Genomic DNA, 72,089 nt, shown 5'->3' on the forward strand with positions numbered 1-72,089 from the left:
ATAATGTTTGTGTGACTATATCTGACCCTTTTGTTTTGCCTTGAAAATGTAAGTTAAAATGCAGGTGAGTAACTAAATTAAAGCAACTAATATAACTGCACATATTTGTCTCATGAAGTTCTCACCAGAGGCTCCTAAAACAGAACTATACAAAAAATAAAATATATGTATGTCAAAAAATGTACTATATACCATAGTTCCATTTTGAATTTCAAGCTTGATTGTGGTACTTTATAGCAATTTATGTAGAGTCTGTACAGCACATTTTGCAACAGTTTGTGTTTTGAACTTTAACACAGTCAACACCATATATCCAATGCCATATATCTATTTATCTTTGATATTGGAAGTAAATGAAAAAGATTTTCTTATTTGTAAGCATTTTATCACCGGGAAACATTTCTTTCTGTTCATTTACCCTGAGTGAGTAAGTAAAGTAATGGTTTGTTACTTTTAGAAATCACTCTTCCCAAGGAAAACTCGGGGCGGGGGGAATCTGCCAAATTACAGTTGATATGAACCATACAAATAATGTCCTCCCATAATGAGATAGGAAAGAAACACTAACTATTGCAATACAACTAAAGCTTAAAACTATATAGAAACTAATAGAATTAGATAATTTTGGTATATTTCTTCTGAGTATTAACAATATCTCAACCATAATTATGACCTAATAAACATCAAAATTTTAACAATGATTCGAATTTATGAAAAAGTTAACTATGTTATTTGCAGGTTAAAAAAATCTGTTGTTTTATAATTACATCTCACCAATAGGTGTCACTATTGGTGAGTTTAGTACAATTTTCAAATTATCTAATATGTAATCAAGTAAAATATTATTAGGAATGGGTTTCAAGACAGATACAAATTGATGATTTGTCAGGAATAAAAGGAATCTGTTGCTTCAAAGGGAAAAAGACATTTTAGAATATATGATTTTAACTAACAAGCTTTAACTAAACACAAGTAAGAAATGTAGGTATGAATATTATTGCTATTATTATACAATATGCCCACATTGTGCTTAAGAAATTCATTTTTGCCTTTAATATCTGCAAAATGAGAAAGATAATGAGCTTTCTTATCCTCTATAATCTCCATCCTCTGGGATAAACTTATCATTGGGTGAAACAGGATCCATTAAATTCTTTCTACCTTTAACTATACAATGATTGAACGGTAAAGTGCATACCATGCAGACAGTTTGTGTGTGTGACTCTGTGTATGTGTTTGTATGTGTGTCTTGTGGTTGCATTATTTGTCAGAATTTTCTCTAATTGCTAATTGCTTAAAATATTAAATAGATCTTTTTTAACTTCCTTTTTCATGACATATGGTATTCTTCAAATATATTCCTTTACCTCAATCAATATTGTGAAATGTTTCCTAAAATCTCATCAAAAACCACAAGCCATTTTTAAACTATCTTGTTCACTTCCCTTGAGTGTGATTGAGTCCTTCAGGATTGCCACATCTGCAACAGCAGTCATCCCCTTTAAGAAACATTCAAATGTCCAAGAGCCCGAAAGCCCCAAGATAATCAGAAGGAAGGTGATTTTTGAGGTTCCTCAATAGCATTCATTTCCTCTTCTATCAAAATGCCCCTGGTAGCATCCCAAGAATCTCACTCCACTTGAAAATTATACCCTCTTAAGCAAGAAAAAGGATGATGGCAAAGTTTTTTAGGGTGGTCTTTTTAGTCTCAGAATATCTCTAAATAATTTTTTGAAAATGCTAAAGGAAAAAAATCTTGAATTATAAAGTAAATAGAAATTATTCTGTTATTCTGTTTAGTTTTGTTGAAAGTTGTAGCATTTTTTTTCTTGAAAATGACATGGAACTAATTTGGCAAACTGTGATATATTTTCATTAATTCATACTTAAATTTAAATATTAAAGTTCTTTCCAAACTGGAAATTATTATATGATTATTATACGATTATACTTTTGTGAACTTTTTTTTTTGGCATTGTGCTTCACAATACAGATTTTTTCAAATGCTTCATTATTAAAGTCTAATAAAATTTTTGACTATTTCCTGGTTCTTACTGATATGAGTAAGTATAGGAATTATAATTCTTGGTAATGTACCCTTAATATGTAAAACTTTAAATTGTTCTGAATTGTATAATGCATTTGGAATCACTATGTAATGAGTGAAAATATTTATCACCTGGACAATGTAGTTAATGACTTCTCAACACCATTCAAGACATTAGATGAGAATCCTTGGAAAAATAGCCATCTCTTACCAACACCTGTCCTCAGCATCAATTTCCTGCCTTTCCTTTTCCTTCCTGATTTTTTTCCTTCAGAGTCAAATGATTAACTGCTTGACTCTGGAGTTTTATTAACCTATAACTCTAGAGTCTTATTAACCTTGCTTTAAAGTCAAGAATTGCCTCTTTCCAACTATGTACCTTTTGATTAAATTTTTAACTTCTTTAAGTCTAATTTTTCTCTCATAAGTAAAATAAGAAAAATGGCAACTTGCTTGTTACTATTAGGATTAAAGCAGTGTTGGCATTGTGGCCCAGAGCATTCCGGGTCTGTATGTGGTCAGGGAATGAGTTGAATCCAGTCAAGGACTACTATTTGCCTTCTTGATCATTTCTTGAATCTGATGCTTTAACATCTGAGTCTCCATTTATAATAAATCCAAGTTATTTTACACCTTTATAAGCTCTTCTGCCCTAGTCTACAAGTTTGCTAGCTAGTCTCCCTTCAACAGTGTATTAACTATGTTATCTTCCAAGGCAAGTATCTGACTTTACCCTTCCCTCTTTGCGTGAACTCCCAGCATCTACAACCATCAGTTTCACTTTTCCTCAAGATTTTTGTATTCACTTCTTTATAAATTTTACACATGACATACCATGTTTCAGAAATTATAAAATATACACAAACATAGAAAATAAGATAGACAAGTATTATCAGAAAACATTTTTCTTCAGGCACTGTAAATGCATTATCTTGCTGAGTTCTTTGCAAAGTATATTCAATTTAGAGAATCCTGATAATCTGGCCAGTGATTCATGGCTTTCTGATAAATTGTTCATGATTCTATCACAGTCTTTGTCTTTTGCCCTTTCCCTTGAACATGGTGCTCCAGCTGGTTAGAATGCTTCTTCACCCCACACTACCCTGTACTTCCAGTTTGGGTGACTTTCCTACTTAACTTCTTGGATCTCCTTCTCCCCACTGAAAGGGAGACCCATTCCTCATCACCTTCTGTTAACCTGGCCACTCACATAATTAATTATCCCTTTATCAATGTTTTATAGGATTTTAACTTATTTATTTACTTGATCAACTTTGTAGATCACATTTCTTAAAGGTACTATTTGTTTCTTTGTATTCCCTGATAAAAATATTCAAAAATATTTATACAATGAAGTCATTCAATGGATATTTGCTGAAGTAAATTGAACCATGTGGGAGATTTCCTAAAACTCTCTGCTGAGTGTTCTCCTATTTGTTTAATACTTGGATCAAGTGTTGCATCTTGTACCTCCTTTGATTTTACAAGGCAAAGTAAAATTATTTCCCTAGATTGAAATTTTTGTGTTACATGTGTGATTTTCTGTAAGAAAACTAACACAATTCAGAGAAAAGGAAGTACCTAGTTCCTATTTGTTACTGTAATCATTTCTTGGTGGAATCAATAAACAGTCAAAAGAATGAATGACTATAGGAGAGAAATCTGTAAATGATAAGTAATTAAGAGCACCTGTCTCAACTAGTCTAATTGTTGTATTCTAAATTGTGTTAGTAATGTCCTACAGAGTTCACTTAGAAAAGGAAAATATTATATTCCTCCATCTGAAGTCAGTGTTCAGCTGACTGAACTCATCTTCAACTCTGGTATCATAAATTTCAGCACATACCTAATTTTCAATACTTATTTCCTTAATATATAAATGGAACTCAGAACACATACATTAAAGAGAATTATGCAAAATTTGTTCTAACAAATATGTTCTCATATTTGCTTCAAATAAAATCATAATCAATAATCTTCATTATTACTGATATAATACTATTTGCTTAATCTAAATATTCTTATAATCTGTGTATAGCCTACTGTCCATTATAATTTAAACACATATGCAAAGACGACAATAATCTATTGCTGAATGAGAGATACTGAGATTATATTGCTTTTCAGTCTTTTTTTTTTTTTTATCAAGTAGCTATAAAAACAGCTACAGTGGCAAAATGCCATGTTTCTTAACATGCAATTGGCCATGTCTCATATTATATTATTGTTCCTAGTGGATACTTTAAACTTAATTAAAATCTGCACTTTTTCTCCAACTTAGAAAATAAATCTGACAAGCTATAATTCAAATGTAAGCACCCTCCTGGTGGCTGTCAATAATTGGAGAAGCAGATTTTTTTATTTCTTCTGCTTTTTTAAAAATTCTACCTGCTAAAGGACTGTTTTGTGGTTAAAATCCATGATTCACTAAATTTAGCTGCCCCATCATTTTTATCTTCAATGCACAAGTACTTAAACTTGATATTCTAATATTTAAACATATTCCAATATATCTGGTTGTTATCTTGGGGTGAATTAAACTTATAATCACTCTTTTTGAACTAGCATTTTACCATATCAGGATTTAAATGATTTCAAAATAAATTGATTGACTTAATAGATGGATGACTGGGCAAAGTGTTTAATTTTCATGGTGTCATTTGCTAATCTGTAAAAGGGAATGATAGTTAAGACCTTTCTCATAGATTGTTGTGAATGTTAAATGATGGATTTGTGGAAAAGGGCATATTTAACAATTTTTAGTTATTAACAATATTGAATTCAATTCACCGTGTTTATTTACATCAAGAAGTGAGTAAAAAACAGTGTAATTTGGAGTTGCTTATAACAGATAGAGGTTTTAAGTTTGCCTGACAATGAACAGTCACAGACATTGAATCTCAGAACCTGATTAAGAACTTTTAAGACTGCAGTTAACATAGGAAAAATTCTGACAGATAAGTTGCTTTCCTCTGAATTCATTTATTGTTGGATTCTTGAGGGTGCTCTCCTTCTGGGACTTCATGATCTACGATGCTAAGAGAGATTTGTCAAACTGAACCTTTTCCTCTGGGAGAAAGATCAGAGAGGCCTGAGAGGAAAGAATGTGGTGTCCAAGATCTGGACTATGGTAAAAGAGAGAGCAGAAATTGAAATAGAATGTAAATTAACAGAAAAGGAGAAACAGTAATTGAGTATTGGAGCAGGAAGTTTGACCATAGTTTGCTGCTAAATTTGGTGAGTAAATCACACATTTTTCTTGAGAACCTGAAAGAAATCACTGCCTTTATAGGTATGAATCATGAGTATGGCCATGGGTGTGTGACAATTTGATTATCATAGAAAATATGGTCACATGTCCTTGGTGTCACAGGGAATGCAGGCATTTAAACTCCCAGTGGTGGCACTCCTCAAATCAGAAAGGACACCTGACAGACAAAACAGATGTCCCATGATTTGTTTTTCTATGAAGTCAACACTCATGCATATATTAGCACCCATTCATTTTATCTATTATCAGTGAGTTAGTGTCTCATTCTTCTAGAGACCAATCCCTCCAATTGTAGGTTTAATCTCTTCTCCTACCTTTGTCAAGCCCTTTTCAGGCTAGAGTAGGTAACTGTGTCAAAAACTGCTGCGACTTTAAGAAAACATATGATAAGAAGCAATAATATCTCATTCTTATGAAATCATTCTTCGCTGGTTTTCATTCAGATTCTTATATCATTTCTCTTTCTTAAATCTTTCAGTCTCTTCCTTACCCAAGCTTGTGGGTCTTTTTCCTGTTCAATTCTGAATCCCTTACCACACATCTTCAACCCCTAAACGTCGTACATGGCACATCTGATCTTCCTTTGAGGGCCAAGCCTTTGTACCTTGCAACCTACTAAATATTTCTATATTACTTTCCTTGTATTCTAAAATGAAAGTCTTAATAAGAGTGATTAATAATAGTGATTAATCTTCAACTCTCCTTACTCCAAGTTGTCTTTCCTTCTTTTTTCTCAACTACCATAATTGGCAAAAATGAACACATGCCTGCTCAAACTAGAATGTTAAAAAAGTCAGCCTTGTGATTTTCATTGCTTCCAGAACTAACCCAGCAGCGATTCCATGGATTCCACCAGAAATATGTCCTGATTTCACCCACTTCTCTCTGACAACACCACCACTGAATATTGAAAGCTGCCATCGTCTCAGATGTGTGCAATTGTGCAGTCCTGAAGGGAGGCCTCCCTCTTTTACCGTGGCTTCCATTAAATTCATTCTGCAACTATGAGTAACAGTGAAGCTGACATGCCATTTTCCTGCTCAAAGTCTCCAGGTGGATTCTAATATTATTTGGGGTAAAAAATCTAGTGATTTCTATAGCTATCAAGATAGTCATGAACTGACATCTACCTGTTTCCCAAGTTTAAGTGTGTGCTCCTTGCATCCTCCCATCCCATAATGTTTATGTTTACTTCATCATTTCCACTCCAGGGCATGTTCTGAGAGCCCACCAAAAACTGTAATCTTCTTTATTTCCTTTCACTACATGGTATCACAGGAGAGTGGGGAGCTCAAGCTATAAACTTCAAATCTGTGTTCCAATAAAAGAAAATTTAAAGTTAGGGGGAAAAAAGTCAAGCAAGGGAACTTTACTGTAAGTGAAAGTAATGTAAGGGTCAAGCAGAGTTTACTTTCAAGGAAGAGAGTGGGTCATCTTTGAGCAGAGGATAAAGAAGGAAACAATGCTGCTTCCAAATTTATTACTGTTTGACATTTACTAGGAGAACTGGGTTCCACCTTCAGCAGTCTACCAATTAGATGTTTATCTCCTTCACATGGAGCAGAGGAGTATTTGACCCTGGTTGGTCCTCTCTGGAACTGTCTTGGTGATCATCCTATTCAGGGGGATATCATGCACAAATTAATATTATGTCAATGCAAGTGTTTGGGTCAATGATGGGGCAAAATTCATCTTGTGTGCTTGTGCTATTAATGAAATTTCCCTTCTGAAAGACACTGAGAAGCCCCTGGCCATAAATCCTAACTTTACAATGATCTCAGAAGACCTTTCCAGGAGTTAGCCTTATTGATCTTTCTTTCTTGACATATTTCTTAATTGGCTCCCTTTGTTTCCACCTGTTTATTTTCAGAGTTAGTACACTTGTTGTTCTACAAGTTGCTTGATTGCTCACTAAATGTATTTTCAAAGAAACTGTGACTCTGCTGTTATTGGTTCACATTTCACTGCTCATGGCTAACTACCACCTAGCAAGGGCATTTTTGTTTTACAGTATAATCATAGTTTGTTACTATGTATTTAAATAATTATCTGATTTATTTAAAAGTTCTTAAATGTATGTTGTACAGAAAGACCCAAACTTATGATAGTTCAATTTACCTAATTTTTGAATTTTTCCATGGTGCCAAAGTTTAGGTGTATTGAATCCATTTTCTAATATATTTTCAACCTAAAATGGGTTTGTCAGGATATAATCCCATGGTAAATCAAGAAGCATCTGTATTCAGTTCATACTACACTGGCATTTTCTAAAAGGTAGTGATGCCAGAGATGGGAACTTTTGACCAGGTATCAATAAAAACAAACACCAAGTCAAGTATACAGGCAAAACTTTAATCCCGACAAGAAAAGAGGCAGGATGGGGACTTGTAAGGGTGCTTCCTCAGGTGAAGGGACAACCATGACTTACAAATGGTCAAAATTGTCCACCAACAAAAAAATGACCCAGCTTTTTATTACATGATGGGTGTGGGAAAGTCCTACATTTTTAGAATTCCTTTAAGGAACTTATTTTCTATGACTATGTCTCTAGGCATATAGTCCTATACCTGATGTGTACGGTTGATTTAATTAAAGATAGAAGAGTAAGAAAAGGTTCATTCCAAACATTGTGAGAGTGGAGGAGAAGGAGAAGATTGTCAGCAACAAATTATAAATGAAGGGCCAAGAATTTATTTTCCACCACCCCCACCCCATTGAGTCCCTGTCTCAGTAGCATTTGGTTTGGTTTTAATTTCCAACATAGTGGACACTCAAATATTTATTGAATTGTTGATTAAATAAAACTAAAATTTTAAAGGTAAAAATCACATGACACTACTCAGCCCCCTGATTCTGTAGTTTTCTTTATCTCAACTTTTCCTTTGGTATTTCTTTTTGGTTCTAGTAATCCCCTTACCTGTGTCTCATCACTGACTGCTCCAAGCTTTCATTCTTAGATCGCAGGACATTTTAATAATATCTATATCATAATTAGTTTCTGAGTCTAGAATCTGTCAACGTATGTTTTAAGCATGGAACTCTGCATAATAGGAACAAATCTTACCAATTAACTTCTACCAAAATTTGCTTCCTTCTATTTAATCTGTAAAATGTTTTCTCTATTTTACTTACTGATGGCACATCTCTCCCTTTCACTGGAGTACTTTATTCTTTCCATTACAAGACACTGAAGAAATGCAGAAGGCATTCGAACTAATGACACGTCAAAAATGGTTCTCTCCACCATACTGCGTAGAAGAAAATGTTTTTGTTTATTACTATGCTAGTACAGGAATACTGATAGTACATTTTAAAATGGCTTCTCAATTACTGTCTTCTGTTGATAATCTGTTTGATATCCTTTTATGTCTGTCTTAGTTTCTTTTGTGCTCCTGTGACAAAATGCCACAGACTGGGTAATTTACAAAGAATGTAAATTTATTCCTCACAGTTCTGAATCAAGGTTTTGATGTCTGGTGAGAGCCTGACAAGCTGCTTCCAAGCTGGCACCTTGTTGCTAAGCCCTCTGCAGAAGTAGCACTGTATCCCCACAAAGCAAGAGGGGAAGGGCAAAAGAGAAAAAAAAAAAAAAGATTGAATGCTATGAGAAGCCTATTTGATAAAAGTCTAATCTTTCATTAGAGAGGAGTCCTCATTAACCTAACCGCCTCCTAAATGTCCTACTTTGAATATTATTATGTTAAGGGATTAAGTTTCAAGAATAATTATGGAGGAGAAACATTCAAACCACAGAAATGTCCTTATCTTATCTTTATAAAATGCCTGTATTTAGGTTTCAATATTCTTTGGTATGGAGATTCACATACTCCTAGGTGTACAGACTGATGAAATGACAATGAGCCTCTAGAATGACCTTGGAAGTCCAACAGTTACTCTTTAAGTGGATTTGTCTTCTACTAAATGTCTAAGTATTTACCCTTCATATTTTCTTGACCTTTTATCTTGATATCAATTTTGTTTCTAATTGTTTCTATTTCCATAAAATAAATATTGGTTAATATTTATTTATTTCACCTTTGACATTATCTTGATTACAAATTCTATACAGTTGTATCTTTGCATTTTCTAAATGATTTTAATATTGTAGCATTTTATAATTGTGTAAGAAAAATAATCTGGCCACAGATCATAACCAACGTACCCATCTTAGAATCTGTTACAAAGGATGCATTCAGTAAACATTGATTGAATGAACAAACAAGCCACTTTTAAACAATTATAAGAAAAATTTCCTTATTTTCTCAAAACCATTTTTAGTTTTATATATATTTTTCGATGGTGGAAATTGTCCCTTTGTATTATCTTGGTAAAAAGTAATGACCTCATAGTTAACATGCAGGTATTAATTCTTATATCATTTCTGATAGACATTCTTTACAATATCAAATTACTCAGGGAAAATGACTCCAGTTTAGTTTTCTCAGTGTTTGCATTTGGCAAACATTTCTTTTTTTCTTCATTTCAACTATCTATTCAAAGTGCATCTAATTTGAACTAATGTTTTGGACTCATGGACTGAATGAAAAAAATGTTCTATTATTTCCCCATCTTGTCAAAAGCACATTTCATGTTTATGCTGCAAACTTTCTTCAATGCATGACATAATGTTTTTAAAAATTCTTTATTTTCCAAGCTAAAAATTCTGCTAAAAAGATTTGATTTTGTGATTTAGAAAATTCTTCATGGTAAAGAGTTGATGAACACCTGATAGCTCTCTGAAAAAAGAATGCAGTTCAAAATGAAATGAAAATTATCTTACATATACCTCATAACATTACTCACTCTGTGTCATAATTATAAGCTCTGATGGAAGGAACACTCATTTTCACTTCCTGATTTCCCTTCCCTTTGGAATGAATTCAATTAATATACCTTTGACTTGTCTCTTCTTTTTCTTTCTCTCTGGCCTACGATGACTTATCCAATTGACAAATTTAAAGGGAATAGGTAGAGAAGTTTACCTCTGTTCTACTTGCCTTCTTCTTGGAAGCAAATATGTTTATTTATTCTAGAGAAGAGAAAGTTGGAAAGAAATGATCACAATACCAATTCTTCCTGTTATTGACTAGTTCCTAACTTGTGCATGTGAGGACAATAAATTCTGGGAAATCCAGCAGACCAGAGGAGCTGGAAGGGTAATGAGCTGAATATACATTTTTAGAAACATTTTGGATTGAAAATTAGAGTTTGGACTCAGTCAAGTTGGATGAATCTTTGTGAAGACTGATTTTCCAGGTGAAATCTCAGAGCGATGTGGAGTCATCTAAGGTGTGATGTCCATGCACTTGGGAAAGAATTATGCAAACCTGCAATGGACCAGTCCCAATAAAGCCCCAACCAAGCCTCCTCAGGAAATGTGACCCTTTAGCATTTCATCTCAGTACCTGTGTTAAAATAAAACTTAGAAAGATCACTGACAGTTTGTGGTTTTTCATCCATAATTTCTGAAACCATTGAGAATTTACGCTGTGGTAAAAGTAGAGAAGGAAAAACCTGAAAAGGAAGCAGAGGGTGTAACAGTAGAAGGACATGTGAGAGTGAGTCATGCCTTTGGAAAATCAACATTCTTTGCACAAATACAGACAGCTTGATCAGATATACTCTAGTCCATCCCAGACCACTAATTATATGATTTTGCATAAACCATAATCCCATAGATAAATTTATATCTCCATGGTGTCTGTTTTGAGTTCAGTTCAAATTTTAGAATATAAAATAAGCCTTCCTGAGACTCTGTAAAAACATTTATCTTAAATAATACTTGAAAAAAATATTTAAGTAACCCAAACAAATTGCTACTTAGTTTATAAAGTCTATTATTTGCAAATAAACAAAGATAAAGTGAGTGACCTAAGAATCATTTCTACCAAGTCTGATTTTTCTTGTCACATAATTTAAAAAGTCCCTTTACTACACACTATAGAACTTTCAAGACATGTTGGGAGCATTTTGTGTAAATAAGTTAATAATGAAGGAGAATGTAAATGTGTCCAAGGTTTATTTACACACAGTGAAATATTAAGCAACTCATTTGGATGTAAGAGTATGGGCTTCTAAACTGGATTTGTGTCACGCAGTGAAGTTTTTACTCTGTGTGTGTCCATTTGGCAAATGCCAGATGAAGTGTTTCCATGACTTATTTTTGTTTCAAAATTGAGCTATAATGGTACAAATATTAGACTTGAAATCAAGAAATCTAAAAAAAAAAAAAACCTCTACACTGTGTTGCTCTGTCACTATCTATATTGTTAGACCTCTTCCAGTGCCAAACTCTCCCCATTGATGATCTGTGTATTTTATACAATATGTCCATTTTCAAGAACTAAAATGATCCAAGCAGGTTATATTGTTGAAAGATGAATCATATTGCTTAAATATGCATATGAGGAACTGCTTCACAAGTTTTGGGACATTAGTGGGTAGGAAACATATATTTATTGAGTAATTATAGGTAGTACAGGAAAATTGTACTACATTATTTATATAATTAAAGCGAAATATAGAATCATCTCAAGTCTACTGAAGTTTTTAAGCCAAACTACATATTGTGTCACAACCCACAAAGGGTAAACATGATACATTTTTATTATTTTGTTAGGTTGACTTTGCCTGTCACTGACTAAATATAGATGAATGTACAAATTGGTCATTATCTTTATATAATTGTTATTGCAGGTATACTAGACTCTTTATGAAAGTTCACATATTGCCAAAAGTCATGTTATCCTGGTCACAAAACAAAACATGAGAAAATGACTCTTTGGTTTACCTTGGTAGATTGTGATTAGCAGAAATACATGCTGCTAATTTGTCAGTACTAAAGTGTAGTAAATGTAGTTAACAAAAATTTAGTTAACTTACTGAAAAATAAATCTCAAGTATAACTTACAAAAGTAAGTTGACTTTTTTGAACAATTTCAGCCTTGCTATTTACCTCTGATTTTTACTAAGCATACCTGCTATTTTGATGAAATATAAAGCACTATAGATAATTCTTTGGGGTATTAGAATCATGGAATGAACCAAAGTGCATGGAAATGAATATCTGAATTATTAAAGGTGCAGTAATAGATTTTGTGCTTTGCCAAGTTTATTTCTACTTTTAGTCAAAATGATAGATTCTTGCTTACCATCTGAAAATGTCAATAATCATTGTTAGTTGTTTAAAACATAGCTTGAGAATTGAAGTAGATTTTTGCCTTTCTGAAAGTGAAGATTTATGGCAGTTTCAACATATTTTTAAATGTTCTCTATATTTATTTTTGCTTTGCGCTGTTCTATGAAAAGCCAATTTTCTTGTAAAAATTGTTGTACACATTAAGATAGTACATGGCCCAGAATAAAAATCACCTCACCAAAACTTGGAAAAGTTTGCAGAGAAAACATGAATGCTTACTCTTAGGAGGGAGAATGAATATGTGGGAGTAATATTTTACTGCACAATTGCTAGTCTTTGAACTGGTAATAATTAAATATTTAAGATATTACACTAATCTATAGTGGTACAGATACAGAGATATTGTAAAACAATTTTTGTAATAGGAACATTATCTATTAATCTATTCATTTTCATTTATACTGAAGGATGAAAAACATCACAGAAAATAACAGATAATATTTACAAATATCTAGGAAATTCATTGAACTTAATTATTATATTTGTCAATACAAGTCTTGGAGACAGATATCCAAAACTGAGACCAGTGTTTCTGATGAATGTAGACAAAAGATGGGCACTTGATCATGGAGCACTTTACAGAGGCAGTATAGAATAAAGGCTCCATAATGAGTGTAACAAAGAACAAATTCACTGTAAGCAGGAAAATCACTCAACTTGACAGTTTTTCAAGGATAAAACAGCTAAAAATTTCCTAGTGAATCTGGCTGGGAAGGCAGATCAATATCTTTCAATCTATAGAAAAAGAGTTACAAAAGAAAATCTGTAATAAAAATAAGGAAAGAAACACTTCTCAATTCATACCATGCTAGCAATATTTTAATAATGAAATCTGATACATTAAAACTGCTGACCAATTACCCTCAAAAACTTGGACCCAAACTCTTTAATAAGATATTAGCAAATTAATCATAAGCACATATAAAATGGGTGCTACTCGATTCCAAGTTGTTAACCTGGAAGTGAGTTGGGAGTGAGTAAAAGAGATTAACTGTAAATTACCAGGAAGGAATATTTTTGGAGTGATGAAAATGTTTTGTATTTTGATTGGGTTGGTGAGTAACTGTACACATTTGTCAAAAGTGTTTTTTTCTTTTTCTTTTTTTTTTTTTTTTTCCCAGAGCTGGGTTTGAATCCAGAGCCTGTACACATACGAGGCAAGCACTCCACTACTAAGCCACTATCCCAGCTTTTTTTTTTTTTTTTTAGTTCATTTTGAGACCAGGTTTTGCCAAGTTGTCCAGGCTGTTGGCAAACTTGTGATCTTTCTGCCTTGGTCTGAATAGCTGGGAATACAGGTGTACATCACCACGCCCAGCTAGTTTATTGTTTTTTTACATGAAATGGTGCATTTTTAACTTATGAGAATTATTTCTAAAATTTGATTTAAAAATTATAAAAATGGTTAAAATTTTGAACATCTGTATATATTGGTGTAGTAATTATTTTTGCACCTGCCTGGTCCATTCATTTTGCTTCTTTTGTTATAGAGATTTTGTTTGTTGTACTCATGTTATAACCTTTTATATGATCTTTAGAGATTTTTCTTATGTTTTCTTTGAATTCATATTTCTCCAGAATGGTGTTTTTAATACTTAGAGACTAGGTAAGGGGCAATGATAAACCTTAGCCCACAGGTACCATCTTAACTTTAGAAGTTTGTCCACTCAAGAAGCCTTCTTAGACCTCCTCCTTGGATGCTTTTCCCTGAACTGTGTTTGAGATCATCAAGAACCAAGTACGCAGGCAGTGAATGGAGAGCAGGGAAGGGATCTGTTGCATGTTTGTGTTCTGATCCCAGTTTCAGTTGATTATCATCGCCCCCTCCTGGTCAGGATTAGCATGCTTTTTATTGTTGATTTTGATGCTTTCAGTAGTGACTGGTAAGGCACCTAATCCTCTAGTGGCAGTTCAGGACAGAGAGATGAACACAATGAGTACAAAATTCTTCCCCAGATGTCCCAACTGTCCCCAGACCTTCTGTGGGATGTGAAACCACATCATTTTTTTTTCATCATTTATTTTTCTTTTGGAAAAAAATTTAAATGAAAAAATAGTTGAAATTGGGTTAAACCCTGAATGTAGGAAATTTAGCTCTCACTATAAGAAAAGAGTTAAGGCATTGGGTATTGATGTGACAAGATAGAAGTTAATAAAGTCTTTCATCTATTTTAAGTATTTATTCCTGATGTTCCTTCCTGTCATTCAAAATGCTTCAGAAGGGAATAAAGAAGCAAATAACATTGAAATAAGAAAATCAAACTGCCTTTCCAGTAGTGTTAATAGAATTTTGTGACTGATTTGATATTTTATATATATATATATATGGAAAGTTTGGAATTCAAGAAAGAAGTTTAAGCATATTTAAAATCTAATATCCTTTCTAATATAAGATTGCTTATTAATTAATTAAAACAGGGAGCTAACACCAATTTCTGTTTCTCTTAAGTTAGATCTCTTAGCCAAACCAATTTTATCATTCCCTAGACTACCATAGGGTTTTAAAATATACCTTTGTGCTATCACAACGACATCTTTTTAGCTGGCTTTAAGTCAGAATATATATTATCCAGCTCAATAATTCAACAAATTCCAACTTACATTTTTTTTCTTTTAAAGGCTTTCAAATATTACAATGACCTTTACTAAAATAATGTAACCTTTCCTCTTTGCAAGGTATCTAAATGAGTTCATGTCAGCTTTCTTATATAAATAAAAATCTTCTCTGTTCAATCCTATATCATTAAAATTATGCACTGTGTAACCTCAGCTCTCTTTCTCACTATTCTCAAAAGGCATTGTATTGAAATACATTCTTTTTTTTTAACCATTAAAATGTTTTGAGATTTAGTTTTTCAAGGCTCAAGAGCTTTACTTAGAAACTTGTTTCTTTACATACCTAATCATGAATATCATTTCCTGCTTTCAATTTAAAATATAAGAAGCTTCTTCACATGCTTACAATTGGATTACATTGCTGTATTTTCAGGAGTAATGGTAGGTCCACATATGTCCAATAGACAATGCAGAAAAATATAGGCAGTGGAAAGGAGAAGGTATGGCCTGGCTAACAGTAGGCTGCATCTAGCAGAGAGGTGCCAGTGACAGAAATTGTTCTTTCTAAAAGCTGTTATGGCAAAAATGTGGTCTGGGATTTATTCCAGTTGGGAATGGGAATGGAAGTACTTTGTGGAACAGCTTGGGTTTTTTCTTTTCTTTTCTTTCTTTCTTTCTTTCTTTTTTTTTTTTTGCTGCTGTTCATTCATTCATCCATCCATACGTCCATCTATTAATTTACATTTCAGAGATTAAGGAGGTATAGTTGTGAACACTGAAGAAATGGGTAGAGTGAGAAAAAACAGAGAAACCAGATTGAAAGATGCTATTATAAAAACACATTAATTTTAAGAAAAATCAGAGATATTTTTAAAATCAACACTTAGACAGTTATATTTGTATATATCCTTGTGAGCATAATCATAATCAAGATTTAGATAATTTCTAACACCTGAACATAATTTCTTACGTCCTCCTTTCATTTGTTGATTCACATCCAAGTTATTTTCAGACTTTGTATATCCCCTCTGTGGCTAGGGCTGCAATAACACTTTAACACTTATGAAAAGATGTTTTGTGACTTATATTTTTATTTTTCTTGGGTAAATATGGTAAATATAGTAGTAAATATCTTCTAAATTTTATGGTAAATGTATTGTTAACTTTATAGGGAACAATCAAATTGTTTCTCCTAATGGCTGTATCATTGCACTTTCTCATCAACAAAGTATGTTAGTTTCAGTTGCTAAATGTACACATCAACAGCAGAAAACACTAGAGATGATGAGCACTTTTTCATGTATTTGTTGATCACTTGTATATATTCTGTGAAGTGTCTGCCCAGTTCCTTAGCCCATTTATTGATTGGGTTCATTATATTTTTGGTGTAAAGTTTTTAAAGTTTTTATAAATTTTGGAGATTATTGCTCTATCTGAAGTGTGTGTGGAAAAGATTTTCTCCCATTCTGTAGGCTCTCTTTTCTCATCATTGATTATTTCCTTTGCTGAGAAAGCTTTTTAGTTCGAATCCATCCCATTTATTGATTCTGGCTTTGATTTCTTGAGCTTTGGGAATCTTGTTAAGGAAGTCTGGTACTAAGCCAACATGAGGAAGATTCAGGCCTATTTTTCTCCTGTTTGGTGCAGGGTCTCTGGTCTAATCCCTAGATCCTTGATCCATTTTGAGTTGAGTTTGTGCAAGGTGAGAGATAGAGGTTTAATTTCATTTTGCTGGATGTGGATTTACAGTTTTGCCAGCACCATTGGTTGAAGAGGTTATCTTTTCAACATTGTATGTTTTCGGCACCTTTGTCTAGTATCAGGTAACTGTATTTATGTGGGTTTGTCTCTGTGTCTTCTATTTTGTACCATTGGTCTACCTGTTCATTTTGGTGCCAATACCATGACTTCTCTTTACTATTGTTCTGTAGTATTTTTAAGGTCTGGTATTGTGATACCTCCTGCTTCACTCTTCTTGCTAAGGATTGCTTTGGTAATTCTGGGTCTGTTATTCTTCCAAATGATTGCTTTCTCTATTTCTATGAGATAAGTCACTGAAGTTTTAATTGGAATTGCATTGAATCTGTGTAGCACTTTTGGTACTATGGGCATTTTGACAAAGCTAATTCTGTCTACTCAAGAACATGAGGGAGCTTTCCATCTTCTAAGGTTTTCTTTATTTCTTTATTCAGTGTTCTGTAGTTTTCATTGTAGAGGTCTTTCACCTCTTTTGTTAGATTGATGCCCAAGTATTTTTTTGCAGGGGGGCTATTGTAAATGGAGAAGTTTTCCTAATTTCTCTTTCAGAGAATTCATCACTTATGAACAGAAATGCATTAGGTTTATGCATGTTGATTTTATATCCTACTACCTTGCTGAATTCATTTATTGTTCTAGAAATTATCTGATGGAATTGTTTTGATCCTCTAAATATAGAATCATGTCATCAGCAAGTAGTGATAGTTTGAATTCCTCTTTCTTATTGATATCCTTTTAATTTCTTTCATCTTTCTAATTGCTCTGGTAGAGTTTCAAGGATGATGTAGGATAGAATTGTTGAAAGAGGGCATCTCTGACTCGTTCCAGATTTTAGAAGGAATGCTTTCAGTTTTTCTCCATTTAGAATGATGTTAGCCATGGGCTTAGCATAGATAGCCTTTACAATGTTGATGTATGTTCCTACTATTCCTATTTTTCTAGTGCTTTGAACATAAAGGGGTGCTGTATTTTATCAAACGCTTCTTCTGCATTGATTGAAATGAGTTACTTTTATTGATTTCTGGATGTTGAACCAAACCCACATACCTGGGATGAACCCCCTTGATCATGGTGCACTATTTTTAATATGTTTTTGTATGCGATTTGCCAGCAAATTTTGTTAAGAATTTTTACATCTATGTTCATTAGGGATATTGGTCTGAGATTTTCTTTCTTTGATGTGTCTTTGTCTGGTTTTGGTATCAGGGTGATATTAGCTTCACAGAATGAGTTTAGAAGTGTTCCCTCCTTTTCTATTTCATGGAATACTTTGAGAAGTATTGGCATTAGTTCTTTGAAGTCTTGTAGAACTTAGCCGAGAGTTCCTCTGATCCCAGACTTTTCTTGGTTGGTAGGCTTTTGATGGCTTCTTCTATTTCATTGCTTGAAATTTTGGTGTTGATCTCTTCTTTTTCTAGTGCTTTGATATTTAATGTTAGGTCATTTATATGTTGACTATTTATTCTTTTATCGAATGAGCTTAATGCAATGAACTTTCCTCCTAATACTGCTTTCAGAGTGTCCCAGAGACTTTGATGTATTGTATCAGTGTTCTCATTTAACTCTAAGAATATTTTTATCTACTCCCTGATAACTTCTGCCATGCATGCTTCATTCAGTGGTGTATTATTTAGTCTCCAGATGTTGGAGTAGTTTCTATTTTTTATTTTATCATTGATATCTAATTTCATTCCATTATGATGTGATAGGATACAAGGTAGTAATCTTCATTTTTTCCTATTTGCTAAGAGTTGCTTCGTGGTATAAGATATGCTCTATTTTAGAGAAGGATACATGTGCTTCTGAGAAAAAAGTGTATTCGCTCATTGATGAATGGAATGTCCTATATGTGTCGGTTAAGTCTAAGTTATTGATTATATTATTGGATTCTGTGGTTTTTTGGTTCAGCTTTTGTTTGGAAGATCTATCCAGTGATGAGAAAGTTGTGTTAAAGTCATCCAGTATTATTGTGTTGTGGTTTATTTGATTCTTGAAATTGAGAAGTGTTTGTTTGACATGCATAGATGTTCCATTTTGGGGTCCATAAATATTTACGATTGTTATCCCTTGTTGATTTATGATTCCCTTAAGCAGTATGAAATATCCTTCCTTATCCCTTCTGACTATCTTTGGTTTGAAGACCACTTTATATGATATGATGATGAAAACCCTTGCTTTTTTTACTGAGTCTGTTTGCATAATATGTTTTTTCCCATCCTTTCACTTCAGTCTGTGGATGTCTTTTCTGTGAGATGAGCCTCTTGAAGGTAGCATATTGTTGGTCATTCTTCTTAAATCAAATCTGCCAGTCTATATCTTTTGATTAATGAGTTTAGGCCATTAACACTCAGGGTTGTTATTGAAATATGATTTGTATTCCTAGTCATATTGGCTTTTTTTTTTTAAGTTGACTTGGTTTCTCCTTTGATTGGCATTTTCTTTAGTGTAGTTCCTCCCTTTGTTGACTTTCATTGTTGTTTTGCATTTACTCCTCATGGAATATTTTGCTGAGAATGTTCTGTACTTCAGGCTTTCTATTTGTAAATTCTTTTAACTTTTGTTTATCACCGAAGATTTTAATTTCATCATCAAATCTGAAGTTTTGTTTTGCTGGATATAAAATTCTTTGTTGGCATCCATTTTCTTTCAGAGCTTGGTATATATTCCAGGACCTCCTGGCTTTTAGGGTCTGGGTTGAGAAATCTGCTAATATCTTTTTTGGTTTCCCCCTATGTGTAATCTGATACTTTTCTCTCATGGTCTTTAAAATTCTATTTTTATTTTGTATGAAGATACTTTTCTTTTGTGGTCTTTAAAATTCTATCTTTAATTTGTATGCTGGGCATTTTCATTATGATGTGACTTGGTGTGGATCTGTTTTAATTTTGTACATTTGGTGTCCTGTAAGCCTCTTTTATTTGATTTTCCATTTCATTCTTCAGGTTTGGGAAATTTTCTATTATTTCATTGCAGAAATTGGTCATTCCTTCAGTTTGTATCTCTGTGCCTTCCTTAATCTCAATAATTATTAAATTTGGTCTTTTCATGTAATCCCATAATTCTTGGAGGTCTGTTCATGATTTCTTACCATCTTTTTTGTGTGATCAACTTCACTTTCAAGATTAAATATTGTGTCTTCATTGTCTGAGGTTCTGTCTTCCAAGTGATCTGGTCTGTTGGTGATGCTTTCTGTTGAGTTTTTAATTTGGTTTATTGTTTCCTTCATTTCAAGGATTTCTGGTTTTATTTTTTAATCAGAATCTCTATCTCTTTATTGACATAATCTTTTGCTTCCTGCATTTGCTCTTTTAACTGTTGATTGAAGTGCTCTTTTGTTGCCTTCATTTGCTCTGTTATATCACCCTTTACTTTGTGGATCGTGTTAATTATGTACATTCTGAATTCCTTTTCTGATATTTCTTCTACCATGCTGTCAATGGATTCTATTAAAATAGCATCTTGGTTTGTTGGGGCACTTTCTTCCCTTGTTTTCTCATGTTGTTCATGTATCTTTCCCTCTAGCAGTGCAGATCTGAGGTATTACAATTTACACTCTATAGATTTATAGTGTCCCTGCATGTTTCCAATACCTCACCTTTAAGGGGGAGATCAATATTAGCAGCACCCAATGAAAACAATATGCAGTCTTAAACCAACTAGCACCTATTAAGACATTAACAGTATTGTAATAAACAGAGATGATGTGTTCAATTATCTACATCATAAACAATAGGTTTGCAATAAGGTCACAATCTAATGGTGTACAAAGAGAGGATGAGGAAGGGGTGTAGGATGTGATGTTAATGAGATAAGTAGTTAGAATATAGAGGTACTATATCATAGGAAGAGTGAAAGAGGAATTAAAAGAATTTTGTTGTTAGGAGAAAAGGGAGAAAGAGACTCTGAGAAAATTGATAAATAAGAGGAACATAGAGTGAGTAAAAAAAAAAAAAAACAAACTACAACAAAACTTATATACTATTCAGGCCTCCCAGTCTTCAGTAGCCTGATGTATGAAAGGTACTTGATTTCAAAGATGATGGGGATGTGAGAGCAGGAAAAGAAAAAAGAAAAAAGAAAAAAATAGGTAAACAAAAGTTCTTGAAGGAAAATTGAACAACTGTTTCAGATGGAGTTTAGTACCTTCTCTGCTTCCCTTCTTTTCTGATAGGTGGGGTTGTCTGGAGTTTGCTGGTAACTCCAACCTCAGAATGATGAAAGTTACTAAAGTGGGAGGATTAGACTTGCAGGTGGAACTCTGGGAGGCAGGGCATAGCAATTGCCAATCCCTCTGGAAGACTACAACTCAGGATTTTCCTTTGGGGTACTTGTGTGATTCAGGAGTCTGATCTTAGCCCCTTCCCTCACTTGTGGACTCCACAATTCTTGGTCTATAATTTGGTCTCTAAATTGTATGTCTCCTGCCCCTGCCTTTTGATTTTCCAATCAGGAACCTCTCTCCCTGGAGATACTGAGTGCTGAGCACCAGGACCTGTGTCTGTCTGGGAAAGATGTTCTGTATTGGGCAAATCAGGACCAGGCATTGAAATCTGTGTGCCAGGCACATAACTGCAGGCACTGGTCTGATTGGTGGTCAGGGGAGGTTGGGAGACTGGGGATTGAGGAGCAAGAGGGCCCTAAATTGCCAAACTGGCAGGACCAGGTGATTGGTGGAGTCGTGGAGCAGGCTGATATCAGGTCTCAGCAAGTGCTGCCAGAGTTGTCTCTGGGATCTGGTGGACTGGGCTCTTTGGCCGAATGAGCCGAGATCAGATGCCCTCACACCCATTTCCTGCCTACTGATGCTTTGCAAGGCTCTCTCCTGCCTCTGCAGGATGGTGGCTATTAGCACACCTGGAAGGGATACCTCAGATGTAACCAAGTCCTCAGGGCCCTTGGTGATGATCTTTCAGGTCTTGGCTGTTATTCCTCAATGTAAGCAACCTCATCCCCAGTTGGTGGTGGCAACAGAGACTAACCTGTGGGTACCTTGATAATGAACTTCTAGTCTCTGGTCTCAAATATTTTTATAGATAAAAATTTAATTCTATGTTTTTAGGAAAAATACTATATATAATGTCAATATTTTCAAGTTTACTGAGAGTAGTTTTCTGGCTAATTTTTGTCAACATTCTCTGTGTATTTACAAAAGGATACATTTAATCTGGGTGAAATTTTCAAAAGTGTATTTCTGTTCAACCTGTTCATCTTCCTCTTACTGTCACATAGACCTGTTACAATATTTTGCAGTATTTTTGTTACTAATTCTTCTGTAAACATTCAGTTGTTTAAAAAAATTTAAAGTATGTTTTCCATTTTTATATTTTTCATTTAACTTTAATTGAGTAGAAATGGAGAGAAACAGATTTTCATCTAATACAAATTACATAATTTTATGTTCAGAATACAGAATCAACTAATTGCAGTAAATTGACCACAATTGTAATTTGCTTGAAATTTTTTTAACAATATTACTATTTTTCAAAACTAGTTTACCACATCCTCTAACTTATATGCCTAGCATTACTAGATTTGCTTATTTATTTATTTAATTGTTTTTAGATATACATGACATTAGTTTGTATTTTGACATTTTAAACATATGTGGGGTGCAATCCATTACAATTTTGATCCCATTCCTGTGGGTTGAACATTATGTGGAGTTACACTGGTCATGTATTCATGTATGAATATATAAAACTATGTCTGATTATTTCTACTGTCTTTCTATTCCCATCCCCCCTGCCTTCACTACATTCCCCTTTCTCTAATCTAATGAACTTCTATACTTCCTATCATTCCTTGTTATTGATTAGCATCCATATATAAGACTTTTAATTTTTTGGGCTGGTTCATCTCCCTTGGCATGATATTCTCCAGTTTCATCCATTTACTGACAAATGCCATAATTTTGTTCTTTATAGCTGATTAATATTCCATTATGCATATATACCACATTTTCTTTATCTATTCATTTGTTGAAGGGCACCTAGTTTGGTTCCATAGTTTGACTATTGTGAATTGAGCTGAATATAAACATTGATGTGACTGTGTCACTCTACATGGTGATTTTAAGTACTTTGAGTATAGGCTGAGGAGTCCCATAACTGGGTCAAATGGTGGTTTCATTTCAAATTTTCTGAGGAAACTTCATACTTCTTTCCAGAGTGGTTACACCAATTTGCAGTCCCACTAGCAATGTATAAGTGAACCTTCTCCCCACATTTATTGTTACTTGTATTCTTGAAAACTGCCATTCTGATGGAAGTGAGATTAAAATCTCAGTGTAGTTTTAATTTGCATTTCTTGAATTGCTAGAGATGTTGAACATTTTTTTCATATAGTTTTGAACCATTAATATTTCTTCTGAGAATTGCCTGTTCAGTTCCTTTGCATATTTGTTGATTGGGTTTTTTTTGTTTGTTTGTTTGTTTTTGTTTGTTTGTTTTGTTTTGTTTTTTGGTGTTAACGTTTTTGAGTTCTTTATATATCCTGGATGAATACTCTATCTGAGATCCTGGTGGCACAGATTTTCTCTGATCCTGTAGGCTCTGCTTCAGGTTCTTTATTGTTTCCTTTGCTGTGAAGAAGTTTTTTATTTTGATTCTAACCAATTTATTGATTCCTAGTTTTACTTCTTGTATTTTAGGAGGCTCGTTGAGGAAGTCCATTCCTAGGTTGACATGATGGAAAATCGAACCTACATTTTCTTCTACTAGGTGCTGGGTCTCTGGTCTAATGCCTAGGTCCTTGATCCACTTTGAGTTGAGTTTTGTGCAGGTGAGAGGGGTTCAATTTCATTGTACTACATACGGATTTCCAGGGTTTATTTTTTTTTCTTGTGGAAGAGGCTATCTTTTTTTCCATTGTGTTTAAGTACCTTTATCTTAAACACGAGAGTGAGATAACCTTAATTGTGAGGGTTCGTCTCTGTGTCTTCTATTCTGTTCCATTGGTATTCATGTCTGTTTTTGTGCTGATACCTTACTTTTCTTGTTATTATAGCTATATTATAACTTGAGGCTCAGTAACGTATAGAAACACAACTGATTTGTGGGTGTTAATTTTATATCCTGCTACTTTGCCTAATTACTTTATGAGTTCAAGAAGCTTTTTGGTGGAGATTTTTGGGTCTTCTAAATATAGAACATGTTGCCAGCAAATAGGAATTGTTTGAGCTGTATTTTTCCTATTTGTATCCCTTTAATTTCTTTCTTTAGTCTAATTGCTTTGGTTAGGATTTCAAGGACTATGTTGAATAGAAGTGGTGAAAGAGGGCATCTCTGACTTGTTCCAGAGGGAATGTGTCCAATTTTTCTCCATTTAGAATGATGTTGGTCTTGGGTTTATCATATAGAGCTTTTACAAAGTTGAGGTACATACCATCCTTGAAATGAACCCCACTTGATCATGATGTACTATCTTTTAAATATGTTTTTCTATGTGATTTGCCAGTATTTTTAAAAGAATTTTTGCATCTATATTTATGAGGGATATGAAATTTTCTTTCCTTGATGTGTCTTTGGTTTTGGTATCAGTGTGATCCTAGCTTCATGGAATGAGTTTGGAAGGATTTCCTCCTTTTATATTTCATGAATAATTTGAGGAATATTGGTATAAGTTTTTCTTCAAAGGTCCAGTGGAACTGGGCTGAGAATCCACTGGTAATAGGGTTTTCTATGTTGGCTGGCTTTTGGTGGTGTCTTCCATTTCATTGTTTGAAATTTGTCTGTTTAAATTTTCTGTCTTCCTGTTTCAATTTGGGTAGGTCATATCTCTCTAGAAATTTGTCAGTGTCATCATGATTCTCTATTTCATTGGAGTATAGGTTTTCAAATTAGTTTCTGATTATTATCTGAATTTTAAAAGTGTCTGTGGTGATATTTCCTTTTTCATCATGAATTTTAGTAATTTGAGTTTTCTCTCACATTTTCTTCATTAGCTTGGCTAAGGGTTTATTGGTTATACTTATTTTTTCAAATAACCACCTTTTCGTTTTTCTATTTTTTGATTTTTTTTATTTCAATTTCATTGATTTCACCTCTGATTTTAATTATTTCCTGTCCTCTACTGCTTTTAGTGTTGGCTTGTTCTTCTTTTTCTATGGCTTTGAGATGTAATGATAAGTTATTTATTTTGTGACTTTCTGTTCTTTTAAAGGATGTGCTCAGTACAACGAACTTTCCTCTTAGAACTGCCTTTATAGTGTCCCAGAGATTTTGATAAGTTGTGTCAGCGTTCTTATATATCTCTAAGTATTTTTTAATTCATACTTGATTTCTTCTACTATCTATTGGTCATTCAGTAGTGTATTGTTTACTCTCCAGGTGTTAGCGTAGTTTTTATTTTTTATTTTGTTGTTGATTTCTAACTTCATTCCATTATGATCTGATAGAATGCAAGGTATTAGCTCTATTTTTTTGTGTTTGCTATGAGCTGTTTTGTGGCCTACAATATGGTCTATTTTAGAGAAGAATCCATGTGCTGCTGAGAGGACAGTGTATTTATTTCTTGGTGGATGAAATATTCTATATATGTCTACTAAGTCTAAATTATTAATTGTATTCATTAGCTCTATAGCTTTTTTGTTTAGTTTCTGTTTGGAGGACCCATATAGTAATTATAGAGGCATGTTAAAGTCACCCAGTGTTATTGTGTTGTGGTCTATTTGATTATTGAAATTGAGAAGGGTTTATTTGATGTACAAAGGTGCTCCACTGTTTGGGGCATAAATATTTAGGATTGTTATGTCTTGTTGATTTATAATTCCCTTAAGAAGTATGAAATTTCCTTCTTTGTTCCTTCTGATTAACTTTGGCTTGACATACACTTTATCTGAAATAAGGATAGAAACCCCTGCTTGTTTACATGATTCATGTGAGTGATTTCTTTTTTTTTCCCTTCCCCCCCACCCCTCCCACCCCTCTTTTCCCTTTATACAGTCCTTCCTTCCTCCACTCTACCACCCTCCTTATCCCTAACCCTAAACTTAACCCTAACCCTAACGCAAACCCCTCCCACCCCCCATTATATGTCCTCATCTGCTTATCAGCGAGATCATTTGTCCTTTAGTTTTTTGAGATTGGCTTATCTCACTTAGCATGATATTCTCCAATTTCATCCATTTGCCTGCAAATGCCATAATTTTATCATTCTTCATGGTGGAGTAATATTCCATTGTATATATACGCCACCGTTTCTTTATCCGTTCATCAACTGAAGGGCATCTAGGTTGGTTCCACAATCTGGCTACAGTGAATTGAGCAGCAATGAACATTGATGTGGCTGTATCTCTGTAATATGCTGATTTTAAGACCTTTGGGTATAGGCCAAGGAGTGGGATAGCTGGGTCAAATGGTGTTTCCATTCCAAGCTTTCTGAGGAATCTCCATACTGCTTTCCAGAGTGGCTGAACTAATTGGCAACCCCACCAGCAATGTATGAGTGTACCTTTTTCCCCACATCCTCGCCAACACCTATTGTTGCTTGTGTTCTTGATAATTGCCATTCTAATTGGGGTGAGATGGAATCTTAGGGTAGTTTTGATTTGCATTTCCCTTATTACTAGAGATGTTGAACATTTTTTCATATATCTGTTGATTGCTTGTAGATCTTTTTCTGTGAAGTGTCTGTTCATTTCCTTAGCCCATTTGTTGATTGGGTTATTTGTATTCTTGGTGTAGACCTTTTTGTGTTCTTTATATATTCTGGAAATTAGTGCTTTATCTGAAGTACGAGAGTCGAAGATTTTCTCCCACTCTGTAGACTCTCACTTCACATTACTGATAGTTTCCTTTGCTGAGAGAAAGCTTTTTAGTTTGAATCTATCCCAGTTGTTGATTCTTGCTTTTATTTCTTGTGCTATGGGAGTCCTGTTAAAGAAGTCTGATCCTAAGTCAACAAGTTGAAGGTTTGGACCTACTTTTTCTTCTATAAGATGCAGGGTATCTGGTCTGATTCCGAGGTCTGTGATCCATTTTGAGTTGAGTTTTGTGTAGGGTGAGAGATAAGGGTTTAATTTCATTCTGTTGCATATGGTTTTCCAGTTTTCCCAGCACCATTTGTTGAAGAGGCTATCTTTTCTCCATTGCATATTTTTGGCCCCTTTGTCTAGTATGAGAAATTGTATTTCTTTGCGTTTGTGTCCATGTCCTCTATTCTGTACCATTGATCTACCTGTCTATTATGGTACCAATACCATGCCATTTTTGTTACTATTGCTTTGTATTAGAGTTGAAGATCTGGTATTGCGACACCCCCTGCTTCGCTCTTTCTACTGAGGATTGCTTTAGCTATTCTGGGTTTTTTATTCTTCCAGATGGATTTCATAATTGCTTGCTCTATTTCTGTAAGATACATCACTGGGATTTTAATTGGAATTGCATTGAATCTGTATAACACTTTAGGTAGTATGGCCATTTTGACAATATTAATTCTGCCTATCCAAGAACATGGGAGATCTTTCCATCTTCTAAGGTTTTCTTTAATTTCTTTCTTCAGTGTTCTATAGTTCTCATTGTAGAGGTCTTTCACCGCTTTTGTGAGATTGATTCCCAAGTATTTTATTTTTTTCGATGCTGTTGTGAATGGGGTAGTTTTCCTAATTTCTCTTTCTGAAGATTCATCACTTATGTATAAAAATGCATTGGATTTATGAGCATTGATCTTGTAACCTGCTACTTTACTGAATTCACTTATGAGTTCTAAAAGTTTTCTGGTGGAATTTCCAGGTTCCTCTAAATATATAATCATGTCATCAGCGAACAGGGATAGTTTGAGTTCTTCTTTTCCAATTTGTATCCCTTTAATTTCTTTGGTTTGTCTAATTGCTCTGGCTAGAGTCTCAAGGACGATGTTGAATAGAAGTGGTGAAAGAGGGAATCCCTGCCTTGTTCCAGTTTCTAGGGGGAATGCTTTCAGTTTTTCACCATTTAGAATGATATTGGCCATGGGCTTAGCATAGATGGCCTTCACAATGTTAAGGAATGTTCCCAATACCCCAATTTTTTCTAGTGTTTTGAGTATGAAGGGATGCTGTATTTTATCGAATGCTCTCTCTGCATCCTATTGAAATAATCATGTGATTCTTAACTTTAAGTCTATTGATATGGTGAATGACATTTATTGATTTCCGAGTGTTGAACCAACCTTGCATCCCTGGGATAAAACCCACTTGATTGTGGGGCACTATCTTTTAAATATATTTTTGTATGCGATTTGCTAAAATTTTGTTGAGAATTTTTGCTTTGATGTTCATTAAGGATATTGGTCTGAAATTTTCTTTCCTCAATGTGTTTCTCTCTGGTTGAGGTATCAGGGTGATATTGGCTTCACACAACGAGTTTGGTAGGGTTCCCTCCTCTTCTATTTCATGGAATACTTTGAGGAGTATTGGAATGAGTTCTTCTTTAAAGGTTTTGTAGAACTCGGCTGAGAACCCATCTGGTCCTGGACTTTTCTTTGTTGGTAGGCTTTTGATGACCTCTTCTATTTCATTGCTTGAAATTGATTTATTTAAGTTGCGTATATCCTCCCTGATCAGTTTAGGTAATTCATATGTCTCTAGAAACTTGTTGATGTCTTTGACGTTTTCTGTCTTGTTGGAGTATAGATTTTCAAAATAGCTTCTAATTATGTTTTGTATTTCACTTGTGTCTGTTGTGATGTTTCCTTGTTCATTCCAAATTTTAGTAATTTGAGTTTTCTCCCTCTTTCTCTTTTTAGTGTGGCTAAGGCTTTATCAATTTTGTTTATTTTTTCAAAGAACCAACTATTTATTTTGTTAAATTTTCCGATTGTTTCTTTTGTTTCAATTTCGTTGATTTCGGCTCTGATTTTAACTATTTCCCGTCTTCTACTACTTTTGGTGTTGGTCTGCTCTTCTTTTTCTAGGGCTTTGAACTGTAGTGTTGTTTATTTGTTGATTTCTACTTCTTTTCTTGAATATGCCCCATGAAATAAATCTTCGTCTAAGTGCTGCTTTCATAGTGTCCCAGAGATTTTGATATGATGTGTCTTTGTTCTCATTTACTTCTAAGAATTTTTTTATTTCCCTCCTGATGTCTTCTGTTATCCATTCATCATATAGTAGTGTATTATTTAATCTCCAGGTATTGGAGAAGTTTCTGTTTTTTATTCTGTTATTTATTTCTAATTTCAATCCATTATGATCTGATAGAGTAAAAGGTAGTTATCTCTATCTTCTTGTATTTGCTAACAGTAGCTTTGTGGCTTAAAATATGGTCTCTTTTAGAGAAGGATCCATGTGCTGCTGAGAAGAAAGTGTATTCATTCTTTGTTGGATGGTATAGTCTATATATGTCGGTTAAGTCTAAATTGTTGATTATGTTATTCAGATCTATGGTTTCTTTATTCAATTTGTGTTTGGAAGATCTATCCAGTGGTGAGAGAGGTGTGTTAAAATCGCCTAGTATTATTGTGTTGTGGTCTATTTGATTTCTGGAATTGAGAAGGATTTGTTTGACGTACATGGATGAGTCAATGTTCAGGGCATAGATATTTATGATTGTTATGTCTTGTTGATTTATGCTTCCTTTAAGCAGTATGTAATGTCCTTCTTTATCCCTTCTGATTAGTTTTGGCTTGAAGTCCACATTATCTGAAATGAGGATGGATACTCCAGCTTTTTTGCTGTGTCCGTGTGCATGGTATGTTTTTCCCCATCCTTTCACCTTTAGTCTATGGGTATCTCCTTCTATGAGATGAGTCTCTTGCAGGCAGCATATTGTTGGATTTTTCTTTTTAATCCAATTTGCCAGTCTATGTCTTTTGATTGAGGAGTTCAGGCCATTAACATTCAGGGTTATGATTGTGATACGCTTTGTATTCCCGGTCATTTGACTCATTTTTGTTCTTTGACATGATTTGGTTTCTCCTTTATTTGACTATTCCTTTAGGCTAGTTCCTCCCATTGCTGATTTGCATTTGTTTTTCTTCTCTTCCTCATGGAATATTTTGCTGAGAATGTTCTGTAATGCCAGCTTTCTTTTTGTAAATTCCTTTAGTTTTTGTTTATCATGGAAAGATCTTATTTCGTTGTCAAATCTGAAAGTAAGTTATGCTGGGTGTAAGATTCTTGGTTGGCATCCATTTTCCAGGCCCTTCTAGCTTTTAGGGTCTGGATTGAAAAATCTGCTGATATTCTTATTGGTTTCCCCTTGAATGTAATTTGATTCTTTTCTCTCGCGGCCTTTAAAATTGTCTTTATTTTGTATGTTAGGTATTTTCATAATAATGTGCCTTGGTGTGGGTCTGTTGTAATTTTGTGTATTTGGAGTGCTATAAGCCTCTTGTACTTGGTTTTCCATTTCATTCTTTAGATTTGGGAAATTTTCTGATATTATTTCATTGAATAGATTGTTCATTCCTTTGGTTTGTTTCTCTAAGCCTTCCTCAATCCCAATAATTCTTAAATTTGTCCTTTTCATGATATCCCATAATTTTTGTAGATTCTGTTCATGATTTCTTACCATCTTCTCTGTTTGGTCAACTTTGCTTTAAAGATTAAATATTTTGTCTTCAATGTCTGAGTTTCTGTCTTCCAAGTGTTGTATTCTATTGGTTATGCTTTCTATGGAGTTTTTAACTTGGTTTATTGTTTCCTTCATTTCAAGTATTTCAGTTTTTTTTTTTTTTTCAGTATCTCTAACTCTTTATTGAAATGATCTCTTGCTTCCCGTATTTGCTCTTTTAACTGTTGATTGGTGCGATCATTTAATGCTCTTTCATCTCCTCCTTCAATGCCTGCATTTGCTCTTTCATCTCCTCATTTGCTTCCCTGATTGTTTTAATAATGTACATTCTGAACTCCCTTTCTGACATTTCTTCTGCTGTGCTGTCATTGCGTTTTATTGATATAGTGTCTAGGTTTGTTTGGGACATTTTCTTCCCTTGTTTTGTCATATTGGTCAGATGTCAGTGGGACTCTGAGATATTGCAGATTTCCTCTATTGGCATATAGTGTCCCTATAGATTTCCAGTGTATCACCTCCCAGCCTTCAATTGCCCGAAGTCTTAGAGGAACTTGATAATGCAGTGCTTCCGAAGAAAGCTGCCCCTAGCCTGCTACTGGTTCCAGGGCTTGGAGAAAAGACTCTGTGCGGAAAGGCTGTCACTGGGGGGCCTGCTCTGAGAAGCTGGCCGTGTTCGTTGAGCCACCACCGGAGTGTGCAGGGTTGCCTGGGGAAGACTCTAGCTGCCCTGCCCTGCTCTGATAAGCTGCCCCTATCTGTGCCTGCCGCCCAGGCGGAGTTTCACACAGTGGGGGAGACTCACCCCGTGGCTCTATTTTAGTCCAAGTCTCTCAATGCCTCCCCTTCTTGAATCCTGGGTTCTGGAGAGACTGGAGATGCAGTCACCCTCTAGTTCGCCATCTTGGATCATCCCATGGAAAGACCCTGCGGCCGGAGGGGGCAGGGCCGCCTGGAGAAGTCTCTGGCTGCCCTGCCCTGATCCCAGAGGCTGCCTGCAGGTCGGAGCTCTCCGTTGGCTCTGTGTAGAAAGGCTCTCATTGGGCGGTCTGCTCCGAGAAGCTAGCCTTGAAAGGCGCCTCCCGCCGGAGGGAGCTGGGCTGCTTGGGGAAGTCTCTGGCTGCCCTGTCCTGGTCCCTGAAGCTGCTTGCGGGCTGGTGCTTGCTGTGCTGGCTCCAGGACTTGGAGCTGGTTCTGTGCAGAAAGACTCTCACTGAGGGTCTGCTCCGAGAAGTTGGAGAAGCTGGCCTTGTTGGAGGAACCCACCGCCAGAGTGCGCAGGGCTGCCTGGGTAATACTCTAGCTGCCCTGCCCTACTCTGATAAGCCACCTCTATCCGGGCCTGCCACCCAGGTTGAGCTTCACCCAATGGGGGAGACTCACCCCGTGGCTCTACTTTAGTCCGAGTCAGTGCCTCCCCTTCTTGAATCCTGGGTTCTGGAGAGACTGGAGATGCAGTCACCCTCTAGTCCGCCATCTTGGATCGCCCCGTGGAAAGAGCCTGCAGCCAGAGTTGGCAGGGCCGCCTGGAGAAGTCTCTGGCTGCCCTGCCCTGGTCCCAGAGGCTGCCTGCGGGTCGGAGCTCTCCGTTGGCTTGGGAACTTGTGGCTGGCTCTGTGTAGAAGGGCTCTCACTGGGTGGTCTGTTCCGAGAAGCTAGCTTTGAAAGGCACCTCCTGCCAGCGGGGGCCGGGCTGCTTGGGGAAGTCCCTGGCTACCCTGTCCTGGTCCCTGAAGCTGCTTGCGGGCCGGAGCTCGCAGTGCTGGCTCCGGGACTTGGAGCTGGTTTGAGTGATTTCTTTTTTTTTTTGCATCCTTTTACCTTCAGTCTGTGGATGTCTTTGCCTATGAGGTGAGTGTCTTGGAGACAGCATATTGTTGGGTCTTTTTTTTTAATCCAAGCTATCAGTCTATGTCTTTTGATTGATGTAGTTAGGCCATTTGCATTCAATGTTATTATTGAGATGTAATTTTTATTCTGTCATTTGGATTTATTTGTTTTTTAATTTGTATTAGTTTCTCCTTTGATTGAATATTCTTCCAGTGTAGTTCCTCCCTTTGCTGGTTTTAATTTTTTTTTCATTTCTTCTTTGTGAAATATTTTATTGAGTGTATTTTGTAGTGAAGGTTTTCTAGTTGTGAATTCTTTTAACTTTTGTTTGTCTTGAAAGATTTTAATTTATTTTTTTAATTAATTTATTTTGGTTCATTGTACACAAGTGGGGTACAATTGTTGTTTCTCTTGTTGTACACAAAGAAGAGTCACACCATTTGTATAATCATACACATACATAGGGTAATGATGTTTGTCTCATTCTGCTATTTTTCCTTCCCCCATCCCCTCCCCACACCTCTTTTTACTCTATACAATCCATCCTTCCTCCATTCTTGCCTCCCACCCACCCCCCCAATAGGTATCATCATTCGCTTATCAGAGAGATCATTCCATCTTTGGTTTTTTGAGATTGGCTTATCTCACTTAGCATATTCTCCAACTTCATCCATTTACCTGCAAATGCCATAATTTTATTCTTCTTTATGGCTGGGTAATATTTCATTGTGTATATATACCACAGTTTCTTTATCCATTCATCAATTTAAGGGTATCTAGGTTGGTTCCACAATCTAGCTATTGTGAATTGAGCAGCTATGAACATTGACGTGACTGCATCACTGTAGTAGGCTGATTTTAAGTCCTTTGGGTACAGGCAAAGGAGTGAAATAGTTGGGACAAATGAGGGTTCCATTCCAATTTTTAAGGAATCTCCACCCCACTTTCCAGAGTGACTACTAATTTAGAACCCCACTAGAAGGTTTTAATTTCATTGTAAATTCTGAAGTTTAATTTTGCTTAATTATTCTTGGCTGGTGTCCATTTTCTTTCAGAACTTGGTATGTATTATTCCAAGGCCTCCTAGCTTTGAGGGTGTGGGTTGAGAAATCAGCTGACATTTGGATTGTTTTTTCTCTAAATAAAATATTACCTGTAGTCTTTTTGTTACAGACTTTAAAATTCTATCCTTATTCTGTATGTTAGGCATTTTAATAATAATGTGCATTGGTGTGGGTTCATTATAATTTTGTACATTTGGAATTCTGTAAGCCATCTGTATTTGGTTTTCCATTTCATTCTTAAGGTTTGGAGAATTTTCTGATATTATTTTATTGTAAAGATTGTACATTCCTTTGGCTTGTATCCCTGAGTCTTTATCTATCCCAATAAAACTTAAATTTAGTCTTTCCAGGTTATCCCATATTTCTTAGAAGTCCTGTTCATGGTCTTATAACATCTTTCAACCTTGATCAAGTTGATTTTCTAGATTATATATTTTGTCGTCATTGCCTAAAACTGTTGCAAGTGATCTAGTCTATTGGTGATGCTTTTCATCGAATTTTTAATTTGGTTCATTGATTCTTTCAGTTTAAGGATTTCTGACTTGTTCTTCTTTGGGATCTGTATCTCCTTGTTGAAATGGTCTTTTACTTCCTGTATTTTATCTCTTATTTTATTTCTTATATAATATTTTACCTTGTAGATCAGTTTAATCATGACGTTTCTGAATTTTATCTCTGGCATTTCCTCCACTTTGGTGTCAATGAGTCTACTGTTGAGAAAGTCTTGGTTATTTGGGAAGGTATAGTTCTTTGCTTTTTCATATTGTTTGTGTGTCTACCCATCTATGTGGATGGATCTGATATCATAGATTTTCCACCTTGTGATTAGTGTCCCTCTATGTTACAAATACCTCGTAGATTGGGGGGAACCTAATTATAGCAAAAATATACACAAACAATATATAGTAGAAGATCAGGTCCTTAGTTCCTTCTTGATATCTAGTGTTAATTGGTATAATACATAGAAATAGTGGGTTCATCTATTTCCTTCAGTAGAAACAGTACATAATCAAGCATTAAGTCTGACTTAAAAATCAAACAATAGGATTTATCTATGCCTTCCACTTTATTTATTTTTGGTGGTAGGGGTAGATGTTATATAACTCAATTAGTATTAAGAAGTGTTAAGGATAGACTTAAGTATGTGTAAAGAAGAAGAGATAGAAGGGTAGAAAAGTGTTTGCAATTTCAAAAGGCAAAGATGGCAGATATAGCGGTAACCTAGGATATGTTGTTAGTTTGAAAAGGGACAAAAAAATAGAAGAATACAATGGAGGAAGCGAAGAATGGGATTTGGGTGTCAAGAATAGAGAAGAGAGATAGTGACAAGGAAGACAGGGTAGTGATAAGGATAATTCAAAACAAAATCAATATAAGCTAATCTGAAACCCTAACCCTCAAAATACAGAATATGGGAAACTAACACATTCAGAAAAGCAAAAATAAAAAAACCCCAAAAAACTACAATAACAAAAAAAAAAAAAAAAGGAAAGAGAAAGAAAAGAAAGAAAAAAGAAAAGAATAAAGAAAAAAGAGGCTAGGCATGAGGAAAGGAAAATAAATATGAATATGTGTAGGAGTCCTTGAATCAGTCAGTACACATTCAAATAAAATAAAAATCCAATATAGACACCCAGCATCAAAAAGCAAAACACATACTGCCACAATGAACAAGCAACAACAACAACAGAAAAATCATGGTAAAATGTTAAGAAATTAAGAAGTGATATCTGTCGGGGTCTTAAGCCCCCTTGCTCTTCTCGACCAGTGACAAGGGAAGGGGACACTCCCCAACAAGGTCAGACCAGGGAAGGTAGGGTCGACTGACCACCTGCTCCCAGCCCTCCGGGCGGAGGACAATCAGACACATCAGGAGACCAGTCACAGCAGGAACTCGTTTATTGAGAAAGTCACACAGCTTTTATGTAGGGTGGAGGCTAGGCAGGAACCAATCAGCTTAAAGGTCAGCATGGCCCCAGGGGGTTCAGGCAGGTGAGAGTTCTATAGGACTATATGACAAACACAAGCTGATCAAGTTTGTGCAACTGTTGTTAACCAATCCCTGATGGTGGTCCGATTTATGGTCATTAACTTTTGAAACTGCCTTTGAAGACTTGATCTTGCTCACTCGCCAGGGAGTATGGAGTCAGCCTGAGTTACTTAACGTGTCATTAGTCCCAACATATCCCCCTTTTTTGTTTTATATTAAGGGTGTGTCTGTCTTAGGTTGTCCCTGGGAGGGTCTTACCCATCATGGAACATCACCTTAGCAGTTTGGGGGTCCGCCTTACTCGAAGGTGTGCCTGTCTTAGGTTGTTCTCCTCTGAGGATCTTACCCATCATTGACTACCACCTTAGCACTTCAGACGGGCCCCTCAGGAGGAGCAGGGCTTAAGGGAGAGACACTTAGACTCCAGTATCCTGATATGAGTGATCCATGATCCTATAGGGCTCCCAATCATCATTATGAAGGGCGGTATAATGCTGTCGGACCACCATGAGCTGCACAGACTTAGCCTGGCTTTTCAGGAAATGGATAAGCTTATTGAATATGCAAGGCCCAAAGGTGAACACAAGGATAATGGTTATTAGCCATCCCCTAAGTGGGAGGATGTAGGGGAGCCACCCGTGTAACCCGGTCCAGAGGAAATTAGAGTGGAGCTCACTCCTATGATGTTCCAGATCTTCTTGTAGGTTTTTGATTTTATCTTGTACAATGCCAGAGCAGTTGGTATAGAAATAGCACTCTTCACCAAGGAACAGGCAAAGCCCTCCTTCCTACGCCATTAGTAGATCCAAACCACGACAATTTTGCAGGACGACAGTGGCCAAGGAATGAAGTTGAGCCTGTAGATCTAAGATGGTAGAGTTGCAAAGTGCAATGTTAGGAGCTCTGTGTAGCTCTCAAGGAAGTCCACTGTTCAAAGTCATGAGGTTAGAGACCCCAATCTCAATCACTGTTGTCCCATTTTTGCTACTGCGCTTTACACTCTTTCTTAAATGTCATTTTAAGAAGTTTATATATATTGACTCCTGAGTCTATATGAACATTAGTTAACACAGTTGAACATTATATCTAAACATGAATTAAAGAAATGCTGAGAGAGCTTTTAACTTTCCTTTTGTGTGGCAAAGTGGCAAAATGTTTTTATGTTTCACAATATTAACCTTTAAACAAATCAGGCTCTAACTTTTAGAAATACATTTACACTTAAAGTTTTTATCTCGGTGTAAAAAGTAATAAATTTTACATATACCCTATTGATAACAGGTCCTATATGTTTACCATTACAGACAAGTTTAATTTGGAGAATAGCAGCTTGATAAATTTTCTGCTTTAAAGGCTTGTGTACCTGGAAGATATGAACACATTTAATATACAAAGAATAATGTTTTTAAGTATGTTACTCCATGGGATAGCTTTATAAATTAATCAGATGTCTCTAACAAACACATTTGAGTAATCCCATACATGTCGACTCTAATTCACTCATCTTATTGTAAAAAAACAGGATAGTAGACAAGTGTAAAAAAAACAAGATAGCAGACAAGTGTACCAACAGTATTTGCCATCTCCTTCCTGTGGAACAAAAGTCCTAGAAAAATTGATGTTATACATTTTATAAACATCAACATTTAATGAGTTTGACCACCTAGAGGTTTGTGAGTTAATTTTAAAAATATTTTGCTTCTATTAGTTTATCCAATTTAAATTGAACCTTTTAAATCACGTGAATTAAAAGTATTTGGATCCATTTAAAAATTTTAATTTTAGGAGCACTCAGTTTTGATACAGACAAAACATGACATCAGACAGCACGACATACAAATAACACAAAATCAAAGGCCTTGTAACTTTATAGGTGAATCTCCATTGCAATGTAACAGATGTTCAAAAACTCTAGTTGAATAAAAATATAGAACTGATCAAAAAGTCATGAGCTCCAAAAAAATGTAGAATTCAAAAAAAACAAGAGTCCTGGAAAAATGATACGGCTGTTAATTACTTTAGTAAAGCACCGTAAAATTTACTTTTGCTGGAGTTTAGGTAAGACTCTTTTTACCTTTGTTTTTCTTCCTTGGGTTTGAGACTGGTCTCCTACTGAGCCTAGGCTTTCTCTATTTACATTTCAATGTAAGCCTTTGCTGAGATCTGGATCTGAAAGGGGCTAAAATGTTCTAGCAGAAACTTGATGCCTAGGGCATTTTAACCCTTTTTCCTGGTTCAATTCAGGTTTGGACACAGAAAATTGTGAAACAATGATCTCCCTCTACTTATGGGTAATGGGGCTACTATATCATACTCCTTACTAGGACATGCCACTGATGGTTGGGCTGGTTACTCCATCCACACTGGCATATGTGGGACCTTGTGGCAGGAGGACTAGGTGGGCTGGGCTGGGGAATGGAAGCAAAAACAGCTGAGTCAAAGTTGGAGGAGGAGGAGGGATTTTAGAATACTTGTGGTAAACATCCAAAAATGTGATGCCTAGGATGAACGTCAGAAGAGAGATGATGAGAAGTCCAGTAACAATGAGGCAGAGAGTCCAAAAGAAGGAATATTATACCTCAAGAGACTGTGCTCTTGGGTGAATTATAATGTTCTGGTTGATGGTATTTGAGGTTCCTGGTGGGCACCCAGGTAGGGTTCGGTTCTCCAATTGGGAACACACATCCAAAACCTCTGCCAGCACTTATTAGTGGGTCAGGACCACGCCAGCATCCAGTTAATGGATCTTTCCATTGAACTTCAACTTTCAGGTAAGGCACCTGATTGGCCCAGTGTTGTTGGAAGGCAGTTAAAGGCTGATTTTTTGAGAAATTTAAAATATTTAATGTAAGCATTTCTATTCTTAATTGATCATGGGGGTTATTTTCCCCTTTTTGTTTTATTAGTTGATTTTTTAAAGTTTTATTATGTCTTTCAATTATGGCTTGTCCTTTTGGATTATATGGGATTCCTGTAGAGTGTTTAATATGCCAATTGTTGAAAAATTCTTGTAATGATTTACTTGTAAAACAGCGTCCATTATGTTTTGATTTGTTGAGGCAAGCCTGAAATGGCAAAACATTGTAAGAAATGGCTCTCAGCCTGCTTGGCCTTTTCACGAGAGTGAGCAGTGGCCCAGCAGGCATGGGAGTAAGTATCAATAGACATGAATATATATTTTAATTTTCCAAATGGTGCATAATGAGTTACATCAGTTTGCCAGATAATGTTAGGTTTTAAACCTCTGGGGTTTACTCTGGGGGATTGGAGAGGTAGAACCTGTAAGAAAGGTAGGCAAGATTTGCAGGTTCTTACAATATTTTTTAAATCCTTGACGGGGACCAAAGGACACTTATGATATAACCCTCTCCAATTTAAATGGGTTAGGTCATGAAGGACTTGGGTTAGTTGTAAGTCCTGTTGAGGTTGGGCGGTAGCTATTGAGGTCCCTGATGTGCCTAACTGGTCGGCCACAGCATTGCCTTGTGCAAGGGAGCCGGGTAGATTTTGATGTTCTCTTAGATGCTGTAGGAATATGGTTTCCGCATGCTCCTTTAACAAGTACCATACCTGGATCATCAAGGGGGTAATAGGATTTTTATCTAGCTTGATATATGAGGAGACCAATGTGGGTAGCAGGTTTACCACATATAGGCTATCTGAGAAAAGATTCATGGGTTCTTTTACTTGAGTTAGGGCCATAGCAATTGCATATAACTCCTTAAATTGTGCTGACTCAATAACTGGTTCAAAATGGGTAATTACTTCCTGTTTCACTAATCTGGGAGAAGGGGGGTAGATTACAACAGCGAATCCCTCTTTTCCTCCATCTGTGAATATTTACAGCTTTAGGGAGGGGTTTAATGGAAAAAAGTATAGGGGGTGCCCATTTCAGTTTTGAAAATGAAGACACCCATTTGATCCGTAATGACAATCAATCTTCCCTAAGAAGCCCTCCAATGCAAAGGATACTCTATTGTTATTCCTTTGAACCCATTCAAAATCTGACAGGCTATAGGGCTCTGTCAAAACATTAGGCTCTTTTCCATAGTGCCTAAGGGCAGCATCCCTGCCTTTAATTATAAGAGCAGACAATTGGTTGAGGTGAGCGTAGACCCTAGGAGCCACCCCTATGACTGCATGTATCCATTGAAGGGGCTCTCCCAGCTGAGTTAGGGCTGTGTTGAACAGATGAGAACCGGGAAGAATCCAGAGGCTAAGGGGGTCTTCAGGCCAGTATCAAGCCAACCGGATAGAGTTAAGGGCTACTTGTATTTTTTGGAGTATACGTTGATGGTCTTGAGTTAGGGTAACAATGTTTGTAGGATCTTTGTCCTGTAGCAGGTCAAAGAGAGGGAGGATATCCTCTGTAGAGATAGGAGGCCATGGTCTCAATCAATTAAGTTCCCCTAATAATTTTTGTAAATCAACCAAGGAATAGGAGGAGTAATTGAGGTTTAAGGGGACAAACAGAATCCAATTTAAGCTCAGTTCCCAGTATCTCGAAGGGAGGGACAGTTTGGACCTTATCATTAGATACACATAATTCTCCTTTCTCCAGAAGACCTTGGAGTTCTTTGTATGCTGAGCTTAGTTGTAGGGCATTAGTGGCTCCTATAATAACGTCATCCATGTAAATATACAAAGTAATTTGTGACCTTTTTTTGTAGGGGTTGAAGGAGCTCAGAAACAAAATGTTGACAAAATGCAGGGCTATTTGCCATGCCGTGGGGTAGAACCACCCATTCATAATGTTCATCTGGTCCTTGGTAATTGGTAGAGGGCACTGAGAAAGCAAACTTCTCACAATCGTCTGGGTGGAGTGGTATTGAGAAGAAACAATCTTTGATATCAATAATAAGAAGCAAGAGATCTCTTGAGATAGAGGGGATCCAGGGAAGACCCCTTAAAGGGGTTCTCACTGGAACCAGATGACTATTAATTTTCCTGAGATCCTGTAGCATCCTCCATTTTCCTGATGTTTTTTGGATGACAAAAACTGGACTATTCCAGGGGCTTAGAGATGGTCTGATATGACCTAAGGTTAGTTGTTCTTGTACAATATTTCTTAAATGTTGAAGCTTATTTTGGGGTAATAGCCACTGTTCCACCCATATTGGGAGACCTGGGAGCCATTGGATGGCTGGTGTTATTGGAACAGTGGCCCTTAGGATTGGGGGTGAGGCTTTACCTGGGGGGCTGGGACCTTCTGCCTAGACGCCTCAAAAAGAGGGTCTCTTCTGTAATTGCTAAGAGGGCCAGATAGATTAAATTGTTGTTCATATTCCTCTTACTCAAGGAGGTCATCATACATTGCCTTGTGATCAGTTGTTATATAGACCTCTGCTTCCCCTAAGATATCCTGTCCTAGTAAATTTGCAGTAAGACCTGAGGCCACTAGGGGGCACACATCTCCCTGGGCACCGTTCACATTCCACCATTTGAGCCAATCTTTGGTCTCTTCTGATTTAGTATTACCTCCTACCCCAAGCAACTGGGGGCCAGGAATCAACCTCCATTGAGGTGGAACTTCCTCCTTTCTTAACAGTCCTATCTGCTCCACTGTCGATGAGACAGCGGAATTTCTTTCCTGCTATAAAAATGTCCATTTTTGGCCTGACCCCGGGGAAAATGGGAACAGTCCAATGTGCCTTAGTGGGAGTATTGGGGGAGAAGCCTCCATTGTGTGACAGGGCTGGAGGGTGCCCCCTGATTAGTTTAAAGGTTTCCCCTCAATGTCGAAGTTAGATTTGCAATCCTTCTGCCAATGGAATCCCTTTCTGCAATTTGGGCAAGGCGTTTTGGGAGTGACCGACCTTTGAGCTGAACTGGTCGGCCTTTGAACTGAACCCATAGAGCATCCGGGCGGAGCCTCAGAACACACCTGACCAGTGGGGCAATCCCTCTTGAAGTGGCCTGGTTGCCCACAGCCATAACATACTCCTTTGCCCTTAGTTGTGACTGGTGTCAAGGCTGTCATGAGAGTCTCAGTAAGTGAGGCAGTTTGGGCCTGTAGGGCTGCAATCAAGGATTGAGACTGATGCACTTGCATGCCAATATCTTTGGTAGCCACAATCCACCTTCCCATGGAGTGATCTTTCATCCCTGCACAGGCCAATTTGTGATCCGTAGTCATTCCTTCCCAAACTAACATTTTAACAAATTGATCTCTTAGGGGCCCCGAAGGAAATTTTCTCTGAAGGCTTCTTTCTACCCTTTCAATGAAGGTTGCTAGGTCCTCAGTTGCCTTCTGGGTAATCCCTGCGATGGGGGGTTCTGAGGGGCCCTCCTCTAGCTTTGTCCATGCTGCTAACCCTAGGGCTTTTACTTTTTTCTTGATATGGCGCCAGGATGGCAGCCTGTAGGAGGCCAGTAGAGAATTGGTCACTGGACCCCAAGAGAATCTCATAAGTAACCGGGAGAGGAGGTTTAGCGGCCTGGTTCCATTCAGCCTGAGCATGACATTCTTCATTTAAAAAGGCACACCACTTTAGATATAAAGGACCAGGAATGACAGCTTTAGTTAGGTTCTTCCAATCCCGAGTGGTGCACTGCTGGTGGGGGAGGCCCTGGAGGATGGTTTCAGCCCAAGGGGAATTGGGCCCATCCTCTGAAACAGCTTTTTTAAGTTCCTTTAAATCTTGTGCCTCCCATGGGTACCATATAGCAGGCCGGCTACCCCTGGGTTAGCATTTACTGGGAAGGCCATACAGGGAGGGGGGAGGTTAGAGTCAGTGACTTCTCTTCCAGTATCATAAAATGGCCACTGGGAAGATTTCCCATCATCCGGCAAGATGGTGACAATGAGCCTCCCCCGGGGCGGAAGTGGGCCCTCGCTATGTGTAGAGGCTGGCTGCCCTTGTGGTTCCTCAACCTCGGGAGGAGCAGAGGGAGATGGATTGGGCTCCTCATTAAAGGTCTCCCAACGTGGTTTACTATGTGGCAAGTTTCTGGAAGGAGATGCAATGGGAGGAGCTGATGGTTCTTTAGGTGGCGGGTCTTTGGGGAGAAACTTGGAGCCCCCTTTGGGAGGTCCTGGAGAGAATCAGGCCTTAAGGGCGGATAATGTAGGGCAGACTCCCAATGGGGGACCTTCCCCTAAACTGATTTCCCTCTTCCTAACAAGTTGTTCTACACAATCCCATGTGGACCAGTCAAAAAGATTAGCGGCAGGAAGCCCAAAGGGCCACCCGAGTAAAGGTGTCCTAGGCTTTTTCCACCTGTGTATTAGACAACTCAAGGCCCCTACTCTTCAGCATGAGTCTAAGAGCTGAGAGCGCAGGGTCACCATGTGTGGTGTGTGTTTGCCCCATCTTTTCAGGGATGCCCTTACCTCGGAACTCCCTTGGCCCGATCTGCCAGTACTTTCGGTTTCGAAGCTGCCTCTTCGTTTCAGCTGCGGATCAGCCTTGAGGGGCCCGATGTTGGGCACCAGATGTCGGGGTCTTAAGCTCCCTTGCTCTTCTTGAGCAGCGGCAAGGGAAGGGGACACTCTCCAACAAGGTCAGTACAGGAAAGGTAGGGCCGACTGACCACCCGCACCCAGCCCTCCAGGTGGAGGACAATCAGATGCATCAGGGAGACCACTCACAGCAGGAACTCACTTATTGAGGAAGTCACACAGCTTTTATGTAGGGTGGAGGCTAGGTGGGAACCAATCAGCTTAAAGGTCAGCAAGGCATGGGGAGTTCACACAGGCGAGAGTCCCATAGGACTTATATGGCAAGAACGAGCTAATCATGTTTGCGGAACTGTTGCTAACCAATCCCTGATGGTGGTTTGATTTATTGCCATTAACCTTTGAAACTGCCTTTGAGGCCTTGATCTTGGTCACTTGCCAGGGAGTAAGGAGTCAGCCTAAGTTAACGTGTCGTTAGTCCCAACAGATATCCACTCTGGTGGACAAAATAGTCAGTGAGTGTATGAGTTCACTGTGCCCACCTGGTTTTCTTTTTGTGTCTTCTTGAGCTATGGTCTAAGATGGGGAGTATGGGTTGTAGGTTAAGTGTTCTACCTTTTATTGTGTTGCTCACTGTGTTGAAGGTTAGGGTTTAAGACTTCCTAATTTCCCTTTTGGGAGATTAGTGTGGGCTGGCTGGGTTGCAGGACTGGATGCAAAGTGGTGCCCAGGAGGCTGGGTTGTGGGGAAGGCAGCAAGGCAGATGACCATGTCCCACTTGACTGGTGGATCACGACCTGATACTGGATCCTGGCAGCTGTGTCCTGAATGGGGAGGATTTGGCAGTGAAGCCATGTGTGGGGCCCAGCCACATCAGGGGCCCTGTTGGTCTGTGCCAGGTGGGTCAGGGCTAGGCACAAAGCTGAGTGCTTGACCTTGTGTGTCTAGTGACAAAGTGGTTTGTGGGACAAGTTGGAACCCAGCTGTGTTGGGAGGGTCTAGCTCTTCTGCACTAGGTGGGTCAAGGTCAGGCACCCGATCTGTGGGCCAGCTGCTGTGAAGTTGCTTGCTGGAACCAGGAGTCTGGTGGGAAGCTGCTGCCTCGCTATGGCCTGGCAACTATGCTGGGGATCTAGTTGGTGAAGTGGTGGGTCGAGTGAGAGGCCAGGGGTTGGGAAACTGAGAAAACTCAGGAGCCAGAGTTCCCTTTTGGGTGCTGGACTTGTGCTGGACCTGGCCTGTCATGGGGACTGGTGAATGCTGGACTGGGGAGGGAACAGTGACCAGGTTGGTGCCAGGACCCAGCAGGTGCCAGCTCAGGTGGGCCCCAAGGATCTTGTGGGCACTGAACCGGTTGGTTGGGTCAGCTGAGAGCAAAATGCCCTCACACTCTCTCTCCCAACCTTCTCACCCTCTACAGCTGGGCACATCAGTCCCTGTGAGTCACAGGATTAACAGAGCTGAGGAGAGGCCATCTCCCTTGAGCCTTCCTAGCCTGTGTTCCCCCAAATGAAATTCTCCCAGTTCTGACTTTCCACAGATTTGCTAGGCTCAGACAGGCCTATGCAGATGAACTGCAAACTCACAGATCTGGGTTTCCAGTTTCCTTAGCTCTACCATGCTGCAGTCCCAAGATGGCTCCTAGATTGACTCTCCACAGATGATTGATAAACTCTGGTGAAGAGTTTTTGTCGTTGTTTTATTTTAATAATATCTGATTAATTAATCAAACAGTTTCTGCTTTGACTAGGGCCGACTACCCTTTCAGTCTCAGGATTTTTTTACTCTAAGTCTTGGGGAGACATAATTTCAACTGCTTGAGTTATGGGTAACCAAGCTAAGAGAAATGCTGCCTCATGCTAATCTGCCATCTTCTACCATTTGTTGTTGTTGTTTTTTAATTTGTTCTAATTAGTTACACATGACAGCAGAATGCATTTTGACACACTGTACACAAATGGAGCACAACTTCTCATTCCTCTGGCTGTACATGATTCAGAGTCACACTAGTCATGCAATCATACATGTACATAGGGTAATAATGTCAGTCTAATTCCACAATTCTTCCTCCTTTACACCTCCCCCCCTCCCCTCACTACTCTTTGCCCAATCCAAAGTTCCTCCATTCTTCCCTAGCACCCCCCATTATGAATCAGTATTTGCATATCAGAGAAAACATTCAAACTTTGATTTTTTGGTATTAGTTTCTTTTGCTTTGCATGATATTTTCCTGCAAATGCCATAATTTCTTTCTTTTTTAAGACTGAGTAATATTCCATCATGTATATATACCACATTTTCTTTTCCATTCATCTGTTGAAGGTCATCTAGTTTGGTTCCATAGTTTAACTATTGTGAATTGAGCTGCTATAAACATTATGTATTCTTTTTAAAAGATATTTTTATTTTTAATTCTTATACTTCTTTTCAAACCAATTTGACTGTCTTAAATATTTTTTTTATTTGTGGTTTTTAGTAATTTGATTTTGATGTTTATTAGGGTTTTGTGTTTATTTTACTCAGGGTTTTTTTGTTTTTGTTTTTCTTTTCTTGGAACTATGAATTTATGGTTCTTATGAATTTGGAAACTTTTGATTATTACTTCCTCAGATAATTGTTTGTTACTTTTGTGCTCCGTTACCTATTGATGATATCTTTGATGTTTTTTGCAGGTCACTTAGACTCTCTTCAGAGTTATCTTTATCTCTATTTTCAATATCTTCTATTGCCATGTTTTCAATTTCACTCATTTTTTTGTTTCAAAATGTTCAGCAAGTTTCATTTTTTTCCTTTTTCCCTTTTTTATCTCTCTTCTCATTTTTTCCACATTTACTTTATATTTTCTAGCATACTCAATTGTTCAAAAACCAGTTTCTGCTGATTATATCATCTCCATCATTTCTGTTTACTGATTTTCCTTAAAGTTATGATTTATATTTCCTTTTTTATATATCTATTATATTGATGGGATAGTAAAAAATGTAAATATTGCATTATTGATGATTAAATGTCATTGTTTTCCTTTAAAAAATAGATTTTTTCCCAAAGACCGTTGAATTACATGTGTACCCGCTTGATCTTTTAGAATTTTAAAGCTATAATTTCACAGACTTTATCTAGCTTTATTATAAGATTAATCCTATTTCTAGAGCAAATCATATTGACCATCTAATAAATACCCTAAGTGTTGAGTGAAACTTCTCTACTCTAGCTGATTAGATCTCAAATATCTTCTAGGCTTGCATGAAATCTCAAAAATATTCTCTTTACTTTTGTCTTTCCAAATTCTTTCCTAAGCCTCATGGAGTTTCATTTTATGAAATTACAACTATTCAGATTTAGCTCCCAGGAGATTCCTACATAGATTTCTGAAAATCTATTATTATATATCTAGTTCTCTTTCCTTTATTCCATCCTGAAAATTCCAGTTGATTCAGTGTACCTGAACTCAAATACATCTCCTTATCTCCATCACCACTGTTGTGATATTATTGTAGGGGTGGATCTCTGATCATCACTACACTTGAAAATTATTTCCATTTTCTCTCTTCTGACTTGTGCTCCCTATCCACCTTAGGAGGTAGAAAATTATTATGCCATGCACATATGATAATGTGACCTGCTGAATAAAATCCTGAAAACCTCAATGCTTAGAATACTTATAAACATCCTAATATGAATTTTAAGAACTTGCTTAATCTACATTTCATTAATTATTTCTGACCTCTACTTAATCAACTTTCCTATTGTTTCCTATCACACTAAAGTTCTAGGTTCTTACAACATTCAAAGGACTTCCATTTCTCCAAAGTGCCATAATTTTTCTAAGGCTAGAATTGTTTTTAGCAGGAGTACATGCCCGACTACCAACTATTCACACAGATTTTTCAATTCTCTCTTTCTTACCATTTTTTTACCTTAGAAATTTCTAAGATGCACAATTTATGTCACAAAACATTTCTTATTAGAATATTTTGATTTTCTATATTTGAGTTGCATATTACTGTTTCTTTTGGGGAGGTATTAAACCCAGGTACACTGAGCCACATCCCCATTTTCATATTTTATTTAGAGACAGGGTCCTCCTGAGTTGTATAGGGCCTCACTAAGTTGCTGAGGCTGAGTTTGAACTTGCAATCCTCCTGCTTCATCCACCCCAGCTGCTGAGATTACAGGTGTGTGCCACCACACCCAGCCTACTATGCTTCTTTTATGTGGTCTATTTTCCATTTCTTTCAACTTAGAACTAATCATGTTTTTTTGAGTGTATGTTAATCTCTGTTACCCACTAGGCTATAATACCTGAGAGGACAAGGAAGATGTTTACCTTGTTTGTTGTTCATATTATAGCCTACCACAGTTACTATATAAACCCTTGATAGTTAATATTTCATGTGGAATTGAAAGTGTGAAACAGAAGAAAAAGTTATAGATAGTAACTTACAGGGTCAGCCATGTGCTTGGTAGAGTTCCATGACAGGGAATAGGGACAGTGACTGCAAGAAAGAATTGGGTTGGAGGTGTTCATTGTTAAAGATAAGTAAACTGAAGGGAATAGTGAAGGGTAATGAAATAAGAATTTTGAACAGCAGAAGTGGAAGCAGCAGGTAGGGACTAAGTTCTGCAGTAGCAGCCCTATAATTGTGCCAGAATGGTAGTGGAGTTAGGGCACTGAACTAAGAGCCCAACAGCAGTGGCAGCCACTTAATAATACTGCAACTGAATGAGCAGACATAGTGAAAGTGTGGAAAGAATATTAATCACTGTGTAGGTCTAGACATGGAGCAGCAGGGATAATGGAATGGAATAGGGGTGGAGAATGACGGTGGTAAATGAATCCCTGGGGCTACCAAAGAGAGAGAGGAATCTAATTAGTACTTCTTGTTTTACTTACTGAATATTATTCTGCATAATCAATAACTACAATAAAGCAGTGAAGAAGTCTCTGGCAAATGTTACCTACTATGGATTCTAAGGCAGGTGTGACAGATTGGAACTAAGACAGCAGTGGTGAAATATCTGAGATTCAAACTTCTAGAGTTGGAGAGGTAAGACAGGGACACTGGACAGAAGATGGGGTTAGCGTTGTCCTTGGGACACTTCTGCTTGATGCTGCTGATGTATTGGTTGAGGGGTACTTGTTATCTTTTACTGTTTCATTATTCATCATTCTCTATGGAACTCTCTTGATCCCATAAGTCTTACCTATAAGGACACTATTAACACCACTCACTGTCCACTGCCTATTGCTTGAATCCAGTGAGTGAAGTCCCCCAGAAGGAAATATGTAGAAGGGAGGAAAGGAAGTTATTGATTTCTCAGGATTTTTTCTTCTGGGGTCCCCTGGGTTGACTGCATCATTTAAACCAAAGTCACTGTAATTTGTAGAAGCCTTTTTCACACAAACTCATTTTTTCTTCTTTAGGTTTTGACAAACCTTCATCATTACTTCAGGTTTACGTATAACTACAGTTCCTTTTCCCCCAGCCCTTACTGAACTTTAGATATTGTACGATCTCCCTTTTGGTTTTACTATATATATCATATATAGAAATAATATTTCTATTAAATTCCCTCAAAATACCCATTTTTGTGTTTGTGTTATTCTGTGCTACGATCCTGCTGGATAAAATGGAATACCATAAGTAGAAAATTCCACACCTGGTCATGGTTACAATAAAAACAGAGGCACATTAAAAATGCAGTATAAAATTAGCTTTGGATTAGGTATACGTAAAGCATAAAGGAAGTTTATGTTTTAACTTGTGTTCCATCCCAAAGTTATTAATTATGTATGTGAAAATATTAACGACAACAACAACAAAACACCCTGAAATCTAAAGCACTCTGGTTCCATGCATGTCTGGTAAAGGATACTCAACCTGTCCTTAAGAGGTAACCATCACACAGTGCAACCAAACTTTTTTGAATTATTGTTATTTACATTGTAAAACTAAGAAAAGGATTTTTTAATTTGGTACCAGGGATGAACCAAGAGGTACATAACTCCTTAGCCACATCCCCAGGCCTTTTGATTTTTTTTTTTTTTTTTTTTTTTGAGACAAGATATTGCTAAATTGTTTAGGGCCTTGCTAAATTGCTGAGGCTGGCTTTGAACTTGCAATCTTTCTGCCTTTAAATGATGATAAATAAATTTCTAAACACAAAGGAATATACAAAGAAAACCCAGAGACTTAGTCAGATATTGGTAAGAGGTCATAGTTAACCTGTTATTCATTGTAAAATGAACCCTTAATGATGGTTAGTTCTTTTCTATGTAAATTTTATATACTGTATTTTTTTTTGTTTACACATTTATTTTCATATTTTCCACTCTTTTTCTAAAACAAATGGTAACATCTAATTTATATCTTCAATATTGATAGTGTATTTATTATGGAAGTTCTAGTTCAATGAATAATAATTACTCCAATTGGGTTAAAAATCCCCCCAAACTAAATCTGGATGAATTATTTAAGGTTTTACAAAATGGTAATAATCTTAGGAAAAAAAATCTATTCCCATTGCTACTTACTAGTTATATTTTTCTAAATTTACCTAAGTAAAATGACATCCCAGTTTTCAATAAGAACATTGTAAGTTTGTAGCACTAATACCAATGCAATGTGTTATATTGACAAGGCTCTTCATGCTTATTCTGAGATAGGCCTAAGTAAAAATGATTACTAGCTATGATTGTTTTGGTTGCCAATAACAAACACAGACTACCTTCACTGGCAGGTATTCACAGACTTTTTCTCTGGTTTATGGTCATTAGATTTGTCAGTACTTTTAAATACACAGAGTATATACTCTGTGTATATATTGAAATCTTGTGGTTGTTTCATCATTAAAGCTTTAAGTTCTTAAATCTCTGCCCTTATTGAATCAGGTATCTCTACCCTATATGGTCAGTTATGTCCTTAAGGACAGGAAATTTGCACACCTTGGCTTCTGGGAAATTCTTATTAGCAGGAGACCAATCCAAATTGCATACATGGCAGGCTATGTGATATTTAAGATTATTTTCTGCTCTGATAAAATATTCTGTTTACAAAATAGGTGGCAAAAAGGATAGTTGCCAGCAGGTCTTACAATTTCTTATAACTTATAAGTGATATTGTGCCATTAATCCCTTGGCCTCTAAACCTCTCTGACTTAAAATCTAGATTCATCCAGTTAGGTCAATTAAGTGGAGCAACACATTTGAATCTGTTCCATATCTAACATTTCAAATCAGAATGCTTTCTCCATGTCCAAAATGATTTCAAAGAAATTATAACATCATTTCCTCTGTTCTATCACCTGTTTTGTTGTCATAAAATTACTATTTTTCTCATTTAATAAAGTAAACTCAATACTATAAAGAGTGTCTCCATTCCTTTCATATTAAAAATTTTATTTTACTCATCAAGAATCATCATTTTAGCTCTGCAACTCTGTGTTCCCATCTCATTCAAAATAGCAGAGTGTTATGCCACTTATCTTTTTTTTCAAAAAATTACTTCTTTAGTCTCTTCATGAACTATAAACTCTTTGATAGATTTAGTTATCAGTTTTTTAACTCTTGGTATTTAAACAAAACAGACAGCCACTCTGCTCTCTCTGAAGGTACTCTTATTAACCCCAGAATATATGATCACAACATATTCAAATTTCTCAACCTAACAAAAGTAAATAAAACCCTTGTATTTTACTCCATTACCAACTTCTCAAGACTATAGGTGATTATCTTTCTTTCTCTCTTCTTTCTTTCTTTCTTCATATAGAAAATACTTTAAAAATTTTACATTGTTGGGGCTGGGGCTATAGCTCAGTGACAGAGTACATGCCTAGCATGCACAAGTCCTGGATTTAATACCCAGCATTCTCTAAAAACCAAAATCTGCAAGAGTTTCATAATTAGTATAAATATACTAAATGATAAAATTGATTTGAATATTATTTTAAAATATTTCTAATTCTTTAAGATTCCTTTATGAATCTCTTTTAAAATTGAAAATTAATTGGTATTTTTATTCTTTGAGAGTATATGTATTTTATTTGTAGTTATTCTGCCTATTATAGTGGTTTCTGCTTTCTTCACTATCCAATTGATCCTGCATTATCACACTAGATACATTTTGCTATTCTAGATAGTTTTCTATGATATTATTTTCATCTTTAATATTTTCCATTGACAAACAGTTCCTTTCTGCATAGGTTAGAGTTAAAATTTTTCAAACTTATATACAAACCTCTTCTGATCTCACCACTACCCATTATTCCAGGCACATTTTCCACTATTCTCTAAACATAGATTTTCTAATAAAATATACTGGGTTTTATGCTTACAATATTCTTTATACACCACTCTTATAGTCATTTCTGCAATATTTTATTACTGTTGGCATCAAATTTCTGGTCATGTTTTAAACATTCATATTTGTCTAAGTTTGTTCTATCTTTCAACATACATAGTTTGCATCATACAGTATTTGCTCTATTTTGAGTGTGCATAAATTAATAAAACTACATTTCCTCTCAAATATCTCAGTCTACTAGGGAGGCCATATATGTAAACAAGTAATTGCATATGTAAAATATAGTGGAAACTCAGAGGAAAGAAAAGTTAATTCTCCATGGGGAGGTGCAGATGTCAGGGAGGACTTATTGTACTGCAGATTCTTGGGTCCATCTTGAGGTATTCTGATGTAATTGTTCTAGGTTGGTGATACATAATTCTTGAAATAAGCCTAAAGAAAAATTTTTGTTTTCTTAGAAAGAGAAAAGGTGGTCTTGTTCCTTGAATGTAATGCTCACTGTCTCTAGTTTTCCTTGGTGATCATGTGCAGATTGTCGTGGAACACATAGATGAGACTGATTTCAACAATGTATGATGACGCTCTTTGATAGGAATAAGATAATGAACTGGGAGTGGATTGTTGTAAAGAAGCATCTAAAGAATAGCTTTCTCAACATCAGTTAGTTAATTATCAGAGAAATTTGCAGAGTTGTTAAAATATGCTTGAAATATTTGTTATTCATTTTAATAATCTAGATTTAGAATCACTCTAAATGATATCATAGTGTTACATTTTAGGATGGCTTCCAAATAGGGATAAGAGCTAATGTCTCTTTGGCCAAACTCCAATAGATTTTAGATAAAATCTCTAATTAAATTTCCCTAGTATAAGCATAACTTCTTGCAGATTTCCCCAAAATTCCCTATAGATTTCTAGTATGCCTAGAAATACTCTCTGAATTACAAATTAATTCAATAATTTCCAAGTGAAGCAATCACAATTTATCTACTGTTTCAGGAAGCTGTTTTCTTCTATTTATTCCTCCATTAAAGTTGTACTTGGAACCTTCTGTGGCTCTCCTGTACCAGCCCACCCCATACAGACCCCATGCATTGCTGTGGCTCCCCATCTACTAACATGTTGAGAGGCCTCTGTTCCCATCTTGGATTATTCGCACCATGCTGCAGTCATCTTTATTTGGGGCAGCAGCCATCCTGGGACAACTACTGGAGACTAGAAACTCATTATCAAGGTACCTACAGGTTAGCCACTACTGCTACCACCAACTTGGGATGTGGTGGCTTACATCCAGGGATATCAGCCAGGTCCCAAAAGACCATCACCAAGGGCCCTCCATCTGGATAGATCTTCAAAACAAAAACTGATCAAAGAAACAATAGAACTCAATAATATAATCCAATAATTTAGGCTTAATAGTTATATACAGACTATTCCATCCATTAATGAGTGAATATGCTTTACTCTCAGCAGCACATGAATCCTTCTCTAAAATAGAGCATACAAAATGCCCCAAAGCAACTCTTAGCAAATACAAAATAATAGGGTTATTACCATGAATTATATCAGATAATAATGGAATGAAATTAGAAATCAATGACAAAATAAGAAATAGAAACTACTCCAACACCTGGAGACTAAACAATACGCTATTGAATGAAGCATGGATAGCAGACATCAGGGAGTAGATAAAAATGTTCTTAGAGTTAAATGAGAACACTGATACAATATTCATCTCTGGGACACTCAGAAAGCAGTACTAGGAGGAAAGTTCATTGCATTAAGCTCATTCCATAAAAGAATAAATAAGTCAACACATAAATGACCTAACAATAAATATCAAAGGCCTAGAAAAAGAACAGATCAACACCAAAAGTAGTAGAAAACAGGAAATGATTAAAATCAGAGCTGAAATCAATGAAATTAAAACAAAAGAAAGAATCAAAAAAATTGAAAAAACAAAAGTTGGTTCTTTGAAAAAATAAAAAAATAATTGATAATCCCTTACGCACACTAAGGAAGAGGAGAGAGAAAATTAAAATTCCTAAAATTCATGATGGAAAAGGGAAATATCATGACTGACACTACTGAAATACAAAACATCATTAGAAGCTATTTTGAAAATCTATACTCCAACAAAATAGAAAATCTTGACAACATCAACAAATTTCTAGAAACATCTGATCCACCCAAAGTGAATCAGGAGGACATGCACAATTTAAACAGATCAATTTCAAGCAATGAAATAGAAGAAGTCATCAAAAGCCTACCAACCAAGAAAAGCCTGGGATCACACAGATTCTCAGCCAAGTTCTACAAGACCTGCAAGGATCAACTAATACCAATACACCTCAAAGTATTCCATGAAATAGAAAAGGAGATAACCCTTCCAAACTCATTCTATGAAGCTAGAATCACCCTGATACCAAAACCAGACAAAGACACATCAAGGAAAGAAAACTTCAGACCAAAATCCCTGATGAACATAGAAGCAAAAATTCTTAACAAAATGCTGGCAAATCGCATACCAAAACATATTAAAGAGTACTGCACCATGATCAAGTGGGATTCATCCCAGGGTTGCAAGGTTGTATACACCTCCAGAAATTAATAAATGTAATTCATCACATGATTAGACTTAAAGTTAAGAATCATATGATCATTTCAATAGATGTAGAAAAAGCCATAAATATAGTACCGCTACATGTTCAAAACTCTAGAAAAAAGAGGGATAGACCAAACAAATTAAAAGTATTGAATAGGAAAAGAAGAACTCATATTATCACTAATTCCTGAGGACATGATTCTATATTTATAGGATCCAAACAATTCCATCAGAAGACTTTTGGAACTAATAAGAAAATTCAGCAAACTAGCAGGATATAAAATCAACATGCATAAATCTAATTCATTTCTATTCATAAGTGAGGATTCCTCTGAAAGATAACTTAGGAAAACTACTCCAATCACAATAGCCTCAAAAAAAAAAAAAAAAAAAAGAATACTTGAGAATCAATCTAATGAAAAAAGTAAAAGATTTCTACAATGAAAAGTACAGAGCACTGAAGAAAGAAATTAAAGAAGACCTTAGATGATGGAAAGATCTCCCATGTTCTTGGATAGGCAGAATTAATATTGTCAAAATGGTCATACTACCAAAAGCACTATACAGATTTAATGCAATTCCAATTAAAATTCCAGTGACATCCCACATAGAAATAGAGAAAGCAATCATGAAATCATTTGGAAGAATAGAAAACCCAGAATAGCTAAGCAATCCTTAGCAGGAAGAGTAAAGCAGGAGGTATCGCAATACAAGACCTTAAACTACACTACAGAGCAATAGTAACAAAAAGTCATGGTATTGGCACAAAAATAAACAGGCAGACCAATGATACAAAATAGAAGACACAGAGACAAACCCACATAAATACTGTTATCTCATACTACACAAAGGTGCCAAAAACATATAATGGAGAAAAGATAGCCTCTTCAACAAATGGTGCTGGCAAAACTGGAAATCCATATGCAGCAAAATGAAATGAAATCCCTATCTCTCACCCTGCACAAAACTCAACTCCAAATGGATCAAGAAATTAGAAATTAGAACAGAGACCCTGCACCAAACAGAAGAAAAGTAGGCCCAAATCTTCATTATGTCGGTTTAAGACCAGACTTCCTAACAAGACTCTCAAAGTGTAAGAAATCAAAGAAAGAATCAATAAATGGGACGGATTCAAACTAAAAACCTTTTTCTCAGCAAAGGAAACAATGTGAAGAAAGAGCCTAGAGGGTGGTAGAAAATCTTTACCACACACACTTCCGACAGAGCATTAATTTCCAGAATTTTTAAAGAACTCAAAAAACTTAACACCAGGTATACAAATAACCCAGTCAATAATTGGGCTAAGAAAAAGAGCAGACACTTCACAGAAGAAGATATAAAATCGATCAACAGATATATGAAAAAATGTTCAATGTCTCTAGTAATTGTAGAAAAGTAAATCAAAACTACCCTAAGATTTCATCTCACTCCAATTAGAATGACTATTTTCAAGAATACAAGCAACAATAGGTATTGGTGAGGCTGTGGGGAAAAGAGTACACCCATACATTGCTGGTGGAATTGCAAATTGTTTTAGTCACTCTGGAAAACACTATGGAGATTCCTCAGAGTACTTGGAATGGACCGACATTTGACCCAGCTATCCCACTCCTTGACCTATACACAAAGACTTAAAATCATCATAGTATAGTGATGTAGCAACATCAATGTTTATAGTAACTCAATTCGTAATAGCTAGATTGTGGAACCAACCTAGATGCCCTTCAACAGATGAATGGATAAAGAAACTGTGGTATATATACACAATGGATATTACTCAGCCATGAAGAAAAATAAAATTACAGCATTTGCAGGTAAATGAACGCAGTTGGAATTGGAGAGTATCATATAAGTGAAATAAGCCAATTGCAAAAAACCAAAGTCTGAATACTTTCTCTGATCAGTGGATTCTTATGCATAATGTGGGGGAGGGGGTAAGGGAAGAATGGAGGAATTTTGGATTGTGTAGAGGGGAGGGGCAGAAGTGGAGAGAAAGAAGGAATTGAAATGAGATAAACATTATCCTATGTACCTGTATGTTGGTGTGACTCTACATTGTGTGCAACCAGAGATATGAAAAGTACTCCATTTGTGTACTATGAATCGAAATGCATTCTGCTGTCATGTATAATTTAATAGAACAAACAGTAAAAATATTATAATTAATTATGCATATAATTATTTCATTCTTTATTTCTTAAAATACATGAACCTTTTTAAGCCAAAGGATATCTGGAAGGATGTTGTAAAACTAGCTTCTGTGGTTTGGATGTTGATGTTTCCTAAGGTCTGTGTGTTAAAGTCTTGGGCCCTGGGATAGTGATATAGGGAGGTGGTAGAATGGAGAGGTGTGTCCTAGTGTGTGGTCTTTATTTCATTGGAGGCATGTCTTGAAGGGTATTGTGGAACCCTGGTCTCTTCTTCTTCTGTTCTATTGCTTCCTGGCCATGAGTTGATGGTTTTTTGTCTGCCGTAGACTCTGTCATCATGTGTTGCCTTCCCACAGGCCAAAGTAATGATAACCAATCATGGACTGGGACCCCCAAAACTGCTAAACCAGAGTGTATCTATTCTTTTCATAAGTTAATTTGTTTCAAGTGTTTTGCTACAGTGACAGAAAACCAAGACACTAGTAATACTCTTGCACATGAAGAAATCAGTTAACTTCCTGTTTTATACCATTGTATCTATCTTGGCAATGAAATGGCTGCCACTTCACTATGAGGAAAGACTGACAAAATTGTTCATTTAAATTTAACCATCATGTCAGAAATATGCAATGTCTTATAATTCTCTATCAAAGGAGGTAGTTGAATGCATTTGTGATAAGAATAACGAGTTGGTCACATTGCTAACTTATGTACATTTGTATCATTTTTATAACATTTTAAGAAGTTTATGAATATTATCTTATTGTATTTGTATGGAAAACAAGCCAAAAATATTTTCTTCTAGCTGTAAATTCAATACATGCATGGAGGTTCAACATTCTAAACTTAGACACACAGGTCCGTATGACTGGCGACAGACAGCTTATTGACTAAAAGTCACTGTGGCAATATCATCTGACTTTACTTGCTTGCATGTAGCTGCAGCAATGGGGTAATTTCAGGGAGAAGAGCCCTACAACTACAGGAGGCATTTGTGCATATCATTTGTGCATCTCTTAGAAATAGTGTCATCTATAGTAATTCCACCACCCTATCCTTTATTCCTGTATTTCAGAATTTGCTATTTTTAATGCTATTCATTGATACACACAATTTTGTACCTCAAATTTTCTTACTATATTTTTTCTCTTATTTTTTTCATAGCATCTGTTCAAAACAAGAATAAAATAAAATTAAATATGTAATTTATCTTGTTCTTTCATTTTGGTGTTTATTGTCTGTGTGATATACATTACTAAACACATTTCACCTTCTCAATTTTCCTGATATAAATAATCATGCTTTAAAATATTTCAACCATAAAAATACTGTACAAAACTTTCAAGTTTGCTGTTTGAAATACAGACTGTGATACAGAGTAGTGTGATTTTGTTGAAGAAATCTACTGTAATTGTATATATAGCTCATTACTTAAAGATGAGATTGGAGAGATAAACAGAGGTCTGAACATGTAGATTCTTGTCTGGCTTGCTAAGAAAAATAGAATTTCATCCTATTAATACTGGATATCATTACATAGTTTTAGCAGAGAGAGCAAAATATGACAATGATCAGATTAATGATTAATCAAATTGGAACAGAAATTTATGACATGATACAGACAACTATGAGCACTGATTTGAAGAGGGAAAGAGGGAAAGAGTGGAAAGAAAGAAAAGCACACCTTAGCTGATGTTATGATTTGAATATTAGGTGTCTTTTGAAGGCTCATATTGTAAAACAATGCAAGAGGGTTTAGAGGTGAACTAATTGTGTTATGAGAGCTTTAACCCAATCAGTGAATTTATCTTCTGGCAGGGGTTAATGAATGGTGAGGTAGGCTGGTAGTTGTGGCAGGAGAAGGTGAATCATTGAAAGCATGCCTTTAGGGTATATATTTGGTGAACTGATCTTAATCTCTTTCTCTCTGTTTCCTGGTATGATGTCTTGAACTGCTTTTCTCTATCACAACCTTCTGCAGGATGTTCTGCCTCACCTGGAGCCCTGAGGAATGGAGCTAGCTGTCTATGGACTGAAATCTCTGAAACCATAAGTCCCCAAATGAACTTTTCCTCCTCAATGTTGTTCTTTCAGGTCTTTTTGGTCACAGCAGAAAAACAAAACAAACAAAAAAACCAAAAAACGTAAAACAGTTGGTGTTAGAGATCTTGCTAATTGGAATGAGAAAACAATAGTATGAGTGGAGAAAGACTATGCGTGAAGAGCAAAATTTTTCCTCTAACTTCTCGGGGTTTTTGTATGACCTGATAATGAAATTAACGTAAGATTTACAGGGAAAAAGCATAATTTTTATTTTCATATGGATACAGAGACTCCAAAGAAGATAACACGAGACTTACGCTTAAGTACGTATGTTTGGATGCACCAAGAGTAATAATTATGAACAAGTTTCTAAAACGTGAGAAGGGTAAAGAAAGAAGAGGGTTGTTAATATGGGTTATTAACCATATTATTAAGGATTGTTAATATGGGTTTCTCTTTGCCTTGACTTCTCATCTCTGATGATAAAAATATTGGTTCTCTCCTGGTAGAAGAAGGACATCTTTCCAATGGGGAAATCTATCTACCATCTTCAGGAACAACATGAAAAGTCAAAATTGCTTGTACCTATTGGTTTTCAAATGGCTTTAGATTAGAAAAATCCTATACCAAGGTGGCTTATTTGGGGTTGATTCTTCTATCTTTTAACAGTTTCCTGAGATATTATTGAAGATGTATGAAATTGATTAGAAATAAGCATTAATTAGTGAGGAGTCCCACACAGCACACAGTTGGTATTTGGTCAATTTGTTCTTCGCTAGGTATCTCATTAGCCATTTTACTGGCACTTCAAACTCTATATGTGCAATAACCAGTCAACCAAATACCAAGTGCTCCTGAGTAGGACACACTCAGCAATCCTTAGCAATCCTCCGTATTCTTCTAGGTGTGTAGAATGCATCTAACTCTCTACAGTGGCGTAGTTTCCCCTTCCATGCCTTAGAGTTACTGAAGGGCAATTGCTTTGGGGGCTGTGATTACATTTCCCCTTCACCTTTGCTTCTGGGTGGGATCAGTGGCATGTGGGCAGAGGTTTTGATTATTACTTCTAGGATTACTAAACCTTCCATTCTTCTCTTCACTGGTTTATTTTTTCCATCTGCAGGTTGTACATTAATCTCTTGAGTGAACCCTGGACTGAATACAATAGAGTCTCTGTTTCCCTGACTCACGGATAAAAATATGGGGGCGGGGATGGGGGAGGAATGTGCATCAATAGGAGCCCACTATTTTATCAGTTCTTAAAAGATTATCTCGTTTATAGAAACTGTAACATGTTCCTAGGTGACTAATAAAGGCCCCCCTTTTTTTTATTTATTTTTTAAATTGTAAACAAATGGGATACATGTTGTTTCTCTATTTGTACATGGCGTAAAGGCATACCATTTGTGTAATCATAAATTTACATAGGTTAATGTTTGATTCATTCTGTTATTTTTTTCCCTCCCCCCCACCCCTCCCACCCCTCTTTTCCCTCTATACAGTCCTTCCTTCCTCCATTCTTGCCCCCCTCCCTAACTCTAACTCTAACCCTAACACTAACCCCTCCCACCCCCCATTATGTGTCATCATCCACTTATTAGCGATATCATTTGTCCTTTGGTTTATTGAGATTGGCTTATCTCACTTAGCATGATATTCTCCAGTTTCATCCATTTGCCTGCAAATGCCATAATTTTATCATTATTTATGGCTGAGTAATATTCCATTGTATATATATACCACATTTTCTTTATCCATTCATCAACTGAAGGATATCTAGGTTGGTTCCACAATCTGGCTATTGTGAACTGAGCAGCAATGAACACTGATGTGGCTGTATCTCTGTAATATACTGATTTTAAGTCCTTTGGGTATAGGCCAAGGAGTGGGATAGCTGGGTCAAATGGTGGTTCCATTCCAAGTTTTCTAAGGAGTCTCCACACTGCTTGCCAGGGTGGCTGCACTAATTGGCAGCTCCACCAGAATGTAAGAGTGTACCTTTCTCCCCACATCCTCGCCAACACCTGTTGTTGCTTGTATTCTTGATAATCGCCATTCTGATTGGGGTGAGATGGAATCTTAGGGTGGTTTTGATTTGCATTTCTCTTATTACTAGAGATGTTGAACATTTTTCCATATGTTTGTTGATTGCTTGTAGATCTTCTGTGAAGTGTCTATTCATTTCCTTAGCCCATTTGTTGATTGGATTATTTGTATTCTTGGTATAGAGTTTTTTGAGTTCTTTATAGATTCTGGAGATTAGTGCTCTATCTGAAGTATGATTGGCAAAGATATTCTCCCACTCTGTAGGCTCTTTCTTCGCATTGCTGATAGTTTCCTTTGCTGAGAGAAAGCTTTTTAGTTTGAATCTATCCCAGTTATTAATTCTTGCTTTTATTTCTGTGCTATGGGGGTCCTCTTGAGGAAGTCTGGTCCTAAGCCGACATGTTGAAGCTCTGGACCTACTTTTTCTTCTATAAGATGCAAGGTCTCTGGTCTGATTCCGAGATCCTTAATCCATTTTGAGTTTAGTTTCGTGCATGGTGAGAGATATGGTTTTAGTTTCATTCTGTTGCATATAGATTTCCAATTCTCCCAGCACCATTTGTTGAAGAGGCTATCTTTTCTCCATTGCATATTTTTGGCCCCTTTGTCTAGTATGAGAAAATTGTATTTATTTGGGTTTGTATCCGTGTCCTCTATTCTGTACCATTGATCCACCTTTCTATTTTGGTACCAATACCATGCCGTTTTTGATACTATTGCTTTGTAGTAGAGTTGAAGATCTGGTATTGTGATACCCCCTGCTTCACTCTTTCTGCGAAGGATTGTTTTAGCTATTCTGGGTTTTTTATTCTTCCAGATGAATTTCATAATTTCTTGCTCTATTTCTGTAAGGTACATCATTGGGATTTTAATTGGAATTGCATTGAGTCTGTATAAAACTTTTGGTAGTATGGCCATTTTGACAATATTAATTCTTCCTATCCAAGAACATGGGAGATCTTTCCATCTTCTGAGGTTTTCTTTAATTTCTTTCTTTAGCGTTCTGTAGTTCTCATTGTAGAGGTCTTTCACCTCTTTTGTGAGATTGATTCCCAAGTATTTTATTTTTTTCGAAGCTATTGTGAATGGGGTAGTTTTCCTAATTTCTCTTTCTGAAGATTCATCGCTTATGTATAAAAATGCCTTAGATTTATGTGCATTGATCTTATATCCTGCTACTTTACTGAATTCACTAATGAGATCTAAAAGTTTTCTGGTGGAATTTCCTGGTTCCTCTAAGTATACAATTATATCATCAGCAAATAGGGATAGTTTGAGTTCTTCTTTTCCTATTCGTATCCCTTTAATTTCTTTGGTCTGTCTAATTGCTCTGGCTAGAGTTTCAAGGATGATATTGAAAAGAAGTGGTGAAAGAGGGCATCCTTGCCTTGTTCCAGTTTTTAGGGGGAATGCTTTCAGTTTTTCACCATTTAGAATGATTTTAGCCATGGGCTTAGCATAGATGGTCTTTACAATGTTAAGGAATGTTCCCACTATCCCTATTTTTTCTAGTGTTTTGAGCATGAAGGGGTGCTGTATTTTATCAAATGCTTTCTCTGCATCTATTGAAATAATCATGTGATTCTTGACTTTAAGTCTACTGATATGGTGAATTACATTTATTGATTTCCTGATGTTGAACCAACCTTGCATCCCTGGGATAAAACCCACTTGATCATGGTGCACTATCTTTTTAATACGTTTTTGTATGCGATTTGCTAAAATTTTGTTGAGAATTTTTGCATCGATGTTCATTAAGGATATTGGTCTGAAATTTTCTTTCCTCGATGTGTCTCTGTCTGGTTTAGGTATCAGGGTAATATTGGCTTCATAGAATGAGTTTGGGAGGGTTCCCTCCTCTTCTATTTTCTGGAATACTTTGAGAAGTATTGGAATGAGCTCTTCTTTAAAGGTTTTGTAGAACTCGGCTGAGAACCCATGTGGTCCTGGACTTTTCTTTGTTGGTAGGCTTTTGATGACTTCTTCTATGTCATTACTTGAAATTGGTCTATTTAAATTGTGTATGTCCTCCTCGTTCAGTTTAGGCAATTCATATGTCTCTAGAAACCTGTTGATGTCTTTGAAATTTTCTATTTTGTTGGAGTATAGATTTTCAAAATAGCTTCTAATTATGTTTTGTATTTCAGTCGTGTTTGTTGTGATATTTCCTTGTTCATTCCGAATTTTAGTGATTTGGGTTTTCTCTCGTCTTCTCTTTGTTAGTGTGGCTAAAGGTTTATCAATTTTGTTTATTTTTTTGAAGAACCAACTATTTATTTTGTCAATTTTTTGTATTGTTTCTTTTGTTTCAATTTCATTGATTTCAGCTCTGAGTTTAACTATTTCCTGTCTTCTACTACTTTTGGTGTTGGTCTGTTCTTCTTTTTCTAGGGCTTTGAGCTGTAGTGTTAGGTCGTTTATTTGTTGAGTTTTACTTCTTTTATTAAATGCGCTCCAAGAAAGAAATTTTCCTCTAAGTACTGCTTTCATAGCGTCCCAGAGTTTTTGATATGATGTTTCTTTGTTCTCGTTTACCTCTAAGAATTTTTTAATTTCCTTCCTAATATCTTCTGTTATCCATTCATCATATAGTAGCATATTGTTTAATCTCCAGGTGTTGGAGTAGTTTCTGTTTTTTACTCTTTCATTGATTTCTAACTTCAATCCATTATGATCTGATAGAATACAAGGTAGTGTCTCTATCTTCTTGTATTTGCTGACATTAGCTTTGTGGCATAATATATGGTCTATTTTAGAGAAAGATTCATGTGCTGCTGAGAAGAAAGTGTATTCGCTCTTGGTTGGATGGTATATTCTATAAATGTCTGTTAAGTCTTAATTATTGATTGTGTTATTGAGATCTATGGTTTCTTTGTTCAATTTTTGTTTTGAAGATCTGTCCAGTGGTGAGAGAGGTGTGTTAAAATCACCTAGTATTATTGTGTTATGGTCTATTTGGTTTCTAAAATTGAGAAGAATTTGTTTAACATACATGGATGAGCCACTGTTTGGGGCATAGATGTTTATGATTGTTATATCTTGCTGATTTATGCTTCCCTTAAGCAGTATGAAATGTCCTTTTTTATCCCTTCTGACTAACATTGGCTTGAAGTCCACATTATATGAAATGAGGATGGATACTCCAGCTTTTTTGCTGAGTCCATGTGCATGGTATGATTTTTCCCATCCTTTCACCTTTAGTCTATGGGTATCTCTTTCTATGAGGTGAGTCTCTTGCAGGCAACATATTATTGGATCTTTCTTTTTAATCCAATCTGCCAGTCTATGTCTTTTGATTGATGAATTCAGGCCATTAACCTTCAGGGTTATTATTGAGATATGATTTGTATTCCCGGTCATTTGGTTCATTTTTAAAATTTTATTTATTTATTTATTTATTTTTTGACACATCTTGGTTCCTCCTTTATTTGACAGTTCCTTTAGGATAATTCCTCCCTTTGCTGATTTGCTTCTTTGTTTTTTATCTCTTCCTCATGAAATATTTTGCTGAGAATGTTCTGTAATGCTGGCTTTCTTTTTGTAAATTCTTTTAGCTTTTGTTTATCATGGAAGGATTTTATTTCATCGTCAAATTTGAAGGTAAGTTTTGCTGGGTATAAGATTCTTGGTTGGCATCCATTTTCTTTCAGAGCTTGAAAAATGTTGTTCCAGGCCCTTCTAGCTTTTAGGGTCTGGATTGAAAAATCTGCTGATATCCGTATTGGCTTCCCCCCGAATGTAATTTGGTTCTTTTCTCTCACAGCCTTTAAAATTCTGTCTTTATTTTGTATGTTAGGTATTTTCATTATAATGTGCCTTGGTGTGGGTCTGTTGTAATTTTGTGTATTTGGAGTCCTATAAGGCTCTTGGACTTGATTTTCCATTTCATTCTTCAGATTGGGAAATTTTCTGATATTATTTCATTGAATAGATTGTTCATTCCTTTGGTTTGTTTCTCTAAGCCTTCCTCAATCCCAATAATTCTCAAATTTGGCCTTTTCATGATATCCCATAGTTCTTGCAGATTCTGTTCATGATTTCTTACCATCTTCTCTGTTTGTTCAACTTTGTTTTCGAGGTTAAATATTTTGTCTTCAATATCTGAAGTTCTGTCTTCTAGGTGTTCTTCCTATTGGTTATGCTTTCTATGGAATTCTTAATTTATTTTTCCTTTATTGTTTATTGTTTCCTTCATTTCAAGGATTTCTGTTTGGTGGTTTTTCAATATCTCTAACTCTTTATTGAAATGATCTTTTGCTTCCTGAATTTGCTCTGTTAACTGTCGATTGGTGCGATCATTCAATGCCTGCATTTGCTCTTTCATCTCATCGTTTGCTTCTCTGATCATTTTAATTATGTACATTCTGAACTCCCTTTCTGTCATTTCTTCTGCCATCCTGTTGTTGGATTTTATTGATGTAACATCTAGATTTGTTTGGGGCATTTTCTTCCCTTGTTTTCTCATATTGTTCAGGAATCAGTGGGTCATTAAGATATTGCAGATTTCCTCTATCGACGTATAATGTCCCTGAAGATTGCTAGTATATCCCCTCTTATCCTTCAGTAGCCTGAAATCTTGGAGGAAGTTGATAATGCGGAGCTCCATGAAGAAGCTGCCTCTCTAGGGGTGGTGACCCTCAGGTGGGGTATATTCCCTGCTAGTGGGCAGAGGTGCCTCCACTTGTTGAGCAATGGTCATCCAATGGGGAACTAGGCTGCGGGCTGAGGCAAGGCCTGTTTGTACCTGTGTCTCTGGTTTTACCGTCCCTGTGGGAAAACCTCACTCGGCAGGGAAGACTCACCCGGTGGGGGCGTCTCACTGGTCAGTTCCCCTCCTAGAGGTTCCCCTCAATCTACAACTACCGCCTGGGCTGGGCTGTCTTCCTCTGCAATGTTCCCAGGGGCCCGGACTTACCTCCTAGGCCTGGGAGCCTCACCCTTCGCAGGCGAGTCTCCTTAAGCTGCCTCTCCCAGAGAATCTGCCCGCAGTCCTGGAAACTTCGCTCCGCCCCTAGGCGTGTCTCTGTGCGGCTCTTCTACCAAGAAGCCGGTCCTGGGACCCTGCTCTGCACCCAATCGCCTGTCTATGCGGCCCCCCCTCTGAGTCGCCACCTGGAGCCCCGTACAATAGCTCCGAGACCCAGAGACCCGCCACACACCTCCTCCTCTGGACAGTTGCCCGGTTTCTGACACAGTCACTAGGAGTCCAAGCAACTCACTTCGTGTCTCCTCCTCCCGCCAACTGCCCGTAGCCCTAGGCAGTCACTCCAAGTCCAAGTGACCCGCCCTGTTCCTCCTCCTCCTCCTCGGAGTAGCCCCCCAGGGTGTTCAGGAGCGGTGGCTCCGAGACCAAGGGACCCACTGCGCTCCTCCTTCAGGCAGGCCACCGGTGTTCAGGAGCGGTCGCTTTTAGTCCAATCAACTCACCACTCGCCTCCTCCTCTGGCAACCACCTGTGGCTCTGATGTAGTCAGTCCCAGACCAAGCGACCCGCCGCACTTCTCCTCTTCCTCTGGGCAACCCCCTGGTGCCCAGAAGCGGTCGTTCTGAGTTCAAACAGCTCGCCCCGCAGCTCCTCCCCCAGCAACCGCCTGTGGCTTTGATGCAGTCACTCCTAGACCAAGCGACCCGCCGTGTTCCTCCTCTTCCTCCGGGCAGCCCCCCGGTGTTCAGACGCGGTGGTTCTGAGTCCAAACAGCTCGCCATGCAGCTCCTCCTCAGGCAGCCGCCCGGAGCCCCAGTGGTTGCTCCGAGTCCAAGTGCTGTGCTGAGCCGCCTCCTCTACGATGATCCCAGTTGTCCGTGTTTACCGCTCTAGTGGGGGGAGGGGCGTCTCGCCGAGCAACTCTACTTCACAAAGTTCCCTGTGTTCCAGGGCTACTGCCCCATCCGGGACGCCTCCCCAACGGGAGAGACTCCCCCGGCGGCTTTGAGTTGGTCCCAAGTCTCTCACTATCTACTCTTTTGAATCTTGTGTCCTGGAGCAACGTGAAATGCAGCCGCCCTCTAGTCTGCCATCTTGAAAAGCCCCCTGTAAAGGCCCTTTTAAAGATAAAGAAGCTGAAGCTCAGAGAGACCAAGTAATTTGCTGTGAGTCATGGAACTTTTGTCAAAGTTAGATTTTGTGGCTAAAATTATACAACATCTGCATGTTCTTTAAACTATACCACATTATTTTCCAACAGATGTCATGTGTGAACATTGTTCTTTCTCTGAACAACCCTATTCCTTAAGGAGACAAATAAAAATAATTGTAGAAATTCATTCTTGAACAAATGTAAGCTAAGAGAAAACATTTCAATGGAGAAATGATAACTATTCAGATTAAAACCCATAACAATCCCCACACAGAGCAGTGTCATTTATTTAAAAGATGAGTTTCTGTAAGATGCATCTGTGCCTGCAACTTTGTTATTATGTATATCGCTGGCTACAACTTTCAAAGGATTAGGAGAGAGCAATCCCATTTGTATTACTGTACACGCACATATCAATAAAAAGACTCCCTGAAGGTAATATAAAAGCTAGTGAAGATTGAAAAACCCTCTCAGAAATACAGATAGAGTCATATGGGGTCACCTGCATTGTCAGGGAGAATATAAATTTATTTGAATGCACTGAATCTGAGAACACTTATAAAATAAATGGCAGGAATATAAATTTGGGGCCAAAGAGTTTTTATATCACTAAAAGAGACCATCTAGACCTGCTTTCTGTTATAACCTTCCCATGGTTTCATAAAGGTTGAAGATAATTGGAAAGTGAGTTTACTTGGTTTTGAGAGGTATTAGGGGCACTCATTTTACTCCACATTCAGTGTGGACATATAGACTTGAAAATTCACACATCTGTAAAGGGGCTATTTAACAATAATACAGGTATGTACCAGAAGAGGGAAGAAGAAAAGGATGAGAAAGAAGAAGAGGAAAAATTAGAACCAAGAAGTTAAACTTTTAAAAATGTCTTTAGGATGTTCTCTCTCCACTAAAGTCATTTTACTCTGTCACAAATCTCTTGTATTTCAACCGTAATATATAGAATTCTTCAAGTGCTTCCTTTTATAAGGCTTCTTGCAGTTTTTCTGGTTTCCCATCCTATAACACATTAGTAGTAAACTATAGAACTCTCTTATGCTGCAATAGGTAGGCACACTGATGTCCTTAAGATATGACAGAATTGCAGCAAAGGTATATGAGGTAAAAATTGTAAGAACCATATGTGCCTGCTCCAAAGGGAAGAAGATAACTGATACTGTTTAAGGAAGTTACAAGCAGACTTTATATGTCTAAGAAAATCATTGCATCATGAAAAACCATCATTACTTCTACTGAGCAAATGGTCTTCATAGAAACTTAGAACGTTTTGTCTTTTGGAGAAAGGAGAGATATGAATACACTTTAAAAATCTTTTTTCACTCATTCATTTATCCAACCAATATATATTTACAGACACTGACAAACGTTGGGTTTCTGATATGAGTTAGACACAGACAGCTTGCTTTTAAAGTTATGAGGGTCTGAGTAATGGGAGTAATTCTGTTTTAAATACTATTATGGTGATACATTAGGACTAGGGAATCACCACCCATATGGCACCTTCATACAAATTACAGAGATTTCTTCTTCTAACACTACTGAACATTATGCAGCGCAGCTGGTAAGTGGGTATAGGCCGAATCTCAGTCTCCCTCCACCAAGTGCCCTTTCACCAAGAGAGCCTATTATAACATACATGGTGCCAGAGGTTAGAATAGAATGAGAGTTTTTAATATAACCTGGACATTATAGAGGAGGACTTGATTGATAACAGCTCAGGGAGAAAAGAATCAAGAGTGAAGCAATAATGCAGGAAATCAATCATGATAATCCAGTTATACAAAAGGTGTATGCCCAGGGAACATCTAGTCCATGTTGAGTAGGCTTCAACTTGAGACACTTGGGATGTGTCTGGAAGAGCAACAAACATATTGCCAAATGCCAAATAAAGAAGGGATAGAAGTACATTTTAGGTAGAAAAAAAATCTCTTAGGTGTTTTGGGCTTTAAAGAGAAATAAGATATTCCTGTAGTCTCTAGAGATATTACCAACTCTGCCAAAATATGCCCAAATGTATGCCAAAGGCTGCGTATAGTCAATACAATAATTTTTAAATCTGAATGTAACTGAAAACAGAGGTCTATTTTTCCATTTGCATGACCTGATTTATTTGTGACAACCAAAAGAATTACTGATTCTACTTGTTGTCTCCTTTAATTTTTCTTAAAAAAATTAAGGAACTATTTCAAGGCAAAGAAATTACACCTGAAATTGCAAGGAAGACTTTATTCAACCCTATTGCAATAGAGAAGAGAACTCAGAATGCTCAATTCCATCAATACAAAAGATGGGAGGGTTTCTAGGTGCTGGGTGAGGTAGTGAAAATGTACTGAAGTACATCAGTGTGGAGTCAAACATTGCAATATAAAAGAATATTGAACTATATATCAGCTTTTAGATGTTTTCACCTGTGATTACATGATTTTTGTTTACTTACTAATTGGCTTCCATCACAGATGGGCTCCTACCCTCTCAGAGACTGGGAGATAAAAGAACTATCGTCTTTGATGTTTATATTTAAAAGAGAGATGGGCCTAAGTCCTTGGGAAGACATTTATGGATTTTAATATTGGCAAGAGGTTTTAAACTTTTCAATATATTTTTTAAAGGCATGGACATAGAATTTACAAATCAGAATTTTCTAAAGATAATGTTCTAAGAAAAGGGAGGTCAGGGTATAGAGTCCAGAAGAACTTTAAAGGTTATTCAGTCTGTGAGATAGTAGATACATCTTCATCACTAAAATTTTACCTTTGCTTTAAAGTCTAGATAAAATCACCTTGTATATGAGGGTTCTTGTTGTGAAGACTTCCTAGAAAACTTTTTTGTGTTTTTTACTTCATATGTAAAATATTTTGTGATGGTTTTGATAAGAGGTATTCCCTAAAACCTCATTTATTAGACAATGCAGGAATTTTCAGAAGTAAAATGAATAGGTTATGAGAGCCTTAACCTAATCAACAGATTAATCCACTGGAATGGATTAACTGGGCAGTAATTGTAGGCAGATAAGATGTGGCCGGAGGAGGTGGGTCAATGGGTATTTGACTTTGGGCTTTATGTTTTGCTTCCTGATTACCATGTCCTAAACTGCTTTCGTCCACCAAACCTTTCTGCTATACTATTCTGTCTCTCCTTGGACCCAGAGCAATGGAGTTGGTCATCTATGGATGAGACCTATGAAACTGTGAACCTCTAATAAACTTTTCCTCTTCTAAAATTGTTCTTGTAAGTTCTTTTTGTTGTAGCAGTGAAAAAGCTGACTGTAACATAATGTTTATTTGGTTTAGCATATTAATGAAATGAATGGAAAACTTTATAAGTACTATCTAAAAAGAAAATTGACTTAGATAAGGAAAATTTTTACTCCAAAAGATGAATACAACAGGGGAAGGTGCACTATTTTGATAAAATGTTCTGGTTCTAAAATCTATAATCTATATGCATCCCAAGACAGGAAAGGTTGATAAGGCTAATAAGATTAAAGATAAGGTAAATAAGGATATAAAAGAAGGAATGTGGAGAAACAAGATGAACCGATGATATGATAGGATAGTAAGCAAAAGAATGGGTGGTGTTCCTAATCTACAACTTGCTTCAGTTCCTAATTCTTGCCTAAAATCAAGGGAGGGTCTATTTAATTTTTTTGCAAGTGGATATACAATTTTCCCTTTCACTATTGATTAATGGAACTACCCTTTGTCCATTGTGTTTTTTTGGTGGTTTTGTTGAAAATTAGTTGACCATAATTGCTTGAGTTTTCTTGTGGACTCTCTATCCTGTTCTATTAGTCTATGCCAATAGTATATTGTTTGGTTATTATAGCTTTGTAATATAATTTGAAATCAGGACTTTATTTTTCTTTCTCAGATTGGTTTTCTTGGGGTTTGGGAGTATATACATGTCAAAACGACATGTTGTATAATTTAAACACACGCAATTTAAAAAAAAAAAATCAAGGATGAGACAAAGTTTAGGGACCTGGAAGAAGATGTGAACTCTGAATAAAATTTGGTCAAGTTTCAATAAGAGAACATTTTATCCAGATGGACAAAGAATTCTGTTAGTTATTTATGAGACAAAGAATGGGAATATATAGTGTTGTGTATGACCTTGTCATGGTAAATAACATGGTCACTTATGAGTTTTATCTAAGTGAAAAAACTAAGGGTAGTTATTTGCAATAAACCATTTCCTGAACTCCAAAATGTTGGTAGGTTTTCTTAACAATCACTGTTTTACAGGAACAAAAGTTTAAATAAATAAGAATATAATAAAATTTATCATTTATATTTGAATCCTTAATTGAACATACATGTTCAAATATTGATAGTTTCAAAGAATTTTTTTCTGTTCATATTCCTCACCACCTATCACCCCACTAAATGTTCCTTTTTGTCTTCAGTCTGCTGAGAAACTATGCAAAATCACAGCACCAATAAATTTTAGCTCAGTATTTAGATAAAGACTATTTCTTGTTACTTCTGTTGTTGTTCATAAATACAGTATGCTAATTCTTGTACCTTTATATTATTCTATATGCATATGCAATGATTCACCTAATAAATTAGAAATTCCTTGAATGTAGGGCTATCTTTTTAACTTTTTCTCAAAGTTCTTACTGTAGATACTCATAGTGATTTTTAAATTATAAATTATTTAATTTTTTATTTTTTATATACTGTTTTGCAAATATGTTTCATCAGTGATATCTTTATATTTTTATAATTTAACAAATTATATAACTTAAAAATAGATTATTAGAAAGCACAGGACATTTATATACAACTACAATGCATTTATAAAGATGTAGAAAAACAACAGAAAATATAGAACATGAAAATTTTATTGAATTTAACTTTCTTATTTTATTAACGAACTTGAAACCAGAGAAATTAAGATTTTTACCCAACTAGTTGTGTGACTTCAATAAACAATTTTTGATGGTTATTTAAATAATCAGTTTCATTCTTTCCTCATATACTCAAGAGATTCATGACCTGCCACCCCAATGGTTAAGAAGCATTAACTTAGATAATTTAGGAGGGTTTTCATACTACTAGCATGATTTATCTCAAGTGCTAACTTACTGACTATACTCATAAATGAATTGAAATGTTGAAATAGCTATGTAAATAATCTAAAATTTAAGTATTCAGGTGACTCAATTAAAAAAGTCAAAGTGTTTGGAAAAAATTACTTCAGTTCTTTAATTTTTTACTACCTTTGATGATGTCATTGTTGCATAATGAACATTTCTACTGAGATCAGAGTTCATTCCAATCATGACATGAAGTATTGTTTACAATATCGAGTCCTTCAAGCCCTAGATAACTTGCTGCAATCTCAGTCAACAGGAGGTACCACACACATGCTACTGCATCATCAGTAGGAGTTTGGAATCATTTAAGAATTCATGCAAGCCTATTTCCTTCCAGAAGTGCATAGATACATAATTAGATATTTGCATGTGACATCAGACCATTATGTATGTTTTTCAGTTAAAAGAAGAGAGTTTTTAATTCTTTTGAGTATGAGTCATATTAATGATGTTTTGTAGCTGTGCTGTGTTATAAAGTTGAAAATATGCAATCTTTGTCTTCAAAAACCTTACAATTTCATGTTATGATCAAGTAAGTAAATTAAATTTTATTACTGAATAAAATTAAGTAAGAAAAATAAGTGTATTGAACATGTTATCGAATCAGAATAGATGAGTAACTGCTGAAGTATATGTAAAAATTAATAATGAGCCTTATAAAAATATTGGTTATTGAATTATACTGTTGAGCAAAACAGCAGGTTAGGTAATTTGGAATGCAGAACACAATATTTAATAAGAATTAATATATGTCTGAGTGAGTACTTAACAAAATAAACAGAGTCTACAACAAAAAGGCACACTGGTTATTAAGTGATCAGATAATATGATTTGTATCTTCTCTTGAATGATGTGCATTTTAATTGTATAAAATATGTACTATTACACATATATGAAATAATATAGAATTTTTTTCATAAATACCAAATTAAGAGAAATGATAGGTCCCTACATTCAGAACTGACAAAAACAATCCCTGAATTGTATTTAAAAGTATGAGGGAGAAGATGTGTAAGACGGCAGACAAGAGGGAAATGGGTGGTGTTGGAATGAACAGAAAGAGTAGAAGTTCGGCAGATTAGACAAAGGGCAATGGAGGTAAAGGAAGGGAGATAGTAAAAGGAAAGACTAAGGAATGAATCT

The sequence above is a fragment of the Sciurus carolinensis genome, chromosome 1, assembly GCF_902686445.1.
Source record: "Sciurus carolinensis chromosome 1, mSciCar1.2, whole genome shotgun sequence".
Lineage (NCBI taxonomy): Eukaryota > Metazoa > Chordata > Mammalia > Rodentia > Sciuridae > Sciurus > Sciurus carolinensis.